The following is a 52,408-nucleotide window of genomic DNA, read 5'->3' as shown; positions in this document are numbered from 1 at the left end:
ATAGTTTGAACTGTATGTCCCCATACACATCTCACACTCAACAGGTCCAAAACAGTGTACTATCTTCTCAAAAACTATCCCTTATCTAGACCTCCCAATCACTACAGAGCTCTGTTCAGCATCCTTCTGATCATCCCAGTTTGTAATCCTGGTGCCATCCTTAACTCCTCACTCTCACTCAACCCTACCTAATTACTTGCCAAATCTTTTTCTTTCTACTTCCACATCCAGCACATCCATTCACTACTCACTGTCCACATGCCCACCATACTAGTTCAAGTCCTCATTATATCTCAATTGTATTACTGCAATAGCCTCTTAAAATTTACTTCCCTAACTCATTTCTTTACATGAATCTAGCCTCTATATAGCCACTAGTGATTTTCCTACAACATAATTCTGACCATGTTACCTTTCTGAACTCTAGTAAACTGAAGTAGTTTCCCTAATATCAATGAAAAAATATTAATACTAATACTGTATGTACTCTAGGCTCATCATTTAGACTAGAAACAATTTTACTTTACTTTTGTTTTTAAAAAATTTACTTAATTTAGTTAACGCTAAATCTCTATAAAATCTTTATAATTCATGATCTATAATCTGTGTGTATTCACAAACAAAATCTCTAGCATCCAAGTTATTTCTAGCTTGGAGAGAGACACACCCAAACTGACATAGCTACTTATGTGTCCAACATATCTTCTCTGGCCCAAGAAGACATCAGGTAAGTTATAGGCATCTCGAAAAAGGAAATATCACAATACAGTTTGGGTTAACATTCTGGAATTGTTTAGTAACCAAGTCCATTCCCTGCTGGGCAACTTCTCTCACTCCCGGAGTAAACAAATCCTTTTTCAAAGGAGAAGGGTAGATCCTAGCTACTACTTCTAGTGGGTGGGGAGCCCAGGAAAGAGAATCCAATTCAGTCATCACTCTGAATCCACATCCCTAGAAGATCCTTTTTGTCTTAGACATGTCACCCTTGTTTTCTAAGAGGCTTTCCCACAGAAAGTGCTTTTTAGAGTAGAGAAATATTATTTAATATTTCTAGAGAAACTGAAAAGGTTTTAATGCACTTCCACACTATCATCTTTAGGATCAAATATATATTCCTGTTTGGCATTTATAAACAGGCTCTGTCCTACCTTCCCAGGCTTATCACATATTATTCCCTTCCATGGACTCTATGGCCCAGCTAATCTGGTTTTCTTGGTGTTCCCCACGCATCACACTCTATATTGCATTAACACACATTTGTACTCACTGTTTCCATTGCCTGGAGTGCACTGCCATATCACCACCATGTTTTGGAATCATGGATTCTCTATAAGAACTTGGCTTTGGCAGGAGGCCTTTTGTTTTCCTCATATCTGCCTTTCTACTTGTTAGAGCCTAGTACTGCACCTGTTTTGTATATACTTATGTACATAAATAGAAAGTAAGCTCCTTGAGGGCAGAGCCTAGCACAGGACTTGGTCATATTAGATGCTGAATAAATCTTGTTGCATGTTCATCCTACCTGTTGCCTAGGGTAAAGTGCTTTTCCAGGCTAAACTGGAATTCATCACTGAAATCCTTAAGTGAAATTTTTGCTCATACTCTTTTCCCTTGGCCCAAAATTGTTCTTAAATGGCAAAATTTAATATAATTTCCAGTCACTTGCCCATTTCTCCCACTCTCACTCATGTTAACAATTCTGGTTTATTTCAAGCATCTTGCCCCCACTAGCACTGAGACTGTAGCCTCCTTTGTACTGTAAAGATAACCATAACCCAAAATTCAGGTTTTCTCCAGCAACAGGCTATCCTCTCTTCAAGGGCACTGCTCTACCCAACATATCCCCTCACCTTCTTAATTAAAAGGCAGTCCAAACCTGCCCAGTTGTAAATTTGTGGGGCCATTTTCTAAACACCAGACAGCACTTGAAAAAGCTAGCATCTCTCTAGACCTGCTTCCCCTGAAAACCAGGCAAGGACAGAATTACTGACTCTTGTGAAGTAGCCAGTATTGGGAAAATAACCCATGTCAACTACATATGGTGACCTTGTTGCAAGGTCGATTTCCTTCCACGCCAGCCCTTGTAGCTACCATTGAGGGGAGAAATCATTGTGAAGGGGCCTATGTTCCTCATCACCACCAGCCATAAGTGCTGACCAACTGCCATCAACAGATGAGCCCTGGAGTGGCAGCACCCTGTCCTGCTTCCAACTCGGTCTGTATAGACATCACCTGGGGAAACAGCTCCTATGGAGAAGTTACCAATTTTCCCCAGTAATTGACAACCAACTACCACTTACAGAGCAGGCAAAGCCCCCCTTTGCCATTGTTCAGTCATTTCAGACTCTGTGACTCCCTTTGGGGTTTTCTTGGCAAAGATACTAGAGTGATTTGCCGTTTCCTTCTCCAGCTTATTTTACAGATGAGGAAACCGAGGCAAATGAGATTAAATGACTTTCTCAGGGTCACACAGCTAATACATGTCTGAGGCCAAATTTGAACTCAGGAAGACTAGTCTTCCTGACTCCAGGCTGAGTACTCTATCCATTGCACCACCTAGCTGGGCAATGTCCACCTGGCTTAAGCAATCGGGCACTCTGAGAGACAGTAAGCAGCTTATGCCAGTCAAGTCAGCCTCTACTGTAGACAGATCAGAATCCTGGACCTAAATCCAAGAGCCTTAGGAATAGCAATGCTTCCAGCCCGGTGCCCTCACCAACTATCCTAGAAAACATCACCTGATGACTACACATGTATAAACTGTATTGAGTTGCTTGCCTTTTCAACGAGGGTGGGTGGGGAAGGAGGAAGGGAAAAAATTTGGAATCCAAAGTTTTAAAAACACATTTTAAAAAAACTGTTTCCACATGCAACTGGGAAATAAGAAATACAGGAAATGGGGTATAGAAATGTATCCTGCCCTACAGGAAAATAGAAAGGGAAGAGGATAAGAAAAGGGGGGGGTGAGATAGACGGGAGGACAGATTAGGGGAAGGGGTATACAGAATGCATGCCATCTTGGGGTGGGGAGAGGGATGAGATGGAGAGAAAAGCTGGAACTCAAAATCTTGTGGAAGTGAATGTTGAAAACTACAAGTAAATAAATAAAACTACACAGAAGAAAAAAAAAGGAAAACACCTGTGGAGATGCAGCCTGGCAGCCACTCCTGTAGGCGCTCCAGCCGTGGCTACCGAAGACTCAGAAAGGGAAGCTGTTGCCACCTTGGCACTGTCAAATGGTTCAACATCAGAAAATGATATGATTTTATCAGTATAAATGGCATCAAAGCAGCACTGACACCTGCTTTGCTGCTGCACTCTTATGGACCATGGGACCTTTCCACCTGACTAGTAGCTAAAACTGTTTTTCTCCCACTTGAATATGAGCTTCTTGAGAGCAAGAAATGTCCTAGTTTTCAATTTGTATCCCCAGAACTTGCTACGGTGCTTTGCACATAATAAATGCTTAATAAAGGCATTATTCATTCATTCAAAAGGACTTAGCTCTTGGAGTTACTTTCCTAAGTGTCGTGCCACTCCACTTATCCCCAGGTGCTGGACACAAGGGCAGTAACATGGTGTACCAGTACGGGGGTGGGATTTTGCGAGACTACATCTTTGGAAATTCATGCAAATTACACAAATTGATACTGTTTTGAGGATGTGAATTATTATATGCCTTGACTATTTTATCTTATGTAATTATGTGAGCCTTTATGGTCTGTTTACACTATGATGCCTAATTATTATTGGGCTGTTTTTTGGCAATTTACCTGACCCATTATGCCAACTACGTAAAAGGCTGCCACCAACAATCATTCTCCAGCTTAGTCTAGCCAAAATCATTAGTTCTGAAGGATTCCTTTCAGTTTCCCAGTTGGAGAATGTTCTAGTGACAGGTATGTTCCCATGTAACTCAGAGGTGAGAGGTTCCGAAAATCAGGGAACCGCTACATGGGTACAGAATGGTACTGTACACAGACACACACACCCTGGTATATAACAAAAATATACATAGATGATATTGTATACAATATATAGGATCTCCTTGTTGTATGAACCAGTCGAGGGACTGAGAGATAACCAATCTACTTGACCAGTAGCAGTGCTCAAAGTAAGGTCAACCTATCTGTCAGGTCATCCAATGCCCTACTGAAACTGGGAACAACTCAGACATACATGATTCAAGGACAAGCTGTACCGGACAGAAATCTACTCTTATAGCCTTTAGTCACAGATCACTGTACTGACATATGCTGCACAGGTAAGCAGGCAGAGTCTAGCAACCAGATCACCAGCCCTAGCCCTGTAAGATAACCAAGCAGGGCAAGAAGTTCCACTAACTCAACATTAAAAAAAAAAAATGTAAATAAGAACAAAAGGACATTCAGAAAGAACACACATAAGCAGAGAACTTTTGAAAGTAATGTAGTTGATTGCCTTTTTAAAGAACAAGAGGTTTGAAATGGAGCTTCATGGTTTCATACACAATCCTCTGCCCTGTATATATACAGCTGGTGGCACAAAGCTTGGAGTCAGGGAGACTTAAGTTCAATTCTGGCCTCAGATGCATACTAGCTGTATGATCCTGAACATGTCACTTAACCTCTCCATATGTAAAATGGTGATAATAATAACACCTACCTCTCAGGGTGACTATGAGGATCAAATGAGAAAGTATTTGTAAAGTGATTAGCATAGACCCTGTTAGCTATTATTACTACTATATACGTGGGAATGCTCATTGTTTTTTAGATGTATGAATTCAAAATTTAAAAAATTAAAATGTCATGCTAACTACATAAAAGCTTTTGAGAGCTTTCTTAAGGCCAATTTATACTTTATAACCTACAAGAGACAGAAAATGATGGTATAGCAGGGAAAGAGAATTAGATTTGGAGTAAGATGACCTAGGTTTGAATTCTAACATTGTCCCTTCCTGCCTATGTAACCTCGAGCAAGTCTCTTTTCCTCTTGAGCCTCCGTATTCTCATCTATAAAATAAGCAGACTGAATTAGATAATCACTAAGGTCCTTCTAAGCTCTAACATTCAACTTACCCTTTCTATAAAACACTTAAGAAACTAACATGCACGACTGGCCATTTTTGGACTTTGACCATCACCGTCTCACTCCTCTGAAATGTGACATGAATGATTAGATGATTTTTCTTTCCTTAAAGGGTAAAAAAGTCTCAGAAAATGCAGAGATCACATAGCTAGGCATATACCACCCCCCATTTCCTCCAATCCCCAAGTCAATGATAAAAATGTCACATACACACTTGATGTCTTATGTTTTTTTCAGTAGCACTTTTTGTAGTGGTGAGCTAATGGCTAAAGAAACTATGGTACAAGTCTGAAAGAAATGATGAAGGCAGAGATGCATGGTAAGATTTATATGAATTGATGCTGAGTAAAACAGAATCAGGAAAACAACATTCATTGGAAATGGAAAGAACAACAATAAAACAATAGAAATGGAATCCTTGGAAATGATAATGACTGAGTTTGGCTTCAGAGAAGAGGTGGAAGAAGGCACTTTCCTTCTTTCTTTGCAGACAGAATTGGAAGATGTTGATTGTAGAAGCACAGAACACAACACTGGACTTCCGGTTTGTTCCTTAGTTTAAATGAATTCTTTCTTTTCCTCTTTTTTGTTTCCTTTTGTCAGAAGGCATGACTCTTTGGGAGGAAGGAAGGATATAATGGAGATGACGTAAAAACAAGAGATACCAATAAAAATAATTGTAAAAAAAAAGTTGCAAAAAACAAAACAAAACCCACGCAAAATGTGAAAAGGAGGAAATTTCTGAATGAATTCATGTACTCTTTTAAGATAACGGGGCTTATCTCAGCTTCTCTTGTCTTTTGAGCTGATTCAGCAAATGCTTCATTTAGTCACTTTCGAGGAATTTATTTTCTTAATATCCACACCACTTAGAATCAAGGTCCCGTTTTTGAATTTTCCAATTTGTCCTGCTGATCCTGTTGACAAAATATTGGGAGCCAATTTCTTCTTTTGGAATTTCCTAGGTTTAAAAAAAGAAAAAAGAGGATATAATGAAGAGTGAAGAAGGTAAAACACAAAGCACCTATCAAAGGTCCTAACTCAGGGGGAGCCAAAATTTTATCTTAACATGTACAAAAATGAGAAAAGACTATTTTGAATAAAAGGTTACTGAGATGATGAAAATCAGAGCAAAAGAACATAACACAATGAAATTACTGAAAATTACTGATGTTCTATATTGCATGGTATTGTGTCAAAGAAAATGGAAAGGTTTGTGTGCTCAAAAAACCCAATGATAGTCCCAAAGAAAAGATACTGAAACATATTTCCCCTTTAATGGTAGAGCAATAACAGACCATAAAGACACAGTACTGTATATATTGTCAGATGTGGTCACTGTATCAGATGTTTTTTCCCAATTGGTTTTCTTTCTTACAAGGGAGTTTACTGGAAGGGGTGGGGGGTGGAATTGAGATAACTGTGATATAAAGAAAAAGGGCATCAATAAAACATATTTTTCTTTAAAGAAACAGTCACCTTTCATTTTGCAAATGACGAAACAGACACCGAGAGGTTCGGTGACTTGTCCAGGACCACACAGATATGGCACAACCAGGTAGGTGATACTGTGGACAGATCACTGGAACTTGAAGTCAGGAACACCCCAGTTCAAATCTGACACTTACTAACTGTGTGACTCTGGCAAGTCATTTAATCCTTGTTTGCCTCAGCTTCCTCATTTGAAAACAGGGATGATAATAGCACCTACCTCCCAGGATTGTTGTGAGAATCAAATGAGATAATAATTGTAAAGAGCTTAGCATAGTGACTGGCACATAGGAGGTGCTTACAGTAGATGCTTAATAAATGCTTATTCCATTTCAAAAACAAAGAAAGAAATGGTCACGGTATCCTTTTAAGTCAAGTTGAAACAGTCTGGGAAACATAAAACTGAAGAGGATAAACACAACCATGGCAGGTTAACATGGTCTTAGACAAGACCTCATCAACAAGACAATCTTAACAAACCAGTGAATTGTTTGGGATTTAGGCAAAGGATGGGGAGGAAAGGATTCTAGAAGTTCCAGTCTTGTGTTGTTGCACATAGTAACAAAATTTGCTAATAATTTACCTTATTTTTTCCTCTGAAATTAGTCCTGAGTTTGGAAATGTCAATCTGGGTCTATGTCTATCTTAGACTGCTATGTATGCCCAAGGGCTAATTTCAAAGGTTCATGAGTCTGTCTACAGTTACTAAGTTGTCTGACAAAAAGATCTGTGAATCAGGGAATCTAAGAAGAGGTACAGCTTGGTGGAAATGGAATAAATATGTTGTCTGGGGGAAGTTATTTCTCTAACTCTGCATTTTTACATATAAACTGGGCATAACATAACTAGCTTACCTATACTTCCAATAAGGTTATCATGAAATGGTCAAAGGATATGAACAGACAGTTCTCAGACGAAGAACTTAAAGCCATCTATAGTCATATGAAAAAATGCTCTAAATCACTATTGATTAGAGAAATGCAAATCAAAACAACTCTGAGGTACCACATCACACCTATCAGATTGGCCAATATGACAAAACAGGAAAATGATAAATGTTGGAGAAGATGTGGGAAAATTGGAACACTAATACATTGTTGGTGGAGTTGTGAAATGATCCAACCATTTTGGAGAACAATTTGGAACTATGCCCAAAGGGCTACAAAAATACGCATACCCTTTGTTCCAGCAACAGCACTTCTAGGGCTATATCCCAAAGAGATCAAACAAATGGGAAAAGGACCCACATGTACAAAAATATTCACAGCAGCTCTTTTTGTGGTGGCAAAGAATTGGAAATTGAGAGGATGCCCATCAATTGGGGAATGGCTGAGCAAGCTGTGGTACATGAATGTAATGGAATACTATTGTGCTATAAGAAATGATGAACAGGCTGACTTCAGAAAAACCTGGAAAGACTTATATGGTCTGATGCTGAGTGAAATGAGCAGAACGAAGAGAACATTGTACACAATAACAGCCACGTTATGCGATGACTAATATTGTTAAACTGAATCCTTCTCAGCATTACAAGGATCTAAGACATCTCCAGAGGCCTCGGGATGGAAAATGCTGTCCACATCCAAAGAAAGAACTATGGAAGTTGAATCACTATCACTTATTTTTACCTCCTGTTGAGTTTTGTTTTATTTTTCTGATGGTTCCTCCTATTGGTTTTAATTTTTACTTACAACTTCACTAATGTGAAAATATGTTTAATAGGAATGTAAATGTAAAGCCTATATCAGATTGTGTGCCATCTTGGGGAGGGTGGGGGGGAGGAAGGGGGAGAAAAATTTTCAACTCAAAAGCATATGGAAGTGATTGCTGATAAATCAAAATAATAAAATTTTTTAAAAAAATAAGGTTATCATGAACACAAAACCAGATGAGGTAGAATTATAATCAGGGAGGTAAAAAATAATATATTAGTGGCAAGATTCTGTTATGACTCATAAATAGGGATTTAACCATTGACTTTTTGAAACAAAGGTTATCACTCACCGATTTATCCTCTGAACTTTTTCTTTTCTTTTTTTCTGAGAGTGTCTGTGACCTGGGCCTAATTTCAGAATTTCAAAAAAATGTTAAAGTAGTTGGCATCATTTTCCAATGTCCCTACAAACTACTGATTCTCACAAAGACATCCACAGTTTATTTCTAATGGGTCATTCAATTCAACAAATACATATTAAGAACCTACAGTGTAGAGTTACTTTATAAAATTCAACAGAAGTCCTAGTATCAAGGGAAATAAGGAAAAGGTAGGAATTAAAAGGGAAATAGTACTTCCAGATCTCAAATTCTTATTATGAAGTAGACATAATCAAAACCTCTTGTATTTCCTAGCAACCAGCTCCAAATCATGCCAACTTCCCTCTGACCTTCTTTCCCACCTCCTCCTCCCCCTAAAGTAGAACTCCAACTCTGAGAACCACCCAGAATTTTGAACTTTTCCCCTATCTTGATGGGAACTGAGCCTCCACTATATTTCAGTCACCAGCTCCAAATTATGCCACTTACACTCAGGCTTTCACCTTAATCTGCTCCTCAGTGGAACCTGTACTCTACCCAATGAACTATCCTGGGTTCTTATCTTATGTTGCCCAGAAATCAAGCCTCCACTATGCTTTCCAATTACCGGCTCCAAACCATGCCACTGGGGTCACAGGCCCCCCTCACTCTTCTTTCTATCTGCTCTTTATGTATTGTTTTCTTGGTTTGTTTTTTTTTTGGCTAGGCAACAGGGTTAAGTGACTTGCCCAGGGTCACACAGCTTATAAGTGTTATGTGTCTGAGGCCAGATTTGAACTCAGGTCCTCCTGAATCCAGGACCGATGCTTTATCCACTGTGCCACCTAGCTGCCCCTTATGTGTTGCTTTCTTAAACAATGTAAGCTTTTTAGAACATAAGCTTTTAGAACGTAAGCTCTGAGGGCAGTCTCACTTGCCTGTATCTGCCACTCTCAGCATGGTACCTGGCACATAATAAAACAATCAATGCTCTATCTATTGGCTGAAAAAAATTATGGGGGGCAGCTAGATGGCACAGTGGGTAGAGCACCAGCCCTGAAGTCAGCAGTACTTGAGTTCAAATCCAGCCTCAAACCAAACACTTGACACGTACTAGCTGTGTGACCTTGGGCAAGTCACTTAACCCTGACTGCCACACACACACACACACACACACACACAAACCACATGAAAGTAAAGCAGTGGAACAGACTAGACAAGGAAGAATAAGAAATAACTGAACTCAATAATCCAGAAAACTGGAAAATGAATTAGAAAGGAAAGAAGTGTTTATTTGATAAGAACTGCTAGGAAAACTGGAGAAATTAGGTTTTGACAAACATGTTATACCATATTCCACAATAAATTCAAAATGCATAAATGACTTAAATATATGAAAGATCATACTATAAAAAACAAAAATTGAAGTAGATCATATGCTTTTTTCAGCTGTGTATAGATTAATGCTTAACCAAATAAAGTGACAGAGGTATTTGGAAAAGATAAAATAGATAATTTTGATGACATGAAATTATAGAGCTTTTACATTAACCAAATTGTTTCATCTAGGCTAAGAAGAGAAGCAGTTGACTAGGGAAAAAAATCTTTCTATCAACTATCTCTGATAAGGGTTTGATATCCAAGATGTATCAGCCTCAAACGGAAATGTGTAAGAACAAAAGCCTTGTGGATAGAGCACCAGCCCTGGAGTCAGGAGGACCTGAATTCAAATCCGGCCTCGGACACTTAACCCCAACTAGCTGTGTGACCCTGGACAAGTCACTTAACCCCAACTGCCTCAAAAAAAAAAAAGCCGCTGTATGTAGAGAAGTGGTCAAATGATTAACAACCATATAGGATAACGTTCCATCTTACTAAGAATAAGAAATGTAAATTAAGGTAACTCTTTGATTCCACCTCACAACTAGCAAATTGGCAAAGACAGTAGATAGTAAATGTTGGGAACACTGTGGAAAGACAGGCACACAAATGCACCATTGATGAAGCTGTGAATAGGCAAACCATTCTGGTAATTTGTAATTTTAAATAAAATGACTAAAATGCCCACACTCTTTTGCCCAGATATTCTGCTGCTAAACATTTAACCCAAAGAGATCACTACCAAATAGAAAGGCTCCAAATATACCAAAATATTTATAGCAGTACTTTTCATGGTAGCAAAGAACTGGAAGCAAAATAGATTCCTGTCTACTGGAGAAAGGCTGTGTGACCCAGGACTTACCTATGCTGTTTGCCTCAGTTTTCTCATTTGTAAAATAATAATAATAATAATAATAATGATAATGATGATGAAAGAACCTATCTCCCAGAGTAGCTGTGAGGCTCAAATGAGATAATAATTGTAAAAGTGCTCAGCATGGTGCCTGCCACATTGCAAGCACTAAACAAATGTAAATCATCATCATCATCATCATTGTCTTAGTGCCTTCCCTCTAAAATCACCCCCAGTTTATCCTGGACATATCATTTGTATACAGTTATTTGCATTTTGTCACCTTCATTAGACTGGGAGCTCTTTGGGAACAGGGACTATTTTTTGCCTTTCTTTGTGTCCCCAGTATTTAAAACAGTGCCTGGCACACAGTTAGTACTTAATAAATGCTTGTTCACTTGATAAGACTTCTCATTCAGAGTTAAATTGGCAGGCTGTGGTGACTTAAACACACCAGATCTTTTCAAGGTATAAAAATCAATAAAGGAAAAAGATCATACCCACCATTCTTTTTTCTTCTTCCTTTGCTGCCTTTTTTTCTTTAATCTGCTCTTGCAAAACCTTGTAATTCACGTAATTATTTTTTGGAGGCTGCAATGAAATAAAAGGGACATACATTACTGACCTTAACTCAATGGCAATTTTTAGACAACTCCTAATGTGTTTTCCCTTAAGTCTCCCTCAAAGCCAATCTTTCCCCATTATCCCCTAAATGGCACAGAAGGCAGAAAGGAGTACCTGACCTTAGCACCCAGCATGATGGCTCTCTCTTGTTCCAGAATCCGTTCTTTCCTTTTCCCATAACCAGTGATCCCAAACCGATGCACTTCCAAACGGGCCTGGGAACACAAAGCAACATTAAACACTAAACCCTTTCTAACTGCCCTAAAGAAAGCATGCCATCCCAAGGAACAGTGCATTTTAGAGAGGCTGCACTGAAAGCTAACTATGTGTGTACTCTTAAAACTAGAATTCCCTACTATTAATGTTACTAACCTATTAAGAATAATTCTTTTATGCTGTGTTTTATTAAGTCAAGGGGCTTTAGTGATGTTAGAAACATTCTCCCTGTATGTTTTCCTTTCCAACCACAGAAAAGAATTCTAGTCACTTCAAAGAGCAGTATGAAAGCATGCAGGAAACCACCATCTCAGATCTTCCCATGTCCCTATTCCTGCAAGGACTATTTATTCATTTATAAGGGTAGGATAAGGTAAAGGGCAGCTACCTCATAAATCAATGAGAGGCCTAGGAATAAAATTCAGGATTTGCCCAACATTAATGTTCACCTATCCTCTGAAATCTCTTTGGAGTATCTTCAAGTACATACCTTTTCCAAATTAAACTCCTGCATACCCACGTCCTTCTCAAGGGCACTGATTTTTGTCTGGAAGATAAAGAAAAGGTTTTTACTAAACAATTCATTACTGTACTGGAGTAATGTCCATGACCCTTGAACAAATACAAAAACAATTTTTAAAACAGCCAGAATGTTTACCTGTTCATTCATACTTGTCAACTTTCCCTTACCCAGGCAGGAAATAACCTTCTCCCTTGGACCTCACAAAGAAATCTGTTCTGCAACTTGTATATTTATCACACAATTTGGGGGAGACAAGGCATCTATACCTGGGATTTTATTGATGCAGGGAATTCCTCATGAATAAACCTCCTCCACTAACAGGCTGGCAAATGATAAGCAACGTATAATTTTAGACAGCTGCTTAGGGCACTGAGGTTAAGTGACTAGCCAGTATATGTAGAGATGGGTGGATTTGGACTCTGGCTTTCTTGAATCTGAGGCTGGCTTTTTATCCCTTATCTCATGTTGCCTCCCACCACTCATGTCTGTCCCTTTTTCTCTACTCTCATGTACGACTATGTAGTTCAGGCCCCTAATCACCTGTTTTTGAAAGGTCTCCATTCGGGGGCACCTAGGTGGTGCAGCGGATAGAGCACTGGCCCCAAAGTCAGGAGGACCTGAGTTCAAATCTGGCCTCAGACCAAACACTTGACACTTACTAGCTGTGTGACCTTGGGCAAGTCACTTAACTCCAACTGCCTTAAAAGAAAGAAAGAAAGGTCTCCCTTCCCCCTCCTGGCTGTGCTTTTGACAACTAACAACTTTATCACCATGACTCACTCCAGAAATGCACTTATCAGCTAGGGCCTTATCACCCTCCAATATCATTCTGCTACGTCAAGCTCCCATTTGCCATTTATTTGCCATTCATGAGCTCTTTTCCTGGACTCCATTTTGGAAACAGCCCAGAGTAGCCATGCTCCGTTTTCCTCTCAGTTGTGCTTCTGACCTGAATGACTTTGCCACCATATCCTTTTCTTGGTACCCATACCTATCCTTCCCACTCCCCCTAAGGTATTGTCTTCTCCAACTGGAATGTAAGTACCTTGAGGGCAGAGACTGCCTTTCTTTTCGCTTTGCATGTTCAGTGCTAGTATAGTACCTGGCACATAGTAAACACTTACTAAATGCTCCTTACCTACCTATTGCTGCCTCTAGATTCTCTCCTTTCTATCCATTTCTCCACATAGTTGCCAAAGTGATATTTCTTTCTTTTTTTTTTTTTCATTTCAATCTGAGTTTGTTTAATATTTCACCCAGCTGAATTTAAATAGTACATTGATTCCATCAACACTGGCAAGACATTGTGCTAATACTGAAATTAATAATATTAAAGTGATATTTCTAAAGGACAAGTCCAACTATAAATCACTGCCCTGCCCAAGAAACCCCAATGGCTCCCTATTGCCTCTATGATCCAAAAGAAACTCTTCTGTTTGGTCTTTAAAGATCTTAATACTCTCAGGGCAGCTAGATGGTGCAATGGATAGAGCACCAGCCCTGAAGTCAGGAGGACCTGAGTTCAAATCTGACCTCAGACCAAACACTTGACACTTAACTAGCTGTGTGACCCTAGGCAAGTCACTCAACCCCAATTGCCTAAAAAGCAAAAAAAAAGCCCAAATAAAGATCTTAATACTCTTGTTCCAACCTACTTTTGAAGCCTTATTACAAATTATGACCTCTGCCACGCCCTCTGCAGTCCAAACTGGCCTTCTTTCCCCTCTCACGACATACCACTTCCCACCTGTATGCTTTTGCACAAGGCTGGAGTGGTGTCCCTCCTCTAAGAATTCCTAGCTTCCCTCCAAGCTCAGCTCACATGCTATCTTGTCCATGAGACCTTTCCTGATTCTACCAGTTGCTGCTACCACCTTTCTCCCCCAAATTACTTTTTACTTACTTTATATATGTTCTACTATATATATATCTACTCTCCGGTTTCCCCTACTAGAATGTAAGCACTCTGAGGGCAGGGATTGTTTTAAAAAGAAAACCTATGCAATAAACTTGGGAAAATGGACTGGTCAACAAAAGTATGCTTAATATCTAGCCTTTGATAAGTGAAAGCCTAGCTTCCCAAGTAACCGAAATATTAGTGTACTTTGAATATACACTGTGTACCAATATGTATTTTTGAACCATTGCTATTTATCATCTGCATTTCACAGGTGCCTTCAAAAACAGTAACTTGGATGTCTACCTATTACATGCTAGTCAGGCTAATGTCATGAAGATTTACATTCAATCTGCTATTTTTGACAAATTATTTAAAAAATAATTAAGGAAGCAGTGGAAGTAGGATCAATCTTTGAGAAGAGGATGGAAACTGACAAACATTTACTAAGAGCTTATTGCACGAAGACTGTACTGGGTGTCAGAGAAAATACAAAGTCCTTGCTGAAATGGAACTTACACACTGGATAACTATCATACACTGTACTAGATAATGCATAAACACTTATTAAATGATTACTATGTATCAGGCATTAGGCTAAGCAATAAGAATACAAAAATAAACCCTATTTGATACAAATTATTGTTCTTTTTAAACACATAAATTTAACATGCAACTTGGGGGGGGAACGTGCTCGATTTAGTGCTGTTAAGCTACATTACATGAATTTCACAATTCTCCTGCACCTGTAACGTTTTGTCACCTCTCCCTTAACAGAATAAGCAAATACTTTTTAAAAATGCTTGGGACAGGTAATCTTTCCTAAGACTTCCTTTACAGCGACTTGATTGATCAGCCAAGTGCATAAACACAGCACATAAAACCCTGACTCTATTTCTGGCCCTTCCCTTGTAGCTTTCCCCTAAGCAAAATGATGACCTCTACTGTTCCCTATCCCTTCTTATCTAAATCCATGGCTGTGACCAGCACAAAGCAACAGGAACTGGGGAACTGGGACACCTGAGTTACTGATCTATATGACTAATACGTTTAATATGGTTGAAAGCCATTCCTAATCATTTTATCACACGCCTAATCTCTTATATTAATAAAGGTAGATGGATTAGAGATCTCTAAACTCCCACATATTATAACATAGTGCTAATAGTACTATTTAACAGATGGTACTAATTAATTCAAAAGATTACAGACCAGTACTCACTGATCAACTGCACTACCAGTTGAAAGTTGCTTAATGGCCCAAAGTATTTCCAATTTGGTTGGTGGTGATGCAAGTTCTCTACTGCCTCCATAGTAGGGAGGACTATGATAACAGAGAAACCTAATGGCTAAATGGCTCATGGAAAGGCCCTGCCCATCAATCTAAGGTTGCCCAATATTGCACTGGAACATCATTGAGTAATTCCTATTTGACCTAGACACAGTATTCCTCCTTCCGGTAAGGGAGTTGGACAAGAAGACCTTGAAGTTCCCCTTGCAGATGATTATAAGTTTTGTGCAAACTCTTTGGTTAGTTACAAATACAGGAAGCCCCCGACATGTGTGTGCACACACATGTGTTAATTTTGTCAGTCAATAAACATCGATTAGCTGTCTACTATGTGCCAGCCCTGTGCTAAGTGCTGGAGACAGGAATACAAAAAAGATAGGCAGTCCCTGCCTTCAGAAGCTTACAATCTAATGGAGGAAGATGACACCCAAAGGGAAGCTGAAAAGGTACCTGCAGTGAAGGCAGGACGAGAAATTCAGAGGAGGGCAGCCAGACAGGTAAGGAAGAGGCAAGATGGCTGGCACGAGTGCTCTCCTTCATGGAGGTTCTGGGAGGAGCTCTGCCCTTCTGCTCCCAACTGCAGAGGCAGAGGTTTCTGGTGAGGGGCAGGTACCAAGGCTGTTGTGCTGCTGCAGGATGATGAGGTTCCTGAGAGTATGATGGAAAAGTCCAAAGGAACACAGCTGGGCACCCTCCCTTAATCACTAAATTATAAACTCATTAAAGTCAGGGACCATGTTTTATACTTCACATGGTAGGCACTCAGTGAACATCTGCTGGTTGACTGATAACATGCAACTCTCTTGTCTGCTCCCTATTTAAGCTTTTATGAACTTCTTGTCTTTCAAGAACATGTTTGTTTGTTTTAACTGGATGCTTGTTAACAATACAAAAGTATGACTATAAAGTCTCTTCTGCCTTGCATGGCTTCCTGTTCATGAGATCTATAATTGAGGCTAGTACTATAAGTACTATTCAGCTACACACATTATGGGTTAAACAGGCTTTTTTGTGTGCTGCCCTGGAAATGTAACTACCATTTAAAATAGCTGGGCTAGGCCTCTCAAGATTATTGAACAAGAAAAGAAAGGACTGCTTCTGCTGCTAGTTGTGTATGGTACCTTCACAAAAACTGATCATGAGTTTATGCATAAAACCCTCACAAACAAATGCAGAAAAGTAGAAATATTAAATGCATCTTTTATGGACCATAATGCAATAGAATTACATTCGATAAAAGAGCCTTTGAGGCAAAGAATGAAAATTAATTGGAGTCTAACTTAATTCTAAAGAATAGGTGGGTCAGTCATAATCATAAAAGCAATCAAAGAAAAATCATAAAATCAATCAATAATTTCATCAAAGATAATGATAACAATGAGACAACACACCAAAATTTTTAGCACGCGGCCAAAACAGTTTCTTATGGGAACATTTGTATCTCTAAACACTCTCACTGAGAGACAAGGGGACTGGGAGGCAGAAAAAGAGAGACACAGAGACACTGAGAGAGCACAGATCAACGACACAGGCGTACAACTAAAAACCACTGGAAAACTGACAAATTAAAAGCCAACAACTAAACATCAAAACAGAAATCCTGAAAATCAAAAAACAAAATTGAGTAAAAAATCCACTGAAAAAAGCTGGTTTAAAAAATCCAACCAAACCAAACCAATAGAAGAGAATATTATCCCCAGGGGAAAATGCATTCCAAATGCAACACTGCAAGTCCACACAGCACTCTGATCAATGCAGAGGCCAAAGCCTGACCTCAGAAGGGTGCCAGGGAAACGTGCCTGCCCCTCCTCAAACAAGCAGCTTAACCTCTCTGGGATTCAGTTTATTCATTTAGGAAATGAGGGGATTGGATGAGATGACCTCTAATTCCCCTTCCAGTTCTAGATCTATGGTACTATTAGTTGAAAGACATAGTTAATGACTATGTCTGTTCTGTCTAGCCAGGCTTTTTGTAACAAGGGAGAAGTCTATTGATATGCCAAAACAAATAACTTAAGTTACATAACTTAACAAACATAACAAGCTTTTGGAATCAATCCATTTTTAGCTGGGGACAGTCTTCACTACAATTACAGAAGTGAACTGATGGGGAGTAATTCAGAGTTCATACCTGAAGTTTGAAAAATTAATGGGATTTCAGTAGTGTACAAGAGATGACTTAGCTAGAATGCTCTTATACTTTAGTAACTTAAAGAAGTGTGTACAATTATCCTAAAGCTAGTACGGTATGGGTCTGAGGTAATCCATAAAAGGGCTTTTTATCGGGAGGCAGCATGGTGTCATGGATAGGGAGCCAGCCTTGAAGCTAGGAGGACTTGTTTTCAAGTCTCACCTTTGGTCTACTCATTTTAAAGATGAGGAAACTGAGACACAATGGGATGAAGTAACTTATCCTTGGTGACAGAGTCTGGAGCCAGCACTCTTACTGGAGAATATCCTTTGAATATTATACCTGGGATTACAATAGAAACCAGGGCCAGTGTGCCACACTTAGGTTACTACAGATGGACCTCTCAGTCATTATTATGCAGTCCTTGTGAAGAGAGTTTGGAACGTACCGGGGTGTCTATGTGTGTACACACACACGTATACATAAGCTCTTAGAAGAAAATGAGATCAAAAGCCTGTTTATCAATTGGCTACTGCCTGAGTAGCAGGCATTATGGCCAGAAATCCTTGGCTAGATGTCTCAGACTAGGAAAGTGGGTGTTTTTAAGTTAGACACTGACCGTATTTATATATTTCTGTTGATTACATGTTAGCCTATCCTGTCTCAATTAGATTATGGGACTCCTAGAAGGCAGTAAACAAGGTCTATTTTTAATATGTAACATAAGCAACTAAAATGGTATTATACATCTGCATCAACCCCAAATTGCTGATCACTCTTTTCTTCTAATCTTAAAATAGTCTCTAACCTAAGAATTAGCATATTAGTTTGTTTGTTCATGTTGCTTTGTAAGTGTCTTTTTAAGCTATCTAGTATCCATTTCTCTAAATGTGAATAAGCTCAGATTTATAAGGACACACACAAGAAAGGAAAGAGATAAGCATAACCAAAGATAGAGATAAATTGAATGGAAAATTCTTGTTATAGTGTCAGGTAGACTAATTCACTTCAATTCAATAAATATTTAACAAGCACCTAGTATGTGAACAGGCCAAAGTTCAGAAATAAACAAGCAAGTATTTATGAAATGCCTACTATGTGCCAGAAACAAAAATGAGACAATCCCTGACAACTAGATGGGAAACAACATGTAAAGATATGTGAAGAGAAGAAATGTCAAATCTGCCTGGAAAGACACACGAGAACCAGACTGTGAAGAGCTTTAAATGCCAAGCAGAGGAGTTTAGGTTTTATACTAAGGCCACAGGAAGCCACTGGAGATCCCTGAGTAGAAGAGTGACAAGGTCAGACTCACAGTTTACAAATATCAGCTTGGAAGCTGTCTGAAGGATGGACTAGAGATGGGAAAGGCCAGGAGACCAACTAAGAGACCATTATAGTAGACATTGTGGAAGTGGTAATAATAGGTTTGAAATTGACTACATATTTAGGGGAGGGAGGTTAGACAAGAGTTGAGGATGACTGGTAGGCTGTAAATCTGAGTGACTGGAAGGTAGTGCCACAATAGAAAAAGGAAGGTCAAGGGAATGAGTGGCCTTGGAAGAAAAATACTAAGTTTGGCTTTGGGTATGTTGGATTCAAGATACTCATAGGTCATGCAAGCTACCAAAAAGGCCCAGATGGAGATGGGGGACTGACTGTTTGGAACTTAAAGAGTGGTGAGGGCTGTATAGAGAGACACCAGTTGAACCCATGAGAGTTAATGAGATCACCAAGGCAGAATTTGTACAAAGGAGAGGACTCAGGACAGGGCTCTGGGATTCCTCCATGACAAGGGGCAGGATAATGATCCTGCAGAGGAGACTGAAGAGTGAGTGGTTAGACAGGTAGTAGGAAAACCCAGAGAGATAAGTGCTGTGAGAATCCAAGAAGGACAGAGTAGTTGACAGTATCAACCACTGCTAGAGGAATCAAAAAGGTTTTTATTAAGAAAAATTCACTGGATTTTAGCTAAAGATATCAGTGATGATCTTGGAGAGAGCCAGTGGGGACAGTGATAAGGACAGAAGCCAGATTGCCAGAGGTTAAGAAAGTAGAAGCAAAGAGGATTTGGCTGTGAAAGAGAGAAGAGATATAGGATGACAGCATCAGAAGCAGTGAACTAAATGTTTTTTTTAATGATGAGGAAGAGTAAGCATACTTACAGGCATCAGGGAAGAAATAAGACATCGAAAATTAGATTAAGAAAGATAACAGGGACAAAATTAAGGACCATAGAGGCAAGCTTCCAGAGGAAAGGGGATAAGATCAAGGAGACAAACTAAGGGGTTGACACTGGTGAGGAGAAAGGCCACCTCTTTCTCCAAGGCTGGAGTAAAGGAGAAGAAAATGGAGCATGATGTTGAGAATTAACTCAGGACTTTGAATTTTTCTGGATTAGCCAAGACATATTTATTGTGTATAGAAGGGGAGAACTTGAACATAGACTTGCAAGCACATGTCAGAGCCGTGTTCCTTCCAACCAAGTGAAGTGTGCCTGATCAATTTACAACTCAGTTGAGAAGAGAAAGAATAAACTGGGGGAGGTGGAGTTTATGAGGACAAAGGGGGTTTGTGCGATACTGTGAGAGGGAAGTACAATGTTAGGAGACTAATAAAGGCTTGGCTAGATGGACAGTGACTGAATTCTGATTGAAACATTATAAAAACTGAGCCCGGACTTCCCATAGCTCTACCTAAGGGCAACATCCTTTTTCCATAGGAAGATATTTCCCCACATTTTCTTCATGTTAATATCACTTATTTTACCCACAATCCTCTTCAGTGATGTCAAACTCTCTAGAAGTACCACAAAATAAGAAGTTTGGGGTCTTGATTCCACAGGTGATGGTCAGATTGGGGAAAGTAAAAAGTACTAGCCAAGGCTGTGAAAACCCAGTTGAGATTACATAACCTAAATACGTAGTAAATCAAGATGGCACAACTGTATGATTTTCTCCAAAGGCATTTAACAGCATTAGTAGATGAGGGGAGTATGCAAATGATGGGCATGATCTATAGCTAAAATCTAGAAAGGGATGAGCAGCAGCAAAAGGAAAAGGAGGCAAAGGACTTATGGGAAGAGAATAAGTGTAAACGTGGATGGATAAAACTATAAAGTCAAGAGTTTGAGGGGTATGAAAATGAGATTACCACAGAGGTGATGGCTTGGAAAAGTAGGATGAAGTGGATTGACTGGAGGTTACAGAAAGGTCAAAGAATAGGTTTAAGAGAGGCGAGACTGAGGGAGAGATGGGAGGTTGAGGTTATGGTCAGATGAGGAATTCTGGAATTATGGATGGGAGAAAGAGTACACAGAGAAGAAATCCACAAGTGATGAGATGATAAGATCAAGGATAGGAAAATTCCCATGTATGGCTAGAACACAGCGAAGGCACAGATTGTGGGATTTGAGGAGACTGACGAACCAGAAATTTAAATGTGTTGGAGAGAACATCAACATGTAAATTCAAGTCACCAAAGACAAGAGTAAGAATGGAGGTGAACTTGAAGTCTGCGAAAAAGCAACCATAAATATTTTTTTTAAAAAGAGGTTTTTAAGCTATGTTTGGGACAAAAGGAACAAATAAGAAACTGGCCCACTGCTTTACTTAGGACAAATGTAATGCAGATGACTGAAGGTCACATTTACATGGCTATTTTATACTTGGAGCTAGCAAAGTGTCAGAATTTTAATTTGAGTCTTTTGCTACCAAGTCTAATAATACTCTTTCCAAAATGTCTTAGTGCAGGTGACAGGAAGAAAACAGTTACCAAAATGGTTATTTTGCTGCCATCTGCTTTATTGAAGAGAATGGTCTACAAGCTGTAAAAGCTGGAGAAAATATAGTCAACAGGTAATCGAAACGTAAGAGCCATCTAGATGGCTCAGTGGACAAAGTGCTGGGCCTGGAGGCAGGAAGACTTGAATTCAAATCTGACCTCAGACACTTACTGGCTTTGTGACCCTGGGCAAGTCATTTAACCTCTGAATACCTATGGAGAAGGAAATGGCAAACCACTCCAATATCCTTGTCAAGAAAACCCCTTGGACAGTACTGGCACGCTATGATACATGAGATCACAAAGAGTCAGACATGCCTGAACAACAACTGAAATGTAAGATAGCTGAGGAAAGAATAAGAGAACGTCTCAGCTGTTTTAATCAAGTTCAAGTCTGAGCTATTCATTTGGGGTTGTGGAAAAATTGCATGTTACTTTGGACAGAGAACTGAACTTTAAGTCCTGCTCTAAGAATGACCAACTATGTGCCCCTGGGCAAGTTGCTTAAGTAATTAATTTCTTCATCTATAAAAACGTCACAATGACATTTGTACTACCTACGCACAAGGCCATCTTAGCCTTTAAGACTGTATAATTGTGAGTTGTTTTTGAGCAAAAGACTGTATAATTGTGAGTTGTTCTTGAGCAAAAGCCAACGTTTTAGAGTTCATTCTTGGAAGTTACTGCTGGCTCCACCTCCATAATCTGAAGTAAACCTCAGCATAGAGAAAATAGCACTCTCTAAAACACAAAAGCAAAATCGGTAGAGGAAAAGCTGACAAAATCTGAAAATGCTCCTGTATTCTATAACTACATGATTCCAATTAAAAAGTCCTTATTTTCATTGCAATGATTTGCTTTGAACGATGACCTTCCCAATTCAATTCAATACCCTGAGGCAGAAAATCATCTTTTCTGTGGCCTAGCCCATTCTAGATCTTAAATTGTATTATAAAGCAGCAATCATCAAAACTGCTTGGTACTGGCTAAGAAATAGAGTGGTGGATCAGTGGAACAGGTCAAGTATGCAAGACACAGCAGTCAATGACTACAGTAATCTATTATTTGATAAACCCGAAGACCCCAGCTTCTGGGATAAAAAACTCACTCTTTGACAAAAACTGCTGGGAAAACCGGAAGAGTATGGCATAGATCAAAATCTCACACCATATACCAAAATAAAGTCAAAATGGGTTCATGATTTAGATATAAAGGCTGATACTGTAAACAAACTGGGAGAGCAAGGAATAGTTTACCTATCAGATTTATGGAAAACAGAAGAATTCATGACCAAACAGGAGATAGAGAACATTACAAAATGCAAAATGGATAACTTTGATTATATTACATTGAAAAGTTTTTGCACAAACAAAGCCAATGCAACCAAGATTAGAAGGAAAGTAGAAAATTGGGAAAGAATTTTTACAACCAATCTCTCTGATAATGGCCTCATTTCTAAAATATATAGAGAATTAAGTCAAGTTTATAAGAATACAAGTCGTTCCCCAATTGATAAATCGTCAAAGGATATGAATAGACAGTTCTCAGATGAAGAAATTAAAGCCATCCATAGTCATGTGAAAAAATGTTCTAAATCAGCATTGATTAGAGAAATGCAAAAAATAAAAAGAACTCCAAGGTACCATATCACACCTATCAGATTAGCCAACATGACAAAACAGGAAAATACTGGAGAAGATCCGGGAAAATTGGAACACTAATGCATTGTTAGCGGAGTTGCGAACTGATCCAACTATTCTGGAGAGCAATTTGGAACTATGACCAAAGGGCTATAAAAACTTGCATGCCCTTTGATCCAGCAATAGCACTTCTAGGTCTGTACCCCAAAGAGATCATACAAATGGGAAAAGGACCCACATGTACAAAAATATTTATAGCAGCTCTTTCTGTGGTGGCAAAGAATTGGAAATTGAGGGGATTCCATCAATTGTGGAATGACTGAACAAGTTGTGGTATGTGAATGTAATGGAATATTACTGTGCTATAAGAAATGATGAACAGGCTGACTTCAAAAAACCTGGAAAGACTTGTATGGTCTTATGCTGAGTGAAGTGAGCAGAACCAAGAGGACTTTGTACACAGTAACAGCCACATTTTGCCAGGAATAACTTTGATAGACTTAGCTCTTCTCAGCAAAGCAAGGATCTAAGACATCTCCAAAGGCTTCATGATGGAAAATGCTATCCACAACCAAAGAAAGAACTATGGAGTTTGAATGCAGACAGAAGCATACTATTTGCTTTTTTTTTTCTTCTGTTGTGTTTTGTTTCCTCTTTCTGGTGATTCCCCCTTTTGGTTCTAATTCTTCCTTACAATATCACTAATGTGAAAATATGTTTAATAGGAATGTATATGTATAGCCTATATCAGATTGAAAGCTGTCTTGGGGAGGGAGGTGGGGAGGGAGGGAGAGAAAAATTTAAAACTCAAAAGCTTATGGAAGCGATTGTTGATAAATCATGATAAATTAATTTAAAAAAAGAAAAAGAAAATAATCTCTTCTGTCCCTTATCTCTCTCTCTTCTTTTTTTTTTTAAACAAAAGCCAGCCAAGTCTTCATTCCACTGCAGGATCCACTCTTGACTCTTTGGACTTTCTCTACCAGGCAGCCCCAGATTTGGGACTCTACCCTCCTTTCTCCCAGCCTGTTCAGCTTCCTTTTATGTGCTGTCTTCCCTTATTAAAATGTAAGCTTCTTGAGAGCAGGAAACTTTCTTTCTGTTTATATTTTTATTTCTAGAGCTAGGCAAGTTCTTGACACATACCAAACACTCAATAAATACTTATTGACTTGACAAGGTGGGGTTTCTGGTCAGTGCCTTTCTGAAAATGAGAAAGGTGAGCAGTCAACAAACATTAAGTAACTTGCACAAAGAGTGACAAAGGAGCTAGATTTACAAATCACACCTTCAGAGTCTAGAGTCAACGAATCAGCAAGTACTATGGTAGGCTCTGGGGATAACCATCCCTGCCCTCAAGAAGCTTATATTCTACATAGTTGCCACCTTTCCTGTGTGTGGCATATTCTCCTATAAAAATAAAACTTTTAGGAAAAAAATTAGTGTTTACTACTATTAAGGTAGAAAGCCTGTACCAAGTACAAGAGGATTCAGGGAACTGTATTAAGTAGATACAAACAGATATTTATTACCTTCGTATCCTCATCCTTGGGTGGTTCTAGTTCAGTTTTCTTCTTTTTATTCCAGCTGTGAAATTCAACCACTTCCACTGGTTCTCTTTTTCCCTTTGTTAGCAATGGTACAGGGGAAATTGTGGTAGAGACTTCTGTCTGAGTGGGACCAGTGGAACTCTCTAGAGAGTCACAAAGAAGCTCTTCCTTAAGCTTTCTGAAGAAGTTAGAAGCACTTTTCTTTTGCCCTCTGGAAAGAGACTCTGGCTGCAAAGCTGTGTCCGCTGTTGTGACTTCTGCAGTTACTGAATCTCTCTTGTTCTTTTTGTTTTTGCTTCTTTTCAATGTCTTTTTATCTAGGGTCTCTCCTGTGCTTTCAAGGACAAAAGAAAAATATAAACACATTGAGTTTTAATGTGATGTCACCATCATCAAACAAAATGTGAAGTAATATACATAAAGGCACCCAGACAGCTAGGTGGCACAGTGGAAAGGGCACTGGGATTGGAATCAGGAAGACCTGAGTTCAAATCTGGCCTCAAACACTTACTAGATGTGTGAACTTGGGCAAGTCACTTAATCTGTCTGCCTCAGTTTCCTCATCTATAAAATAGGGACAATAACAGCACACTGCCTGCCACACAGTAAGTGCCATATTGTGTGTGTGTGTGTGTGTGTGTGTGTACAGTTACTGTGGGTAGCAGAGAGAGGGAGTGCAACTCCACTTTGTCAGAAGTTCCTCTAATGCCCCTGACCCTACTTGTTCTTTAACCTTTCTCCCCCACCCTCCTAATCGCCCATCTGGGACCTTCCTTATTGTGGAAACAGCAAGGACAGTCCTATCTGTTAGAACAGGGTTACAAGAGATAGCTAATCTGAAGAGTCTTTCCTGTTACTAGCCTGAGCAACAGACCTGTCTAGTCATAGGATACCACATCCCCTATTCCTACCCTGAAAGCACCCAGCAACAGCCTTGTCCAACCCCATACCCAATTCACCTCCTTCCTGAACTGAAACTTATATAAGCGTTGTCCTTTCGTTCATTCAGGGAGTTTCCACTCATGGGGGTGGGGCTCCTCTGCTGGTAAACTCAATAAACCCTCATTGGTTCCTAAATTTATGTTATTGGGTTTGGGGTATGGCTTTGGTTTGGGGGTTTTAGTACTGGTTCTGTGAAAGCAGCAAAAGGACAGAAAAAAAGAGGACAGAAGCTTAAGCAAGACATTCTTCCCCATAGTGTACAGGGTCCAGAAGTAACAGAAAGTCTAAAGTCAAGAAGCAGAAGAACTAACAAAAAAATCCATAATGACTTATTTTGGTGACAAGAAAGTTCAAAACACAAACCCCAAACAAAAAAAATGACTTGAAAACATCTCTAAACAGGACACAGGTTCAACAAGAATTCCTACAAGACTTAAATTTAAAAGGACCTAAAATAATTTTAAAAATTAATGAGAGTGGTAAAGGAAAAAAAATTGGAAAAGAACTGAAATCTGTAGAATAAAGAAATGAAAAGAATTAACAGCTTGGAAAAAGGAACAAAACCATATTGAAGAAAATAACTCCCTGAAAATTAGATCTGACCAAATAAAAGCTAATGACTTTAAGAGGCATCAAGAAATTAAAATAAAATCAAATGACAAAAAATGTGAAGTACCTCATAGGAAAAATAACTGACCTGGAAAACAGACTGAATAGAGATAATTTAAGAAATCAATGGACTACCTGAAAGTCATGACCTAAAAAAGAACCTATACATTATATTCCAGGAAATTACAAAAAGACAATTGCCCCATTCTCTTAGAGCCAGAATACAAAGTAGAAATTGAAAGAAACCATTGGTCACCTCCTGAAAGAAACACCAAAATGTAAATTCCCAGGAATATTAAAGCCAAAACCCAGAACTATCAGGTTAAGAAAAAAATACTGCAAATAGCCAGAAATAATTGAAATACCAAGAAACTATAGTCAGAATCGCAGAAGATTTAACAGCCACCACTCTAAAGGAAAGACGAACTTGCATAGATGATATTCGAGAAGGCAAAAGATCTAGCTTACAATCAAGAAAAACTTACTCAACAAAACTGATTATAATCCTACAAAGGGAAAATGGACCTCTAATGAAATAGGGAGTTGCCAAGCATTCTAAATGAAAAGACCAGAGCTGAATAGAAAATCTGACATACAAACACAGGAGTCAAGAGAAGTACAAAAAGTAAACAAAAGCGAGCAATCACAAAAAACTAAACAAAGTTAAACTGTTTATATTCTTATATCGAGAGATGATACATGTAACCCCTTGGAACTCTTTCATAATCAGGGGTCATAAAGGCAGTCTAAGTAGGTAAGATAAGGCCTGGGAATAGTTTTATATCTTCATGATTTTAAGAAGAAGAGAGAGGAAGAGGATATAGTAAAGGGGAAGGAAGGGGAAGAATGGGGAAAATTATCTCACATAAATGGGGTATACAAGTAGAAGTCTATATGGGCAGTAGGAGAAAGTGAGTGACACACAAACCTCACTTTAACCTGAACTGGTCAAAGATGGGAAAAATACAGAGTTAGGTCCAGAAATACATCTTACCCAACAAAGAAACAGGAAGGAAAGGGCCTAGGGGAAAAGGGGAAAGAATAATATGGGAGTAAATCAAACAAACTTTTAAAGAGGGGGCAGGGGAAAAAGAGAAGGAAAAGTTTAAGAGAATAGGATAGAGGAAAACACACAATTAGAAATCATAATTGTGAATGTGAATGGGATGAACTTACCTCCAAAAATGGAAGAGGACAGAAGAATGGATTGGACACCAGGATCCAACAATATGTTCCTTATAATGAACACATTTGAAACAGAAAAATACAAAGTTAAAATAAGGAGCTGGAGCAAAATCTATTATGCTTCAGCTGAAGTAAAAAGGCAGAGGTAGTCATCATGATTTCAGACAAAGTGATAGCAAAAATAGACCTAATTAAAAGAGAAAAACATTAAACTATAGTTTGTTAAAAAGTACCATAGAAAATAAAGTCATAGGGCAGCTAGGTGGTGCAGTGTATGGTATACGGGTCCTCCAGACCCGAGTTCAAAATCCGGCCTCAGGCACATAACACTCACTAGATGTGTGATTCTGGGCAAGTCATTTAACCCCAACTGCCTCATAAAAAAAAATAAAAAATAAAAAAAAATTCATATCAGCACTACATATAAAAGTAACGAATGTCATAGTATCTGAATTCTTAAAGGAAAAGTTAAAAATGAATTCTAGGGAGAAATAAACAGTAAAACCATAAAAGTGAGGGGCCTCAATTTACCCCTCTCAGACCTAGATAAGTCTTAATTTTAAAAAAAGAAAAGAAATGAAGGACCAGAGTAGAATTTTAGAAAAGTTAGATTTACTAGACCTCTGGAGAGTAGTGAATGGGAACAGAAAGGTGTATACCTATTCCTCAGCAGTGTATAACACTTTCATAAAAAAAAAAAGGACCATATATTAAGGCCTAAAAACCTTACAAAGGTATAAATGCAGAAATGTTCAATGCATCTTTTACCAACCAAAATGTTCTAGAGCTTTTAACACAATTTATGTTGTCCTGCAAGGTATGGCTTCCTGAGATTGTTACCACTTGCTATGGTAAATACTGAGGTGGAGGACAGTAATATTTTGTTTTGATTAGGAATTATGTTTTTAAAAAAATATTCTCGGTAAAGATACTCTTATTGCTCTTTTTGATCCATGAGTACCTTATAGCATTCTATTCCTAAGCCTGAGTTGCTAGTCTTACCTGAGTTAGGTCTGGTCTAGAATACCCTTCTGTGATCACTGCTTTCTCTTCTAGATATTAATCAACTACCCCTTTAATAATACCTTCTATTTGGGCTGTGTAATCTTTCAATATTTGCATAACCTTTTTATGACCCAAGCAATTCTCTAAGACTATAAGTTGGAGAAGAATTGCTTCTCTGCCTCGGGAGAGGAAGTTCCCTCATAGGAGCTCTCCATACCTTGAAATCACAAGTCTAAAACAAATGAAAAAAGAAAAAGAAAAAATATGTTCTATAAGTCAAGCTCAGTGGCTTACAGTTTTTAGCAGTGATTTTCTTCCCCTGGTTAGAGATCAGGACATTTGCCCTTCTCCAGACCTCTGGTACCTCTTCCATTCTCTAGGATCTTTCAAAGAACACTGACTCAACAATCATTTCTAACAGGAATATTATAATGAAGATTCAGTTCATTTGGGCCTGGTAGCATGAACTCATCATCTAAGGCCGGTAGGTTCTCTTTCTTTTCCCCTACTTCGCCTATTAAACTCCCTATTAGCCATTTTCTGCTTTTTCCAGTCCCAAGATCATTCTCCTTAGCAAAGAAAACAGAAGAAGAAATGTAAGAGTTGAACAGCTTTGCCTTTCTTTAATATATATTATCACTAGCTTTGATTAACACAGAAGAGGCCACACATAATCTGGCCGAGACAAGTCAAGTTTATATAGCACTGAAGGCTTATAAATTAACCTGCATTAGCGATTATTTCATTTAATTCCCCACAACAACTCTATAAAAAAGGTGCTGTCATTATCTCCATTTTATATAGGAGGAAACAGATGCAGAGAGGTCAAGTCTCTTGCTCAGGGTCATACACATTGTTTGAAACAAAATTTGAGGTCTTTATTATTTATTATGGACTCTGTTCCTTATAGGCAAATATATAATTATACATATACAATATACAAAAACAGTGATGCAGAGGACAGTTTAAATTTTACACACATTTGTTGTTCGGTCATTTTTCAGTCATGTCTCTCTGTGACCCCATTTGGGGTTTTCTTGGCAAGGACACTGGAGTGATTTGCCATTTCCTTCTCTAGCTCATTCTGCAGATATGGAAAACTGAGGCAAACAGTTAAGTGACTTGCCCAGGGTCACACAGCTAATTAAGTGTCTGAGTCCAGATTTGAACTAAGGAAAATGAGTTGACTCCAGGCCAAGTACGCTATTCACTGTGCCACCTAGCTGCCCCACGTACATATTTATTACTGAACCAATCAATTCAACATGTGAAAACAAAAGGGTGAGAATAGTCTTCCAAAATAAGTTCATTGCTTTATTTTGATGGCTGCATCTTAGCAGACAGCTTCCAAAATTGTAGGGTAGTGTCATTTTCTTATCAGGGGTAATAGTAGGGTGTTTGGAGTTGGTGCAGATTAAGTATGTCCTCATGCTGATAATTTTTATAAACTAGTTTGGTTCCTTCCCCAGTATTTCTTCTTGAAGTTGTACCTGATCTTATTGCCTGTTTTCTTGCTATTTCGTTAAGGAATGGAACAATTTTGCTTCTGCTTCTTTGCAAGAAACCTCTTGATCCTGAAATGGTCATGGTGGACATGGTGGAGAGGTCACTCCTGAGCTTTTACCACCATGTTAGGATAAGCCAAAAAAGTTCTGACATTCTTAGAGGACCATATCACACTCTAGCATTCATTCTGTTACCTGTACTTACTTTCATCTTCTGTACTTCTCTTTTAAAAAAATCTTGCTTACTGTCCACACTTTGTGCATTTGTATATGAACACCTGAGGCAATATGCTTTATTTCTGACATTTTCCTGAATTTTGTTTTCTGTAAATTTCTGGCTTTTTGTACTTCTGAGACTTCATTGTACATTTTATCACAAAGACACCTTTCTAACTCTCCCTTTTCACTGCAAAGTCTTTTTGGTCTGCTGTTTAAAACTCTAAGGAAATATATTTCTATTAGCCTTTGTTAAGTATCCTTCACCCCTCTGGGCCTATCACTCCTCTATTTTCAGCTATGACCCAGAAATAAAAATACCATTCTGAGACACCATTGCTTCACTTTTCTGCTTGCTTGGTGGACTAAAGCTGATAGTGGCATCAGAAAATGGTTCTTTCTGCTCAAAAAGCTTTTCTTGCATTATGAGATAGAAGGTATACAATCTTCTCACTCCTGATCTTCCACATGCAAAAACTTAACAATTAAACTAAACCTGAGGCACCAGTAATCACTTTAATGCCCTATTTTCCCTAAATTACAATCATGTTCTTGGTTTAACCTGAGCAAATCTGTCAGTCACCCAAGGGCCTGCCTCTATCCCACCTCATAATTAGAAGCTTCTCCAGCTTTGTTGGCCTCTAGATTTACCTAGCACCTGTGCATTTAAAACACCCAGTTCCCTGATCATTCAGCACACCTACTGCCTGACTCTCCAAATGCGAGCTCACTTAGTTCCCACCCCATATGTCAGCATATTTTGTATTGTATGGTATTATATGTACATCTAATATTATAACACATAATTTTCTCCATTAGACTTTAATCTTCTTAAAAGCCTTTAATCTCCAGCCTTCTGCTTCGTTTGTAACTGCCCTCTCCCTCCTTCCCCTCAATTCCCCAGGACAGGGTGCTTTCCCCATAAAAGGTACTCAATAAATACTATTCACCACTTTTATATTAAAATAACCTAGAAGTCCAGTCTACCCAGTATCAAAACAGACAACTAAAAAGAAAACAGCATTTCCAACATTTTAACTAATTTCGAAAATGTGCTTGCATTTACATACATACAAAGCCTCCTAATAATAATTATTGTCTGTGATATGCACAAAAGGGTTTTTTTCCCTCCCTCGATTTTCCCCCACCCCTCCTACCACCATTGGCTAAAGGGGTGTGGTGCTATCTTCAGTGGAAGTGCCAGGTAGGATATTACATCTCAACCATTAATAACATGCCCATCGCTCCCCCAACGCAGCCAAGAGCTACTCTTCTTCCAGGGCAAGGTAGATGAATTAGGCAGGGCTACAGACAGTAAAAACGAGAGAAAGCTGGGTAACCTGGGCCAAGCAGGTTTTGAGAGGTATCTTTTTTTTTCCTTTATTTTTTTGAAGCGGCACAGAAAGGTATGGAGAAGACTGTGAACTTGGTAATTGTATCCCCAAATACCCTGGTGCCCAAAGTGCCCAAGAGACTGCAGGAATCGCACAGAGAACAGGTCTGTACCAAGTCAATGGGTCAACAGAAATGGAAGGGGCCTTTTCGGGGGGTGGTGGTGGGTGTGTGTGTGTGTGTGTGTGTGTGTGTAAGTAAAACCCACTATTACCCAACGGAGCTGGAGTGGGAGCCGGCCTCCCGTCTCTAGGCTAGTTCGTGCGAAAGTACGCTCTTGGCCTCGCCCGGGGATAAACAGACGCTCTGAGAGGTAGGGCAGGATCACTGGGCGCCCTCTAAATCACTCCTGCCCGGGCTCAGGTCTACACGAAGGGTGGAGGAGCTGCCCCTGGATGAAACTAGCTGGTCCCTTATTCCCCAAGAAAATACACATGCAAGACACCCCGCCGCCCCCCAAAGCAGCCGCTTCTTCCCCCACGTGGGTGCTGGCCCAGCTCCTCGTACTGACCGAAGTCGTACAGGTTGTGCAGCAGTGTATCCAGAAGACTCTCAGGACTGCAAGAGTCATCCGGTCTCGGCTTCTTCTCCTTGGCCATTACTGGGTCTGCGGCGAGGGGAGAAAAAGGGAAAGGGCGCCGAAGAACCTTTCCGAGTTGCGACCCAAACCTTTGGGTCTGCGGCAATTAATAATGAGACCCCGCCGACTTCCGCGTTTCCGGGGCCGAGCCTGGGCTCGCGCTTTGGCTCCGCGCGGCTTCCGTCCGGGCCAAGATGGCGGCGCCCGGGGCCTCTAAGAGCGCCTGCCACGGGTGCCGCCGCCCCAGGCGAGGTCGGGCCGCTCAGCGCGGGTCAGCAGCTGTCAGCGCCACCCTTCCTGCTTAGCTGGGAAGCTCCGGCGCCCCCGGAGGGCGGCAGCGGGATCATGGCAGCGGCTCGGTCATCCGAATGCTTCGCCGCCGTCGCTTCCACCTCTACCTCCACTATCGCCGCCCCCGCACCCCTCTATTCGGTAGGCTCCGGGGCCGGGGCGGGGAGTGGGGCCAGCCGAGAGGTCGAGCTTTCCTCCTGCCGCGGGGCTCTGCTGCCCTGCCCCAGCCCGGCGAGGGGCGCGGACCCGGTCGGAGTCGAGGTGGGGGGGGCCTGATTTCTTCGGCGACAGAGCTGGGGGGCGGTGGTCTAGTCCTCAGACCCGCCACTCCCCACGGACCATCCGCGGGGTCTCTGTTTCTGCCCCTCCTCCCACTCCTTGCCGATCACTCTCCCCGCTTTGAGGGCGTGGGGAAGGGAGTGACCCCGACCCAGAGAGAGCACTTTCTCCAACACCTTCCTGGGCGAGGCGGACTTACATTCCTCCGCACTGGGCTATCCCCGCTCTGGGAGCCGCGTGGGGCCGGGCGGGGACGAGGGAGTGCTGGAGTGTGGCAGCCCCGGGCTCTTAGTGGTGTCCCACCCGAGGAAAAGAATGCGCGCCCTCTCCCCGTCTGAGCTGGCTCCGGGCTGCAGCCACCTAGTCCTCCGAGAAGAAATTCTCTTCCACCGACAAATCATCGGATTTTGGGTGGGATTGTAATTTGGAGGATTTGGTTGGCTTTGGAGTTGACTATATTCTAGAAGATCTTAAAAATCTTTCTAGAAATTTTCATTGCCTCTTTTGTCTTGTGCCAGTGTGTAGTGTTTGTTTCAAGAGTAATGGACAGGAACGGCTGACGCCACTAAGCTTTTTTTTTTTTAATATCCTCCTATTAGCAACTCGTTTCTCTCCCCCATTCCCTCCCAACCGCTTTCCTCCTGGTTTATCAGAATTGTCTGCTTTAGCAATTCCTTTTCAGCAGTTTTGATCTCTTAAAACTTACTTCAAGAAGTCAACAAGTAGAGAAGCAGTCCTGCCTTCCAAATTGCATAATCGTGAAATTAGATGCATGTTGAAACGGCCGGTCTTTATTAACCAGTATTTTAATTTTTAACCACTTCTCAAGGAAACAAAAAATTCGTTTAAGAAACATGTGAATACTAACCTCTGACTTAGAAATTAAGTGAAAAGTACAAAAAAGACAACTAATGCAGACAGTATAAAAATTTTTTTCGAATGAGACTATTTTCATCTTCTAACATTTGGACTTTCCATGTAATATCCATTGCATTGGATATATTCTTAGCTTGTAGCTTTTAATATATGAAAAATAATGAGGGGAAATTATTAGGTATATCCTTTTCAACAACAGTAATATAAGTAAGACTCATAATTGGCAGCAATTGCCATTTAACCAACTTTTGAGGTATATCACTCTTCCCTTTTCTTTCATTTTTACTGCCCTGCTCTCTGACATTTGATTTTAATAGTCAAAATATTATAACTCTTCAGATAAGCATAACTCCTTTGATTCCTTCTCTACTAATTCTTTGACCTCTTCACTTATATCTTTTTGCCCCCGTCTCAGTTTCTTTAGTCCAAAAACAGTCATCCACAGGACATCCAGTCATCCAAGGGACAGAGGATTCCAGGTATGTTAGACTCCTAGGTCTGCTTTTTCTGTCATTGACCCATATAGCTGTCTGAACTGCACAGATGTTCAGTTCTTTTTTTTTTCCTTTTTTTATGGTTGGGCAGTGGGAGTTACCGTGACTTGCCCAGGGTCACACAGCTAGTTAAGTGTTACGTGTCTGAGGCCAGATTTGAGCTCAGGTCCTCTTGAATCCAAGGCCGGTGCTCTATCCAACTGTGCCACCTAGCTGCCTCACAGATGTTCAGTTCTTTAAACTTTCTCTGTACCTTCTCATTTTAATACAAAGATTAAAATTATTTTTTTGTATAAAAGAATGACAACTACAACTCCTTCCTTTTCCTTTGATAGTTCTTCTTTGCAATTCTACCTATTTCCTGCCAACTTCAAGCTCCTAATTTTTTCAGATTGCCTTTCTGCTGTGCAAACTCCTATCCAACCAGGAAATGATGGCTTTAGGAGAGTTACTTAATATATCATAACATTTTATTATTTCTGTATGCATACAAGTGTGCATATGTAATAAATGTATATAGACTCATGTGTGATGCTTTTTGTTGATTTAATTAAAAGTTATTGAACACCTTACTATATGATGAATTAGGTATTATCAGGTCAAAAAAAGAAATATGAGCAACCCTCCCATTTAAAAATGTGTAAATCAAGTTAGAAGATTGTATTTCTACTTAAAGTTATCAGTGAAACTCTGTAATCAAGTTGTAGATTCATGAAGGAGTTCAAAGAATCAGAGAAAGAATACATCAGTGTGGTTCACATAAATGATGGAAGTCTTCATGAAGAGGGGAGACATTCGCTGGACTTGATGGAGGCGGCCTGATATGATTAAGAGTACAGGATTTAGGGAGAGGAATTCTGAGTTTCAGTCAGTCCTGCTTACTAGCTTTGGGACCATAAATAAGCTGATAAAACTTCTCTTCTTCCTCATCTGTAAATTAGGGATAACAATAGATGCACTTACATAAGTGTTGTGAGGAAAGTGTCTTAGTAAATATTAAAGTGAAATATAAGTGAGTTATTGCTGATAGTAGTTATTGCATAACTACCTTATTAGATACTGTGGAATGAATATCATGTCAATGAAAAGAATTAAAAAGTACTTATTAAGCCCCTACTATGTGTCAAGCACTGTACTAAATGCTAGGTCACACAAAAGCAGTTTGATATAGAGACTGCCCTTGAAGCACATGTAATAGTGTCCCACCTCTGCTACTTACTTAACTTATATGACCTTGGGCAGGTCATTTAACCTCTCTGGTCCCCTACTTCCTCATTTGGAAAGTGAAAGGTTTGGACTAGATAATCTCTAAGGTCCCTTTCAGCTCTAGACCTCCTATTAAAGTTTTATCAACAGAATCTTTTTTTCTTTCATCCCCCACCCCATTGGAAAAAAAGGAAAAAGAAAAACACATTCCCTGTGATAAACATGCATAGTCAAGCAAACAAATTCCAATATTGGCCATGATCAAAAAAAATATATGTTTTATTCTGCTCTCTGAATTACATCACCTCTGTGAGAAGGTAGATAATAATGTGCTTTGTCATCAATCCTCAGGAGTCATAGTCATTGTATCCATCATAGTTCTTACTGCTTTCAAAGTTGTTCTTTATAGCATTGTTGTTATTGTGTAATTGTTCTCTCAGTTCTGCTCATTTCATTCATCAGTTTATAAAAATCTTCAAAGTTGTTTATTTTTATAATAGTGATGTTAGAGTGTAAATTGTAATCTCGTGCTTCTTAACTCTATCAGTTCATACAAGCCTTTGAAATTGTCTGTTTTCTCGTTTCTTGCTGTATAATAATTATTCCATTATGTTCGCAGACCATATTTTGTTCAGCCATTCCTCAACTGATGAGCATCCACTTCATTTCTAGTTTTTTGCTATCACAAAAAGAGATGCAATAAATATTTTGGTAAATATAAGGCCTTTTCTCCTGTCTTTAAAGTGAGGAGAAGAGATGCTAGTCTCTTGCCTTTTTGGTGAGGGGAGAAGGTACTATTCTATCACACTGCATCAACTGCCTGGTGTTCAGTCTCCCTCAGAAAGAGAAGAAATATTGTTATGTCAGGCATTAGATTCATTTCTGGGGTAGAGAAGAAAGGCCATTCTATCAAATATGATGAAATAGACCCTAATTCATACATCCTCAGATCATTTCTCACCTCCAGCCCCAGGACCTTGTCATGCCCCTTCCCTTTTCAGCTTTGTGTTTTTTTATATTGTCTCTCTCTTCCCCTCCCCCCTTAGATTGTGAGCTCTTTGAAGGCAGGGACAGTCTTGTGCCTTTTTTCTTATTCCCAGAGCTTAGCACAGTGCCTGGAACATAGTAGGCACTTAATAAATGTTTATGGACTCCCTGACTCTTAACTCCTTCTAGTACTTTAGCTACACTCACATTTTTTTAATGTGCATGTTTCCCATAACTTACTCCTCCCCTCTACCTAAGCCACATATAAAAATGGTCATACTTTTGATTTTGCCATCACCTACAAATGCACCGTATCCATGTTCATGAATCCCAAAATTTACTTACCTGATCACCGGCCATTGTTATTCTACCTTTTCCTCTGACTTTTAATCCCAAATCCTATTCTTTGTCCAAACCTTGACTTCCAATTCCTTGTTCCCTCAGTTCTCTCCCAGGCCATCATCCCTGTACTGGCCACACTCTCCTTTTTTCCATCTTGACCTTTTCTTGAACCAGTTCAGCTCTACACCGTTCTCTTGAGTCCTTTGTTCCCTTATCATATTCCCCAACTCCTGCCAAGCTTGGTTCATTTCCGATATCTGCTATACATATATGGGAGGCAGGGTGAACAAAACTGCCAGAGTTGGAGAAAATCACAGAGCTGACTAGTTCCACTACAAATTTATGTTATAAACTCAACTCTTTGTCTCATTTGCTAGATCTTCATTCAAGTCATGCTCCTTAACCACAAGGATTTGTCCTGGGCCCTCTTCTCTTCTTCTTCTATATTATTCCACTTGATGATCCTTAGTTCCCATAGATTCAGGTATCAGCTCCATCCTGATGATTCTCAAGTCTACTTATATAGCCCTATCTTCTCTGCTGACTTCTAGTCTAGCATCTCCAACTGCCTACTAGATGTCCTGTACTTGAACTGGATGTCCTTAAACTCAACATGTCCATAGCTGAACTCATTATCTTTCCCCCCCAAAACCATCCCTGCTTCCAGACTTTCCCGGTATTTGTCACCCACCCTCCTAATCCCCCAGGCTTACTCCATTCTTCAGCCTCTCTCACCTTCCCTTCCCTACCCCCACCTCCCATATCTAATCTGTCACCAATACTTACTCATTTTACCTTTTTAACATCTCATGAATATTCCGCGTTCACTACTCTGACACGGCTAGCACCTTGGTGCCAGGCCTTTATCACCTTGAATCTGGACTCTTGCAGTAATAGATTGCTGGTTGGTCTGCCTGCCACAAGTCTCTCCCCACTCCAGTCCATCCTCTACTTAGCTGTTAGTGATTTTCCTAAAGCACAGGTCTGACAACTGAATAAACTCCAGTGACTCCCTACCACCTCCAGGATCAAATATAAAATCGTATATTTGGCATCCAGAGCTCGTCATGACCTGACTCTCCACCTTTCTAGTCTTTTTACACCTTATGCCTTTTTGATCTGGTGACATTGGCTTCCTTGTTATTCCTCAAGCAAGGCATTCCATCCTCCCAACTCTCCCTCCTCACCTGTACCTCCTGACTTTCCTGGTTTCCTTCTAAGTCCCACCTAAAATCCCACCTTCTACAGGAAGTCTGTATGAATCCTTCATTCTTGTGCCTTCCCTCTGTTGATTGTTTCCTATTTATCCCATCCATAGCTCATTCATTGGGCATTGCCTCAGACAAACTGAGACCTTAGCTAAAAAGGCCATGGTCTCCCACTGCATCTGGGCCATCTCCAGTCATCCTGATCTATGTCTTACCACTGAACCCAGATGGCTCTGGAGAATAAAGTGAGGCTGTTGACTTTACACAGCCCTTCCTCATTTAAATCCAATTCACTTGCAAGTCAAGACATTATCTTCCGGATATCATTGGTCCTCTTCTAGAACAAAGGACAAACTACAACTATACCTCATTCATACATAGCTAATTGCCAGTTGTCTTCAGACCCTGTGCTCTCTTTTACCTTTCTTTGTACTCCTAGCCCTTAGCACACAGTAAGTGCTTAAAGTTTTCTGACTCACCTTTTCCTTTCTTTGATCTCCTTGGGCTGTGGGCCCTGCAGTGGTCTAGCTGGGCCAAAGGACATGAACTATTTAGTAACTTTTTGTGTATAATTCCAAATTGCTTTTCAGAATAGTTGTACCTATTCAAAGGTATATAAACAGCATCAGTGTGTCTATTTTTCTACAGCCTCCCCAACATTCATCATTTTCTCTTTTTTGTCATCTTTGCCAACCTGTTGAGTGTGAGGTAGAACCTCAGAATTACTTTAATTTGCATTCCCTCTAATTATTAATGATTTGGAATATTTTTAATATAATTATAGATAGCTTGAGTTTTCTTCTCTTGAGAATTCGCTGCTCATATCCCTTAGATCATTTATCACTTGAGAATGATTCCTATAAACTTGAATTGATTTCTCATATTTTGGAAATGAGACTTTTTTTTTAGAAACTTGCTGCAAAGAGTTTTTACCCCCAGTTGTTTACTTTTTAATCTTAACTTTATTGAATTTGTGCACAAACTTTAAATGTTATGTAAGCAAAATTACCCAGTTTTTCTTTGATCTTTTCCCTCTTGTTTGATCATGTACTTTTCCTCTATCCATAGATCTGAAAGAAGGGATGAGTAGAATGGTATCTTAAAAACCTTGTGTTTATTTTGTATTCTATATATACTTATAGATGTGTATGTTGTCACCAGGTAGAATTTAAGCTCCTTGAATGCAGGATTTGTTTCATTTTTTTTGTCTTTCTAACCCCATTGCCTAGTACATAGTAAGTATTTAATAAATGTTTACTGATTGATTGATCAAAGACCTTGAATGTTAACTGAGGGGTTTAGAGTTGGTTCTATGAGCAGTTTCTGTTACATTCAGCGAAGGATTTGAGGGGCAAGTGACACAAAGAAAGTGGAGTTTTAAGTTAGCCTGGCAGCAACCAGGGAGATTTATTAGAGGAGAAGGAAACTAGTCAGAGAATACTTCTAGATGGTAATTGCAGTATTCCAGATAATTAGTTATTTATCCTCCTATTTGATAGACTTTTAACTTAGCATGAATATATATATGTATTTATGAAGTCAACATGGGGAATATTTTAATCCTTTAGAGAAATTGATTGAAATTTGGTTATCCCCATTGACAATGAAGGATAAGTAAAGATTAAATGTTTGCTGAGAGGAGTTAACAGAAGAATCATAAACCATGACTCTTCCACCAATTCTTTATAGGAGTTGTAAGGAAGAGGTGATAATTGAGGGCTATAATAGAGAAGGTTTTATGGAGGAGACAAAACTTAAGCTAATGTACAATCTAAACAGGCAAAGAGTGGCAGGAAAACCATTCCAGTAAGTATGGGCAAAAACATTAGAATTAGGGCATTATTTGTCAAACAATGACAAATCAGCCAAACTGGAGAATAAAATTACTTTGATATTTCAGTGGTCTAATCAATATGATGCTTTAGCTGCTCCTTGAAGAAAAATTAGAGATTCTGTGAAGAGGAAGGGAGCCAACATACCACAGTCCACCATAATTTGTTCTGTGTAATTTTTTAGTCTGTATCTTCCCAAAAATCTGAGTGCGTAGGGGAGGGGAGGGAAGAGGGTTGTGAGGAGAGGTTCTGGACCCTCAGGGAAGGGAAGGCACTACTCAGTGTGCTGAAAAGCCCTTCTCAGATCTCTTATCAAAAGGTGATAGCTAGTTCTTTTTTGATATTGTTGTCCACTCTCTACTCCTAGACATACCTCCTACTCTGGATTTTCGGGATAGTGCTCTCTGTTGGTTCTCCTTTTACCTATCTGACTTTCTCCTTAGTCTCCTTTGCTGCATCATTATCCATATAATCTACTGAAACTGTAGGTACATCTCAAGGCTCTGTTCTGGGCTCTCTACTCTCTCCATACTTTCTTTGTAATTTCATCAGCTTGCACGGATTTAATCTTCACTCTTCTGATGACTCACAGATCCCTATATGTCCACCTGAAGGTCTTTCTTGAGCTCTGGTCTTATATTTGTAATGAGCATTTCATACTGGATATCCCAGAGATAACTCAAATTCAACATATCACAAACAATTCTTTATCTTTACCCCAAAACTCTCCCCTCTACCTAACTTCCCTATTTTTATTAAGGGTACCACCATTTTCTGAGTCTCCAAGTTTCCTACTCTTACTATCATCCTCGAGTCTTTACTGTCCCTTACCCAACATATCCAGTCAGTTGCCAAATATGGCTTTTCTGCCCCTACAGCACCTCTTATAACCAACCCCTTCTCTCTCCTCCCGTAGCCACCACCTTAATTCAGTGACTTTTTCACTTCTTTCATAGACTATTGTAATCAATGGCCTCCTAATTCATCTCTCTGCCTTAAGTCTCTCTCACCCCCATCCCCCACTCAAGCCAATTTTTACACAGCTGTTTAAGTGATCTTCATTAAGGACAGACTTGATCGTGTTACTCCTCTACTCAAATTCTCGTGGCTCCTAATTGCCTCTAGGACCAAATACAAAATCCTCTGGCATTCAAAACTCTATCTAACCTAGCCCTCTCCTAGCTTTCCAGTCTTCTTATACTTTACTCCCTACCACTTACTCTGATCCTGTGACACTGGCCTTCTTACTACTCCATGAATAAGATATTATATCTCTTGGCTCTGGGCATTTTTTCTGGCTGTTCCTCATGCCTGAAACACTCTCCCTCTTCATCTCTGCCTACAAGATTCTTCCTTCAAGTTCCAAATAAAATCCCATATTCTGCTCTTTCCCCACTTTTCTTATTTCTACTTTGCCTTCCCTTTTTAAATTATTTCCTGTTTTTTCCTGTCTATAGCTAGTTTGTCCATATTTGTTTGCTTCTGTCTCCCTCATTGGCTTGTGAGTTCCTCGAAGGCAAGTATTGTATTTTGCCTCTTTTTGTGTCCCCAAAGCTCAGCACAATGTCTGGCTCATAATGGGTGCTTAATAAATGTTTGGTGACTGACTGATTTGGTGTACTTGACAAGCACGCATTTCCCTATTTTATACTTCACTTGAAAATTGGAGAATCATTGGTCATCTCTGTTGTGTGTCAATGAATCTTGCATAAGCTTAACATACATGGAAGACAATTAGAAGAGAGCCTTTAAAATTAAAAAAAAGATGATAAATGTTGTGGCATTTTATATCTTTTTACCACTAAGTTATATCAACTATAAAAACATGGCTTGCTTTAGAATATTGTTTGCAAAAGCCTTCCTTTCTGCTTAAATTTTCAAATGATTGCCTTCCATTCCTGTAGAAAATAACCTTATAAAGATTTTGTGGAAGAGAGAAAATAGGTGTATGGGTCAGTAGTTACTAATATCTTCTCAGTTGCTTTTTTGTAGCAACAAAGTCTGTGATTTTTTTTTTCTCCTCATGTTTGGTCTTTCTTTCCTATCAGATAACTTGAAAATTGATCCCTTAACTCAGATATGTCAAACTTCTGGCCTAGGTGCTCTGCCCACTTTTGTTTTCTCTAATACTGTTTCTACCTTCTCAACCAGCACATCGGAAAGCAGGATGTTACAGTGCAGATACAGTCATCCTCCTACTTCACTGGCCTGATGTGCAGCATCAGATGAGAAGAGAAGCACAACCTTCCTCTACCCAGCTTTCCGTCTACTTCTGTGTGTGTGTCCCCTGAGGGAAGGCTGCAAGGGGTCTGGCGGACTGCCATCTGCCTCAATCCAACTTCCACCTGCAGAAAACTTGGGGGAGACTTCTACCTCCTGCTTCACCAGCCTGATCTGAGGCCGCACTGCTTCTTGTTGCTGTGGAGTGTCTGACCCTTTGACCCCATTTGGGAAAGGTTTTCTTGTCAAAGATACTGGAGTCGTTTGCCATTTTCTTCACCAGCTCATTTTCTAGATGAGGAAACTGAAGCCAACAGGGTTTAGTGACTTGCCCAAGGTCACACAGTGTCTGAGGCCTAATTTTAACTCAAGAAGACTCCAGGCCTAGCACTCTATTCACTGGGCCATCTAGCTGCACTGTAGGGGAGATATCTACCTCCTGCTTCACTAGCCTTATCTGTAGCCTCAGGTGAGACTGCACTACTGGCTTCACTATTTTGGGATGCCTCTGACTGACTGTTTTCACTCTGCCTCGGGAATCTCATTATTAAGATTACTTCATCTTCTTGTAAGAAGATTTCATCAGCCTTTGTACTCCCCCATCACTACTTTCTGCCTCTCTGGGGATTTAAGGAGAGTATCTAGCTCAGAATATCTCCTCATTTTTCACCTGATTGCTGTACTTTGAGATTTCTCTAACTTCTCTACTTTTTCCCTGCCTCACCCTGATTTTCATCTTCTTTTTGTGCTTTGTCTTTTTGTCTTTTCCCATTAGATTGTAAGCTCATTCTAGGTAAAGACTATCCTTTTTTCATATTTTAGCCCCAGAGCTTAGCATAGTACCTGGCACAAAATAGGCACTTAATAAATATTTATTGACTATTGAAGAGGAGTAAGACCTTCCTCTGACGAAGCCTTTCATCTCCTATTGTGGGTTTCCCCTGAAGAAAGATGAGATAGGGCCAGATGACTTCCATCTGCCCCAAACACAACTTGTCCCTGCCCACAGGAATTCCACTTCCCGCTGCCTGCCTAATCTCCCCCCTAAGATATGAAGGGCCTCCCTTACAAAGAAGAGCAGCCGCAAACATGGCGGCCCCCAGAGGCAGACTGCTCATGGCGTGCTGAGTGTGAGCTGCCGTGGAGGCCACTCCTTGACTTCTTCACTACCGGATTGGAGCACCAGGCCTCAAGATGGAACATAATCAAGAAAATATGGAAAGAAGATTAAGAATTGGTGAAATCATAGCCAGAAAAGTGGAATGACTTCCAGAATCGGATCAGAATTTGCTTATGACTAGATCAGCTTATGTTGGACTAAACACAGCTTTTTGTGGCCTAATAGCAAACAGTTTTTTCCGACACATCTTAAATGTGACACATGCTCGCATAACATCAGCTTTACCAATGGCTGTTCTAACCATTTTTGTCAACCTATGTAATTTACAAAAGTGTTGTAAGTTTACCTTTGAGTTCAGGTGATCTAAGCTGTGAAACCTGTACTGTTTGTTATAAGAGGTGGAATGGTTGGCCTCATAATTGGGGGTCTCTACCCTGTTGTTCTGGCTGTACCAATAAATGGTGCTCTGGCAGCCAGGTACAATTTGGCTCCACTACCACAGAAAGGAAATATTTGGACCTACAGGATCACAGTCTCTTGACCTGTCTTTGGAAAGATGGTCTTTCCCATAATGCTTCAGACTATGTTTGCAGCATACCTTGGTTCTAAACAGTATGAAGTACTCATAAAGCATTTGAATTACCTGAACCTGGCTTCCAGTTCCAGAATATTCAGAATAAATCAAGTATACAGCTAAAAGGTTAAAATTATGTAAAATAAGATACTCAATACCCAACAAATATACAAATAAAATTGTACTTACTCCAATTTAAAAAAAAAAAAAAGAGCGACATTCCCTTTGAAGGTCTTTCGTCTACTGTACCTGTCCCTTGAGTGAAGAAGAGAAAAGTGGGTACAGAGTGGGACTTCCATCTCCTGCGCCACCGTCTCTTGCCTCATCATCAGCCTTTGGAGGAAAAAGGAGTAGTGAAACAGGGCCTGTGATCTAACCATCTGACCATGTCCTTCCATCTTGTGCTGCTCCTGTCTCCTTCCTGATCTCCTGCCTCCTCTGGGATGAGGAATAGTACTTTCCAATCAATGGAAAACATTTTCACACATTGTGATACCCTACTTATTCTAGAGATTCTGAACCCCTTGTAGGTCATCATCCAAACTCCATTCTTCTCCATCCACTAACTATTATTTCTTATTCCTCTCTCCCTGAACCCTTTCATCCCAAAGTGCCAACCAAACACCACCCACCATTTCTGTAGTCATTGTATTAAGGAGACTTTTATAGAGGAATATGAAATAAGTCTGGAGAAATAGATTGGGACCAGATTGTGGTCTACTCTTGCATTCTGGGCTAAGGACTTTGGACTTAATCTGCAGTCACAGTGTTCAGGAAGTTCATTCGTTGTTGTATGTAGCATTTCCACTTTGTTGCTTGCTGGGCAAAATGTTAGGTTTAGACATCTGTTGAATCATCTGCCTTTTGCTCCCCTTAAATATTTTCTTACAAATGTGCTTCAAAATATGTAATACTTGACACACTAAATAAATACCTTACCAGAAAGTATTCCTCTCCTTTGATCTTGGTTCTGGCAATGGTCAGTTGCTGGTGGCTAATTGGGCAAGAGAAGCATAAATACTCTGAGAAAACAGAAAACAGATTTAGGAAGAAAACTTGGTATTTTAGAGCCAGAAAATTCAAAAGGACTTAGAAACCATTTAGTCTAACTATGAAAATGAAAAGTTGAGGCCAAGAAAGTTTAAATGACTTACCCAAGATTACACAGGTAGCAAGTTACATGCCAGTCTTTTTTTTTTAAGTAAAGTTTAGCTTCATTAGAACCATTGTCTTCTCAGCTTATTTTGTACCAAAGTTCTAGTTTTTGGGAAAGTCTTTCCAACAGACTCTTCACCTTAATATCGCAATACTTCATTAGATCTGTGATCCCCCCCCCATTGTAGGTACTTCTTTTACTGGTCCAGATTGCAACCTATCCATACTTTCTCTTCCTTTGTGATTCTTGACCGTATCCTCTCAAATCCTCCATAAAGGCTCTAGCCAACATCCTGGAGATCTTCTTCTAGGTCTGTTAACATTTCATGGTTACTAATGTAGCACTTGTGCTATCCATTTGTCTTATCTCATTCTCATAGGGCCAGCTCACTCCTTTGACATGCATTCCTTGATAATATCTTTTGTGCCAATTCTGGTGTTTAAGTCAATGGTAGCAAAATGATAAAGGCTATTTAAAACCACTACGTATCTCCCCATTGCTGTTTTAGAGATTGTGGTGTTCCTTGATTTTGAGCGTACAGCATCATTAGTATGTTGGTGTTAATATGACTCTTTGTGTCAAGGAGGAGTTTAGGATTATTAGAATCATTGTATAATTGCTCAAATACAACCCATTTTGTCTTTTATGTTTAATTCTGCTTATTGTCCGTCTGCAATCCCTGTACAAGATACGTACTTATATGCTAATTTAATAACTTTCTCATCCATCTGCATGTTATAATCTGGGCAATTTTCATCTTTCACAAATTTTCTTTTCCCTATACATATTGATAAGCCAGTTTCTTTTAATTAGCCATGGATTTTCTTGTGGAGCTATATTAGTAGCATTATTTATGTTGATTATTGATATAATACTTATCCATCTCATATATAAATATGTCTTCCTTCAAACTATACCTTCTTAAAGGTCAGGAATATTATCATTCTTAATTGAACCTAGAATATGGTCAGTTAATGTTAATTAATAATAACAATGTTGTAAAAACAAAGAAAACCTTTTAATGACTTAAGGACTCTGATCAGTGACCTAATTATTGTTCCACATGACTAATGAGGAAGCATGCTGCCCAGCTCATTTTTTTTTTCATACAGTTGCTTTGCTTGACTGAATGTTTGTTAGAGAAGTTTTTTTTGTTGTTGTTGTTGTTTTCCAATGGGAGGGAGAGGAAGTTGGGATAGGATTGCCAACAAAGAGAGAAAGGAACAGGAAAAAAAAGTTATTGATTATCTGTTTGCAGGAACTCATGCAAGAAGTTTGTTGTCTGAGGACAATTTGGACTTCCTTTTTATCATTAACTCTGACTTTTTTCATTAATGTGCTTTCTTATCTTACCATTTGTGTATATCTACCTATTTTAATTTAATTCTTTTAACATAATTTGAAAGTTTTATCCCCACATTTTGACTTACTTTTTTAAAATTAAACTCTTTTAATTAGAGGTAAACTGTTAATGAAATTGAGTAGCCTATTTGAAACAAATTTAGTTATAGGATGGTAACTGCTAATCAGCACAATGATGTACCATAGTTCTAAAGGACTCATGATGAAAAAATTCTGTTTGCTTCCAGGTAGAAAACTGATGGACTCAGAATACATATCAAAGCATTTTTTTTCTCCTTTTTCTTCTTTCTTTTTCCTTCAGATCATACTAATGTGGAAATTTATTTTGTATGACTTCATATTTGCAAAGGCTTTCTATTTCTTACCTTCTCGGTGGATGAGGGAGGGAGAGAATTTAGAACTGAAAATAAAATAAAATTGAATTAATAAAACAAGAAGGTAACTGACAAAAATTTCAAGACACTGTATTTGTGTTATCGATTTTATTTTGTAAATTGTGCCTATGTCTATATAGAATATTGCCTGATGATAATAGCTTATGTTTATATAGTGATTTATAGTTTACATAGCATACTTGTTTATATAAATGCACTATATAAATATATTTCTATGTATATCACATATATTTATAATGCATTTGTATATTTAGTTGCATTTACAAAGCATTTTTTTCACAAGCCCATAAGATAGGTTGTGTATTAATATCCCTATTTTGCAAATGAGGCAACTAAGTATCAGAGAGATAAAAATCACTTTGTCCATGGTCACGTATCCAGTATTCTTTTCACTCTGTCATATAATACAGTTATCCCTTCCACATTGAAGGTATTAAGGGATCTGTGTGAAATTTTTTGGCTGTCCCTTCATACCAGAGAAGAAGTCTGAATTTTTTTCCTTTATGGGATGTTTTTAGTGCCTTACTGTAAAATTTGGGTTAAGTATTTGGTCATTGGCTCTTCGTTGTCTGCTGGCCTTTGCATGTCATCTCCGACTTCCACAAAACTCCCCCCAAATTCCCACTTAATTTCTTATCCACGATATACCAAAACCATGATGGGGAGTATTGCAATATGTAAAGAATAACTGCATATTGTTGGCCAAGATCAAATGACATTTTTATGAAGAAATAGCAGGTTATGGTAACTCTTTTTCCCTGGAAAATAAGGTCTAGAACCTTAGAATAAAGGTAGAAGAAATCTGTAAATAGGCAGACTCAATGAAACAGTTGGAGTTTCATTAATACTATACTTACTCTTTTTTTTTTTTTGGCTAGGCGATGAGGTTAAGTGACTTGCCCAGGGTCACACAGCTAGTAAGTGTTATGTGTCTGAAGCTGGGTTTGAACTCAGGTCCTCCTGACTCCAGGGATGGTGCTCTATCCACTGTGCTACCTAGCTGCCCCAACCAATCGCTTGACACTTACTAGCTGTGTGACCCTGAGCAAGTCACTTAACCCTAATTGCCTCGCCAAAAAAAAAAATTATACTTGTTCAGTTTTACCAAAAGGGGTGCTGATTTTCCTAGATCCAATTTTCTTCCGTAATTTTTATTTGATGTATTGGCAGAATGATAATACTGTAAAGGATATTAATGGAAGGAAGTTCAACATATATTTGCATATTTACATTTTTGTTTTTCATTACATGTAAATTTTACATCAGAATAAGAATTTATCTACTGGGGGAAAATATCCCTTACCATGTAATAATTATGACAGATAACTTAGAAATAAAAATTTACCCCTACAACCACCAACTTCAGTTTAAGGTCATGCTCTCACTGTTTTCTTTCTTTTGTCCCTTACAACAGAAAGAACTTAAAAAATGGGATGAATTTGAAGATATGTTGGAAGAGAGGCGGCATTTCAGTGACCTGAAGTATGCAATGAAATGTTACACACCTACCGTCTACAAGGGACTTTGCCCTTGCAAGCCAGATAAAATTAAACTTACTGTACTCAGATCTCAGGAAGTTCAGTATGTCATCAAACAGGTGAGTGGTTCCTATCATTGCTACAATCAAATGTATTCAACATTTTGTTTCCTGAGTGACCGGGTACTTTCCCTGTGGATGTTTTTATTTTGCTCTTTGTCTTCTATATGTCTAGGCTTATTTAAATCAGTTGATTAGTGTACCCTATTTTAGATTAATCTTGAGTTTAGACTCTATAGTTCAGTTGCTTTCTTTGTTTTGGTACTCAGGGAAGAGAAGCAAAGATCTGCTCTTCACCTCGTTCTTCCATGGCTGGGAATTTTTTGGCCCCCTACTTTTGCTATCTTGAGATACCTCAGTATCCCTATTTAAATCAGCAGATATTCATGAAATACCTACTGCGTTCAGAGTATTATGTCGTTCTTGTTACCACCTTTCATTTTTTTAGACAGTTGGGCAGTGGATAGAGTGCTGGGCCTGGAGTCGGAAAGAACTGAGTTCAAATTTGGCTTCAGATACTTGTTAGCTGTGTGACCCCAGCCAAGTCACTTTACTCTGCTTCATTTTCCTCAGCTGTAAAATGTGAATAATACTAGCACCTACCTCACAAGATTATTGTGAGGATCAAATGAGTATCACAGTGCCTGGCACATAGTAGGTGCTATATAAATGACAGATTATCGTTGTTGTTGTTGTTGTTACTTCTATAAAAGATAGGCTACACATTTCTGAATAGTGGGTGATGAGGGTCTGTTCTTTTCCCCCTATCTTGTTTCCTAACCTAGCTGCCAGCTTTCTTTTAATCCAAAACACAATTATATTAGACCAAATTGTTCATACCCTTTTACTGGGCATATGCTCCCAAGGAAGACAGAGACTGAAACAAAAATCCAATAGACACCAAATAAGTTATAGTTTTCTTCTCTATGATAGCAAAAAAATTGAAACTAAGTGATGATAGATTGATGAATAGCTCAAAAAATTATGAGATATGGATATATTGTAATATTGTACAGTAAGAAATTATGAATAAAAGGAATTCAAAGAAATAGGGAGATTTATATAAACTGATACAGAGCAACAGAAAAAAGAGAACAATATATACAGTATCTTCAATGATGTAAATGAAAAGATCCCTGCAAAATAACTGAACACTGAGTAATGGAGAAACCAGGGACAGTCCTGTAGCATAGATAAGAAAACACTCCTCCTGGTAGAGAGGTGGGGGACTACTAAGACAATATTGTACACAGTCAGATGGGGCTACCATTTGGGATTTTTTTGCTTAACTTTTTTTTTGGTGGGGAGTATCTTAAAATAGGTTCAATGTAGAAATCAGTGTTAAAATTATGAATCATGTAAATAAATCAACAATATAAAATGGAGAGAGTCCTTACTTCAAGGAACTTACTTTCTGTGAGGAGGTTATAACATATATTGAGGAATGCTGGCTGAGGAAGAGAGCTTTGGTTTAGGCTACTGATCTTTAACCTTTTTGTGTCATGTACCTGTGTGACAGTCTAGAAAAGCTTACGGGCTTCTTCTTAGAGTAATGTTCTTAAATGCATAAAATAAAATACACAGGATTATGAAGGGAACCAATCATGGAAATCCAATTATCAAAAAATTTTTTAAACAAGTCCATGAAGCCTAGGTTAAGCATCACTGGTCTAAGTAGTTAGGGAAATTGTGAGTGGGGCTATAGAGTAGTGTATACTTTGAAGTAGCATTAACAAAGTTTACTAGAAGCAATTTAACTTTGTAACCATTATCATAGACATTGAAGTGCACAAACAAGAGGAGGGAAACAATTATGCTTGAAACTGTAAACTTCTTTTATTTATAGTTTGTGTACAAAGGGGAAATAGCAATAAAATGACAAAATCATCTTGTTTGCTGCCATATCCCCATCTAAACTTGGTTTTTCTCTTGTGTAATCTTTGAGATTTTTTGGGTTTTATAGCTATACTGTAATCAATGTGAAGTTTTTGTTCAGTTTTGCTCTTTTTACTCTATATCCTTTTCTTTATTTTGTTTATTTTTTTGCATATTTTATTAATTTATTTTGATTTATCAACAATCACTTCCATATGCTTTTGAGTTTAAAATTTTTCTCCCCCTTCCTCCCTCCCCAAAACCGTGCACAATCTGATATAGGCTATACATTTACATTCCTATTAAAGATATTTTCACATTAGTAAAGCTGTAAGTGAAAATTAAACCAATAGGAGGAACCATCAGAAAGAGGAAACACAACTCAACAGAAGAGGAAAAAAAAAGATAGCGATTCAACTTTCACAGTTATGATTACTGTGTCTTTTTCTCCGTCCTTCCCCCCTCTTCCCCCCCCCCCCGTTCATGCTTTTCTTTCTCCTCTCTCCCTTCCCCCCATCAGTACTTTGCTTTTGACCACTGCCTCCTTCAGTCTCTCCTCCCTTCTATTTTCCCCCTTCCTCCTCTTTCCCTCTGCTGTAATAGGATTTTCTGTCTTTTCCTGTAATGTGATTTACCCTTGTCTGCCTCCTCCTTTCTCAGTACATTTTCTAAGATCAGGCTAATCCACTTACTTGGATCCATTTAACCCACTTGATTAGATTTTTTTTTTATCATTACATCAAAGTAAACTAATTATCCACCCCCTTTATGTATACTCCTTTAACATGGTATAATAACAATACAGCTCTCAAGAGTTGCAAGTGTCATCCTCCCTTGTAGGGATATAAGCAGTCGGCCCTTATTAACAGTATTTTGTATCTTTCTGTCCCATTTACCTTTTTATGTCTTTCTTGAATCTTGGACTTGAAGATCAAATTTTTTGTTGCGCTCTGGTCTTTTTATTAACAACATGTTATATCTTTATGTACCATTTACCTTTTTATGTCTTTCTTGAATTTTGGACTTGAAGAGCAAATTTTTTGTTGAGCTCTCGTCCTTTTATGAGGAAGGTTTGGAAGTCCCCTGTTTCATTGAATGTCTATCTTCTCCCTTGCAAAATTATGCTCATTTTTGCAGGGTAGTTGATCCTTGGCTGCAATCAAAGCTCCTTTGCCTTATGGAATATCATGTTCCATGCCCTTTGGTCTTTTAATGTAGAAGCTGCAAGATCCTGTGTAATCCTGACTGTGGTTCCATGATACTTAAATTGTTTCTTTCTGGCTGCTTGCAGCACCTTCTCTTTCATCTGGTAATTTTGGAATTTTGCTATTATATTCCTTGATGTTGTCAATTTGGAATCTCTTTCAGGTGGTGAGCGGTGTATTCTTCCTATGGTTATTTTACCTTCTGATTCTAGGACTTCAGGGCAGTTTTCCTTTATGATTTCCTGAAAGATACTGTCCAGGCTGTTTTTTTCATCATGATTTTCAGGTAGTCCAATGATTTTTAAATTGTCTGTCCTGGATTGATTTTCCAGGTCGGTTGTTTTACCGATGAGATATTTTAAGTTTTTATCCATTTTTTCATTTTTCCTGTTTCTGTTTGACGATTCTTGCTCTCTCATAGAGTCATTAGTTTCCATTTGTCCAATTCTAGTTTTTAATAGATTGTTTTCTTCTGTTAGTTTTTGTACTTCCTTCTTCAATTGGCCAATTGTATTTTTAAGGGATTTGTTTTCTTCAGTGTACTTTTTTTCCAGTTTGCCAATTGTGTTTTTTAGGGACTTGTTTTCTTCAGTGTACTTTTTTTCCAATTGGCCAATTGTATTTTTTAAGGACTCTTCTACCTCTCTCATTCTTTTAAAATCCTTCTTGAGCTCTTCTAAGGCTTTTTGGGCTTCAGACCAGTTCATATTCCCTTTTTGATGTTGCAGATGTGGGTTTGTTGACACTGTTGTCCTCTTCAGAATTTCTGTCTTGATTTCCACTCTTCTCATAATATGAATCTATTGTACGTTTCTTTTTAGTCATGGTTTCTTTATTCCCTGGCCTTTAAAGAGATTGAGCTCTCCCGCTGGGAAAGAGAGACCACTGACCCAAGCTTCTTGTGTTGGGATCCTAGGTCTTGGTCACTGGCTTTGTGTGCTGGGATATCTTATGTTGGCAATTGGAGGCTGTAGGGCTTTGGCAGCTTACCTCGTGTTGGGCTGGAATGAGCAAGGCTGAAACTTTCTGGCAATTCTAGGTTGCCTGCTTTTCCTTTCCATTAGCTTTCTTCAGCTCCTTTTAGATGGGTGCTGCAGGGTGTTTATCTGCCCAGGGCCCCTTGCAATGCTGCCTCCCTCGTTTATGCTAATGCACTGGGAGATTCCTTTGCAGTAGAGTGCTGAGATACCTGATGTTTTTCTGAGCTGGTTTCCACCAGTTGCCCCACCCTTGCTGAGGCACTCAGAGGTCCAAGTGTTGGTGTTTGCCTGCTCTACCACCTGGGCTTCAGGATCTCCTCCTGGTTGACAGTTGGGTTGGAATCAGCAAGGCTGGGACTTTAGGAAGAATCTAGGTTGTTTTTCTTCAGCTCCTTTCAGATGAATGCTGCAGGGTGCTTATCCGCCTGGGGCCCTTTGTAGTGCTGCTTCCCTTATTTTTGCTGAGGCACTGGGCTGCTGCACTGCTGTTCTCTGTCTTTCTTCTAGTTCAGCTGTTCCAGTTTTGTTTTTTTTTTAGGGTTATATTTTCTGGGTTTTCAGAGGTTGATAGGG

At 39.2% G+C, this 52,408-nt stretch overlaps 1 protein-coding gene and 1 pseudogene across 4 annotated transcripts; one reads left to right on the top strand and one right to left on the bottom strand.

The window, feature by feature from the left end:
• Positions 1-8,310: 8,310 nt before the first annotated feature.
• FSAF1 (40S small subunit processome assembly factor 1) lies at positions 8,311-32,991 on the bottom strand. Of its 4 annotated transcripts, XM_021000464.2 has the most exons (8): positions 31,828-32,991; positions 27,190-27,248; positions 24,445-24,796; positions 15,809-16,006; positions 12,138-12,194; positions 11,551-11,646; positions 11,312-11,398; positions 8,311-8,623 (listed from the first exon to the last, which is right to left on the bottom strand). In XM_021000464.2, exons 1-8 carry the CDS (start codon positions 31,885-31,887, stop codon positions 8,570-8,572), a joined length of 963 nt encoding a protein of 320 aa, XP_020856123.1. In that variant the 5' UTR covers positions 31,888-32,991; the 3' UTR covers positions 8,311-8,569. The 4 variants fall into 4 exon arrangements, with proteins under 4 accessions (XP_020856123.1, XP_020856125.1, XP_020856124.1 ...); XM_021000466.2 differs by lacking the exon at positions 15,809-16,006 and having other exon boundaries at positions 8,317-8,623; positions 31,828-32,986; XM_021000465.2 differs by lacking the exon at positions 27,190-27,248 and having other exon boundaries at positions 8,318-8,623; positions 24,445-24,791; positions 31,828-32,986.
• Positions 32,992-41,468: 8,477 nt separating this feature from the next.
• Positions 41,469-44,251, top strand: LOC110217876 (transmembrane protein 126A pseudogene; annotated as a pseudogene).
• Positions 44,252-52,408: the final 8,157 nt, after the last annotated feature.

The sequence above is a fragment of the Phascolarctos cinereus genome, unplaced genomic scaffold, assembly GCF_003287225.1.
Source record: "Phascolarctos cinereus isolate Bilbo 61053 unplaced genomic scaffold, phaCin_HiC Scaffold_5;HRSCAF=322, whole genome shotgun sequence".
Lineage (NCBI taxonomy): Eukaryota > Metazoa > Chordata > Mammalia > Diprotodontia > Phascolarctidae > Phascolarctos > Phascolarctos cinereus.
This window is presented reverse-complemented; position numbering and strand designations above follow the sequence as displayed.

What these genes read in the sequence shown, in the direction of transcription:
- FSAF1 (XM_021000464.2), bottom strand. Translation starts at nt 31,887, where the DNA reads ATGACTCTTGCAGTCCTGAGAGTCTTCTGGATACACTGCTGCACAACC. An exon ending in CCAAGGATGAGGATACGAAG is followed by an intron (nt 16,007 to 24,444) that starts GTAATAAATATC and finishes TCATACTCTCAG; the next exon opens with GAACCTCATCATCCTGCAGC. An exon ending in AGGAGTTTAATTTGGAAAAG is followed by an intron (nt 11,647 to 12,137) that starts GTATGTACTTGA and finishes TTGTGTTCCCAG; the next exon opens with GCCCGTTTGGAAGTGCATCG.